The sequence below is a fragment of the Choloepus didactylus genome, chromosome 1 (genome assembly GCF_015220235.1).
Source record: "Choloepus didactylus isolate mChoDid1 chromosome 1, mChoDid1.pri, whole genome shotgun sequence".
NCBI classification, from domain to species: domain Eukaryota; kingdom Metazoa; phylum Chordata; class Mammalia; order Pilosa; family Megalonychidae; genus Choloepus; species Choloepus didactylus.
The window spans coordinates 22,294,228-22,366,316 of record NC_051307.1 but is presented as its reverse complement, the minus strand read 5'-3'; the positions used below and the strand labels follow the sequence as shown (position 1 = coordinate 22,366,316).

The 72,089-nt window shown below is 35.7% G+C and overlaps 1 pseudogene; it reads left to right on the top strand.

Moving 5' to 3' along the window:
• The first annotated feature begins 33,405 nt into the window (after positions 1 to 33,405).
• Positions 33,406 to 35,858, top strand: LOC119504985 (annotated as a pseudogene).
• The last annotated feature ends 36,231 nt before the right edge of the window (positions 35,859 to 72,089 follow it).

Below are 72,089 nucleotides of genomic sequence, written 5' to 3'. Positions count from 1 at the left end.
ATACATAGAGGATTATAAACATTTATTTGTAAAATTAATACTTGGATCTTGGAACACTTTGAAAGTGTTTTTTGTTGCTGTTTGTTTGTGTGAACAGTGAAGCAAATATTGGAGATGATTTAAGGCTTGCAGGCCAACCATGATTGCCTATTGACCCATAGTGAGGCTAGAAAAGTACTAAAAAAAATATCTATTTTTGAGTCCCAATGCCCCTCAATCCTTTTGAGTATCTGATGCATGCTGGAATCCATCCTGCATCTAAAGTCATGATCCCTTTAATGTGTAGAGATGGTAGGAAGATTGCTTGCATTACTGAAGAATGAAGCCTCCATTGGCCAAAGAATCCCTTTGATTGCTCCAGGAGAAGACCTTTGCAAGAGGGTAATTCCTCAATGTTTCATGTCCATCTTTGTATTTGCAGTGGAGAAGTCGAGGTTGGGTGACCTAACCTGTCCTTTTCAATATGGCAGCCACTAGCCATATTTACCTTTACATTTTAATTAATCAGGATTAAGTAAAATTAAAAATTCAGTTTCTCAGTCACACTAAACCTATTTCCAGTGCTTAGTAGCCACATGTGGCAAGTGTCTAGCAAATTTGATAGCAAAATTATAAAGAATTTTCATCACCTCAGATAATTTCAGAAAGCTTGATTGTGCTTGTCCATCCAATTAATGGCAGGAGCATACTTGGATGTCAGAGGGGCAGAGAGTAGTTCATAACTCATATTATCAGGGAGGGTCAATACAGGGTTGTCATGATTTCAGAAATGCCTTGACAGTTCTCAGGCATTGGATACATTAACATGTCTCTCCCACCTAGAACTTGGATTCCAGCTTTATTATATTTGAAATACACAAACTGTATACAGTTAACAAGAAAACACAGCTCTTTATTTCCAAAGCTGAGGGACCATTATCATTTCAAAAAGTCATTCTTGTATTTTTTTCTTTACCATCTTCCTCTAATGCCTGGTTCATCAGATTACAGAATCTCTATTACATATGAACATGGAAGTGTTTTTATGTAAAAACCAAGAATTACAAGATTAAATCCAGAACTTTAGTAATGTTTTCACTTAAAAGGCTGATCAACCTGGGAAATATTGCATGGCAATTTGTTATTATTTTAGCTTTCCAAGATGCAAATGCAAATTTTCACTTTTGGCAAATTCCCTCTGCTGTTATTAGCAGGAGTGCTATGAGGAAAAATACCTTACAAATTAAGATACTGAAATCTGGAATATATAAAGTTCTCCACCAAAAAGGAAGACCCAATTCTGATTTTACTTTTTCAAGGAAATTATTTTCTGAGGTTTAAATCTTTTTTACTGACACATTTGAAAATCAAGACAATACAGAAATCCCCCTCTCTCTTATTTGGCTCATATTTTTCATCTGTATGCAGAACCTCTCAAATAAGAGGATATTGTGCCCTACGGATGACCTCAAGGTTTGGGTAAATTACCTTCCTTCTTTGCGAACTTTAAAACATGCTTATAATACAAATGTGCATGAGTTTGCAAAGCTATTGCTGGTATTCTGTATTTTCCCTATAAAGTTAGGCGTGTCAAGAGGCTAAATGCCTAGCTGTGTTTCAAGCTAAGGTTAGTAAGAGTTTCATGAAATATTTAGACTTTCATGATGGAACTTTTAAATTGTTCATTTTTCAGGCCAGTAGGAAATTTTTGATACTTTAAACATTTTTACCTGACACCAGAACAATCATCTGGCATTTGCTCTGGAACAAAAATCCTACCCTCTGCCAAGAGTGCTCTTTTTTTGGAGTGGTGGCCCCAGTCTTATTCTTGATTGATTAATGTATGTCTGTGATCTGACCTTGGATAACATTCATTCTAGAACTCTCATCTCTCAACTTTTGCACTCTCATCATCAATCATCTTTAAAAATATTAATGCAGCAATGACCAGTTCACCAACTCAACTGATGATGCAGTCATCGGCAACACAGCAAATAAATAAGCAAAGAAATAACTGAGCCAAAAAGTTGAGCAGAAGAGACAGGTATTCCATACTTCATAAACTAAAACTCTCTGACCTTCAGGGGAAAGGGAAGTAATGTTTAATCAAGGCTCTTCTGTACTTTTCACTGAGTGAAAAATTAAAACTTCATTAATCCATCCTGCAGTCCTGGGAGCCACAGATTGTTATCCAAATATTTTCCAATAAAGAAATTTAGGCTTATGGAAATTAAGTTACTAGCTGAAGATGCATTATTTTCCTCTGCTAATGATAAGTTTGAAATCCAGTATTGATTCAAAACTGTTTTCTTTCCACTACAATACTTTGATTAGTTTAGAAAAGATGCTCCTCGCTTAGTCATATGGTTTATCAAGCTCAGTAGATTAACATTATATTTGTAATGAGACATTATAATTAAAAACTCTGATGTGATGAAAAGTGACATTTGCAGCTTAATAATCAGACAATGGAAGAAAACAGACAAACAAACTCTAAAAATGAGGAAGAAACACAAAAACTTGAAAAGTAAATACTACACAGCTATTGGAAGTCAATTACCAAAGGAATAAACACCTGATTGAAAAAAAACTGATGGCTTTATTTTGAGATTGAGGGCTCTTAATAATTTTAAAGCTATTATTTTAAAGTGAAATTATTGGCATGCTGCATTTAGCAAAGTAAGGGATCGTATAATACATTTCAGTACTGCTTTTCTTTAAAATTCCTGTTTTGTTCAAGTACCCAGTTTATGGTTCTTGATGATGGTAGTAGTGGGGTGGTACATTCTGAGTGGCTGAATAAAGGAGACTCATCTTGATAGTATATTACATATCTGGAAAATTTACTTTGGTCTAACATTTCCTCCATCAGATTTTTCTAGATATTACTGTTTACTGTTAGCAAACTTTCCTTTAGTTTACATTGCTTAGGAATTTGGGAAAATTCACAAAAAGACAAATATTATATATGCCACTTGCATGAAATACCTTCCATTGTACATTGGAAAGTAATTAATATATATATTCCATTTCCTTCCTTCCTTCCTACCTTCCTTCCTTCTTTCCTTCCTTTTTCTTTTCCCACAGATTAAATGGTTACAATTTAGAAGGAATTGTATTTTCTTGCATTGAAGATTCTACCTTATAACTATATCTATTCATCTTAAGTCATTCTGCTGGTCTAAACAGAGAAGATCTAATTCCTTTTCCTTATGACTATTCTTCAAACATTAAAATACACACATGGACACATGTATTTACCTGTTTCTATTATCTGTTTATTTTGATCAGGCTAAATATCAATCCCAATCCCAAATAATTAATTCAGAAGTCAACACCAGAGTCAGCAGGTGGAGGAGCTAAGATGGCAGCATACAGAGGAGTGGAATTTAGTTAGCAACTAATAAACAACAAGGAACAACTAGTAACTAATTTGCAATAACTGCTGGGGGACAACGGTGACTGTCCACATGTCATACACCAACCTGGATTCAGAGGAATGCCTGAGATTACAGCATAAAATCTGTAAGTAAAAACTGTGGAACTGTGCCAGGAGCCCCCTCTCCCTATGGCAGGCTGAGCTGCAAAACCTTGCTGTTGTAGAAAGCAGCACTCTCTAAGAATGCAAGCATAGCTCAGCCCAACTCCAGCTGGGGATTTAATTAACAAATTTGGGTTGCTGAATACAAGCTACAAACCTCTAACAAGTAGACACAGGCTTTTAGTGATGACTGACCTTAAAGAACTAGAAGACTCTGCTGTCCGGGGAGGGAGAGCCCAGAATACCAAGTGTTACCTCTGGCTGATGAATGAAACTATGGGGCCATGGACTGGCTCTGAAAGGTCACTTTTTTGTCCCTTTTTCTCTCTCTCAACTTGAGGGGCTCAGTGGAGAGAGCCTCAGTCATTTTCAGTTCACAGGGCTCTGACCCAGCCAGGGGTGGAGATAACAGAGCCAAACATACAAAGAAGCTATTAAAATGCAGATGACAACTCCCTAGGGGTTGCATCTTCCTAAGAGGAAGGAGGTGGGACCCAGCTCTACTACATATCTTCCCATCAGAACAAGACCCGAGAGCCTGGGGGAAAACAGCCAAAACAGAAACTGAAGGGGCCACACCTCCTTACTCCAGTCTGGAACGACAGGCTGACAGGTGCCACCTGCTGGGCAGGTTAGGAAAAGCACAGTGGCTAGAAACCTCACAGGAAAGTCTGTTAATCTCTAAGACTCACAGGCAGGGAGACTTGAAACTGGCTATAACCCCATTCTGAGATCTGAATCCGTTCTGGTCTGGGGAAATCTGACAGGGGTAACCAAGGAAACGAGATACCTAGAAAACAGAAAACTACAATCTACACTAGGAAAAATGAAGATATAGCCCAGTCAAAGGAACAAAGTTACACCTCAATCAAGATACAGTTGAAATATTTTCACTTTAATGAAACAATCTATTAAAGATTTTCAAAGAAATCTGCTAAATCAAATAAAAAACCAAATCAATGAGTTCTGGGAAGATATGGCAAAAGAGATGAAGGCTATAAAGAAAACACTGGGTGAATATAAGGTAGAAATTGAAAGCTTGAAAAACAACTAGCAGAATCTATGGAAATGAAAGTCACAACACAAAAGATGGAAACACAATGGAGACATAAAACAGCAGATCTCAAGAGGCAGAAGAAAACACTCAGGAACTGGAGACTAGGACACCTGAAATCCTACACACAAAAGAACAGATGGGGAAAGAATGGAAAAATATGAGCAAAGTCTCAGGGAATTCAAAGACAACATGAAATGTATGAATGTACATGTCATGGATGTCCCAGAAGGAGAAGAGAAGGGAAAGGGGCAGGAGCAATCATAGAGGAAATAATAATGAAAATTTCCCATCTCTTATCAAAGACATAAAATTACAGATCCAAGAAGTTCAGCATATCCCAAACAGAATAGATCTGAATAGATCTGTGGCAAGACACTTAATAAACAAATTATCAAACATCAAAGACAAAGAGAAAATCTTGAAAGCAGCAAGAGAAAAGTGATCCATCACATACAAAGGAAACTTGATAAGACTATGTGCAGATTTCTCAGTAGAAACCGTGGAGGCAAGAAGGAAGTGGTGTGATATATTTAAGATACTGAAATAGAAAAACCACCAACCAAGAATCCTATATCTGGCAAAAGTGTCCCTCAAATATGTGGGAGAGTTTAAAATATTCTCTGACAAACAGACAATGACAGAGTTTGTGAACAAGATGTCTGCTCTACAGGAAACACTAAAGGAAGCACTACAGACAAATAGGAAAAGACAGGAGTGAGAGGTTTGGAACACAACTTGGGTGATGGTAGCACAGCAATGTAAGTACACTGAACAAAGATGATTGTTAATATTGTTGAAAGAGCAAGGTTAGGAGCATGTGGGGGACCAGGAGGAAAGGGAAAAGATAAAGACTGGGACTGTATAACTCAGTGAAATCTAGAATGCTTAACAATTGTGATAAAATGTACAAATATGTTTTACATGAGGGAGAACAAATTAATGTCAATCTTGTAGGGTGTTAAAAATAGGGTGATATTGGGGGAAAAATACAGTCAGTGCAAACTACAGAGTACGGTTAACAGAAACATTGTATTCTGCTTCCTTTAATACAACAAAAGCAATATACCAAAGCTAAATGCCTATAAGACAGGGACATAAGGGAGGGGTATGAGACTCTTGGCATTAGTGATGTTGTCTGACTCTTTTATTCTACTTTAGTTTAATTCTATCTTCCTTTTGCTGCTTTTTAGCTGTCATGTGTCTTTTTTTTTTTTTCTTTCTCTTTTGTCTCTCTGCCTTCTTTGACTCTTCCTCCTTCTTTGTGGAAGAATTGGAGATGTCCTTGTATAGATAGTGGTGATGGTGGTGAATACATAAATATGTGACTATACAGGGAACCACTGATTGTTTACTTAGGATGGAAAGTATGGTGGGTGAACAAAACCTTCTTAAAAAAAAAAAAAAACAGGTTCATGAAGAAACCTCGAGGGCACTATATTGAGTGAAATAAGTCAGACACATAAGGATAAATATTGCATGGTCTCACTGATATAATTATAACATGTGAACTCATAAACATGAAATATAAGTTACCAGGATATAGAATGAGGCTAAAGAATGGGGAGTAGGTGCTTATTATGAGCAGAATGTTCAACTAGGTTGAACATAAGTGTTTGGAAATGGACAGAGGTGACAGTAGCATATTATTGTGAGAATAACTAACAGTGCTGAATGGTGTGTGTCTGTGGTGGAAAGGGGAAGCTTAGAGTCACATATATCACCAGAAGGAAAGTTGGAGGTTAAAAGACGGAAATGTATAAAACAGTGAATCTTGTGGTGGACAATGACTGTGATTAACTGTACAAATATTAGAAATCTCTTTCATGAACTGGAATAAATGTATGACAGTATAATTACAAGTTAAAAATAGAGGGGTATATAGGGAAAATATATCTATTACAAACTATTTACCACAGTTAGTAGTATTTTAACTTACTTTCATCAACAGTAACTAATGTACTATACCAACACTATGAGTCAATAATTGGGGCGGGGGTGTAAGAGGTATGGAAGGATTTGAGTTTTCTTTTTTTGTATTTATTTCTTTTCTGGAGTAATGAAAATGCTCTAAAAATTGAAAAAAAAAATATTAATTGTGGTGATGAACCCACAGCTGTATGTTGGTACTGTGGGCAATTGATTTACACTTTGGATCTTTGGATAATTGGGTGATATGTGAACAATCTCAATAAAATTAAATTTAAAAAAAAAGTCAGCACCACAGAGGCAGTGAATTCCCCACATTGGAACAGCACATTTGAAAAACATTCATCAAGGATGGTGTATAGAAGGTTCAAGACTCATTAGGGTTTCAAATAGATGGCCCTTATATTTCATTTAAATCCCACTTTTCCATAATTGTGTTAAGTATCAGCTAAGAGAATGATACCACCCAATAATTAGACATGGATTTGTATATTTGCTGTCCATGTACAAAATTATTTTGCTTCATAGGTTTATTTTCAGTGATATATAAAATAATCTGTGTAAACTCCACTTTTATTAACTACCCTTCTGCTGTTTTGTTTAAGCTTTACTCTCTGCTATGCCTTCTAATTCTAAGATGTCTCCCCATCACCTCTGATGCACTGTGATTTATGAATGTTCCTGAACCACACAGGATAATAACTTCTGGCTACTGGGTTTATACTCAACTGTCGTTGAATGGGATGTGCCTAGAAGCACATTCACCTCCTGACAGTGAGAAAAATCACGCCAATTCAATGTCAGAGAGTGGGTGAAATCAGCTTGTTAAGGGCGTGATCAACCAGACCAGGACTATCAGTTACTCCCTGTGCGACACACAGATTGATCTGTTGATGGCTGGAAATAATGCACACAATGTCCTTAAAACGATTCTATCACCACAAAATGTCATTGACTAGACAGTCTAATCCTTCTCGACATGGGCCCCTTGGCTTGGACTGTGGGGAAAATTATATAAAATTTAATAAGTAGTAATATTAAATAAAAAAAGCAGACAAAGGAATGTTTTTCATGGTCTTATCTGGCTAACATTAAATACTGGCTTGCTCTTTATTCTTTTATAAAGATAGGTTATTTACTTAATTTATAAACTTCATGTATACATGTTAAAATAAGGAGATCATTAATTTATATTTTAGGAACATACTGTTTGAAATTATATATTAATTTTGTATGCATGTGAATAATGTTAAATTACATAGGCAATAGTATTTTTTAAAAGAAATAGCATCATATACATTTTAGAAATTGAAGGCATTTTGTGTAATCCTCTTAGAGATTACTCAAAATAACATGAGAGTAATTCATAAAAAGTATGGTAACAGCTAACATTTATTAAGCACTTATTATGTCAGGCAATGTCCTAAGTGCTTTTTGTGGATTATGTCATATATACCTGAAAGTAGCCCTATAGTATGTATTCTGTTTACATCAACAGGAATTATGCATATTTCTATGTAGTTATGGGGGGGTTCCATTCTTTTAATTGAGAGTCATACAGATATGGAAATTATCATTTATGCAATAAATAAAGGTTATGTATTTGAAAGCCTAATGTGGGGCTTGGACCTCTGTACGCCATCCCTATTATGTTGAAATTTAGTAGTTAAGCATAGAAAACACATTGCCTCTGGATATGTCCTGCTCCATCTCTGAACAGTTCTAGTTGTCTGAAAGTGCTACTTTAAATTGTCTCTCTTTAGATTCCCTTTGTTGTTTATTTTCTAGAAGCGTGACAGAACAAATAAGCATTATTAGGAGATGTGGACAGTGCCTAGCCCCACCATCCAAGAGTTTTCTTTTGCACACCAACCTTCCTAGTATCCTTGAACTGATCTGCATATGATCTTTGTCACATGTCATTGCTCTTGTAGCAGCCCTCTTCAGAGTCCATTCTGAGTTGCCTCTCTTTCTCTTAAAGGGTGCTCTCTTGTCTAGCCTCGTGGGCAGCAGCACAGGCTTTCAATTCTGACTGCTTGATTTCTTATTCTCTCTCCCTACCCCTCTGTGAGTTTAGCAATTTACTTAAATCTCTCTGTATCTCATTGATAAAGGGAGAATTGTAATAGTGCCTCCCTCATAGACTTGTTGTCAGGTTTCAATGAGATAACCCATACAATGCCTGTAGCATAATTCTTGGCACAGGGAAATGACTTAATAAATATTTTGCATTATTAACAATATTATTAATTTAACAATTACCAAAAAGATTATTATTTTCAAGGTCAGAGATTCCCATAGTGTATTGGTGATTTCACCATAATTCCTCTAATGTGTTAAAATGGAGCTCTTTTCTTACAACAGTATAACAGGGAGATTATATATATATATATATATACATGAATAATACGTATATATATATATATATATATATATATATATATATATACATATACACACATATGAATATATATATATATATTCTCCTAAATGTCCTAAGCACCAGTAGGTAAGAAACCATCTCTAATTTCTCAATAGGTCTGCATCACCTAGGAGATTTCTTGCAGAGTTGCCAATTAAGTTACACAGTTGATAAATATTTGCTGAAGGAATTAATTGTACAGTAATATATGTTTCCTAGTCAGGAGTTTCTCTCATGACCTGCATTCAGTCAAACTGACAAATCACCTGGATTCTACTTCCTCAAACTTTCTTGAATTGACCCCCTCCTTTATTTAACCACAACTGTTATGAACTCTACTTTCATTTTATTCTTACCTGTAATCTAGGAAAACCTGCTAATCAGTCTCTTGGTCATTTCTTATCAAATGAGTTCATCCAGAACAAATGAATTCTGCTACCAGAATAATTTTTCTTAATTGCAGGTTTGATTATTTCTCTCTCTACTTATTAAGAACCTTAGATGACTGGTGAGATGACTTAGCAGATTGTTGCTAAGACAATTACCCTCAATCTGGCCTGTCTTTTATGGCTCAATTTATCTTTCCAGTGCCAGCCCCTGTGCTTGTTTGTGTTTTTTTGTTTGTTTGTTTGTTTTTTGACGTAGACCTTAATCACGAGTTAACACATTCTACTCACTACTCTTTAAACACAATGTGAACTTTTTAGCCTCACTGTATTTTATTTGCTAACATAAATTAGCATTTTCTTCCTAGCTCATCTCCATTTATTGCAATCCTACCAAGCCTCATGTTGAATAGCACTTCATCCATAAAGCCTTTTGTTAACAGTGACTTTTTAAATATAATCTTAAAACTGTAAGCAAGCAGGGAATTGTAATGTAACCTTCAAAGCTGGAAACAGGCTATAATGGAAGCCCTTATTCTCACAAAGAAGCAATTTGTAAATGTAAAGTCTGTGCCCAGATATGAATACAGCCTTTTCATCTATCTCCCTAGACACCTGGAGACACCTTTCCCAGATGTCACCTAGTTCCTGAAGAAAACAGGAAATAAGAAATTACTGAAGTTCTCCAAAACTGTTACATGTTAACTAAAATAATTAACTCTTTTTGTCTCTAATGGGTTTACCCAATTAAAGAATCACTTCAGGGAGATTGCCCCAAACCTCCCAGATATAGACAAGTCTTTTGTCTATCACTCCTGTTGCATGTTAATTAAATGATTATCTCTTTTTATCTCTGAACCTGGGTATAAAAACCAATTGAAGAAACACTTCTGGGAGGAAGATTTGGGAAAGCTTTCCCTGTCTTCCTGCAGGCGTAAATAATAAACCATCTTTTCTTCTTCATCCTGGTTTGCTGTGACTTCTATTGGCCACACCAAGCAACAAACTCAGATTTGGGAAGTGCCCTTTCTACATTTTCTGATTCTCTAGTTCAGCACAATCTCTTGAGCCATAAAACTCCAGTGTTCTTTGTTTGAACAAATTTTAGGACATGTATCTAACACAAGCTTCATCACAGTCATTTGTGAATTTGTCTTATACTCCTATTTCAATATAAGGCCCTTCAACACAGATGCAGTTCCCTGTTTTTCTTAGTATCTCATCACAAAATTTTGTCCAGTTCTTTGAAAATCATGTGAGATCAATGTTTGTTGAGCTGATGTTTTCACAGTTCCTAAACAAGGGAAATTGTGTTGAATTTTTAAAACTTTACTTTTTAAAAAGAGAAAATAAACTCTGTTTTTCTCGTTTATAAAGATGGATTCAGATACTCTTAAATGTTTTAAGAAGAATATTGAAGAGTTAGTTGAAAAGCCCTATGACTGAAAACCAATTTTATAGTACAAATTATTCTAAAATACCTTAATTTTAGATCTTTTTGACATATTGAGATATTAAAAATATCTTTTCACCCATTTGTTGCCAAAACGAACCACAAAACACAGGAAAAAAAAAAAACTCACAAGAAAAAACAAAAAACTCACCTCATACAGAAGTGAGTACTACTTTTCTTCAAGTGCCAGTGAAATTTTACCTGGTTTTCATTTAAGTAGAGTTGTTCCTGCTATTCTCAAAGCTATAGACTTAAATGCAAGATAAATTCAGATAACACAGGGCACAGCTGATAACTCCTGGAACCCACACATAGAAAATTACCTTGTTAGAATGAGAGTGAGATCACGTGACCAGATATGTGGCCCGCAATGAATTGTTATTGCTTACTCAATAATCGTCCTTCAGCTGGCCTTCCAAATAAAGACTCATTTTCCTCCCAAGGTTTGGAAGAGAATGTGGAAATTGTGATTTTGTTCAGAGCTTCAGGAAAACTCTAACCTTTCCTAGTCTTTCACTGTTCAGAAAGGAACATTTATGGGAATTGTTTGAGAAAAGATTATATACCAAGAAAATAGTCACCTGAGTATACAGATGTATACATATAGTCTGACACATGAGTAGTGCTTCAGACTTTCTCCATGATGAAAGTATTGTTACCCCAATATTAAATGTTGACTCTTTTTTTTTATAGCATAAAGGCCTAATCTTTGTTTATTGCTGACTTATCCAGATGGGTAACCCCCATATGTCAATTCTGTGAACAGCATCAAGTAGCACCACTGAAATCACTACTGTTGTTGGAGGAGGCAGAGGCATTCCCATCCCCCACCTCTAGCCCAGGTGCACACACAGGAGATGATTGACAAAGTCTGCAAACATTTTTAGCTGTTACAACTGGGCAGTGCTAATTGCATCTAGTGGGTAGAAGCTGGAGATGTTGCTAAACAGCATGTAGTGCAGAGAACAGGCCAACACCATTAGGAACTATCAGTTCTAAGATGTCAATAGTACTACACAGAATCACAGGACAGAGCAAAGAGTTTGCAGTTAGACTGCTTACATGTCCCGCCTCACCTACATACCCACCTCTGCCACACTGTAGTCATGTGTCAAATCAACTTATTTAACCTCTGTAAGCTTCAATCTCAACATCTATAAAATAAGGATAATAACCAAATGTTTGGATAATTAACTTGCATAATTAACTTAGTATTTAAAGCATTTAGTACAGTTCCTTGAACAAAGAAAATTCTCAAAAAATGGATTTTAAAATTATTATGATTTTAGCTGATTTTAGTCTTTACAGTGAGATTCTTATAAAGGTCCCAGCTTGATATTGCATGTCTTGATTAACAGTGCATAATATGAAAATCAAATTACTGCCACTATCCTACCAGTGATAAATGTAGCTGGACATTGTGAATCATATTTGTTGAATCAAAAGAGGTTCCTTCTTGAGCCATTCTCCTTTGTGAGAGTTTTTGATCTTATTTTTCCCTGCCATATTGTTCACTTCTGGTCAACTTTATGACTGACGGAATAATGAAATAAACCACAGGCAGAAATGACAGGGCAAATACCTGCAACCATACAGCTTTCTTGGTCTTCAATAGAAGCAATTGCAATGGGCTTTAGCTTTTCCATTTTCCAAATCAGATTTTCCTTCCCAACCTTAAACTCAGAGATTATTGGTTTCTGAGTTATCCTGATGTATATCACTGTATGAAATATGCATGACTTAGTCTTTATTATGGGTTACATTATGTTTGCCCCCAAAGACATATTTGATTCCTAATCCCCTAGTCTTGTCAATGGGACCTTGTTTGAAAATAGGATATTTTAAGATTTCCACTGGAGAATTCTAAGAATGGTTCATGACTTTTTATCATTCTTTAAAATAAATTTGTGAAATATAACTTTTGATATTCAAGTTTAATTAAAAGATGTAAAATTTTAAAAGACAAAAATGATATACATGCATGTAGCAATATACCTGAATCACTCAAAACAATCCCAGATAAAACTGCAGATTCTCTAAAACTGCATGTTTCCCTGATTTCCTTATCCTCTTTACTCCAGTGGTAGAACATTCCCCTTAGTTAGTGGGTCCTCTTGGCACTAAAAAGTCACATTTGTTGCCAGTCTTTGCTTATGTCCCAGGACTGTAAATTAGGCCGTTTCTAAAGTTGCTTCCTTTAGAACTTAATCATGACCTCCTTGAGCTCTGTAGGTTGTGTTTATCTAACATCTTCCAGAGGTGAATCCTCTTACCTTGGCTCACTCAGGCACCTGTGTCCCCATCATGGGTTCTTTCTGTGTTCCCTTTTAGTGTAGGAGGTAATAGTCCTTAACCCAAAGTTTTATCACATTCCTTACCCAAATTATCATTAGTAACACTAACCCTTTTTGGTTATCAACAAATATTTATTCTTGACACACATTGAAATGAAATTACCCATTATGTGAAATCATATAAAATATGTCTTTTAACAGCCCTTAGAAAGAAAAGTCTTCATTATTTTATGCCGAAGTCTATAATGTATATAAAGCACTCCATCTTCCTAAGGGGGAACTAAATAAGTAAGATGAAATCCTGGCCTCTGCTTCTGAGCCAAATATTTGACTTAAAGTGATAGGAAAATTAAATCAATTTAAACTTAATACTGATCCATGCTTACATTGTTGGATTATTTTGATGGGGAGAAGACAGCTTCCAAACTGGGAGCTACTAACACAAATATTATGATAATATAGAAAATCAAACTATACAAGAGCCCAAAACATTAAATCAGATTTTCTTAGATGCCCTAAAGCACAAATATCCAGGTATTCCTAAGGTTGTTGGGGTTGCTGGGGCTCAGGAACCAGAGGTTAATCAGAGAAGAACACAAAGGGGACACTGGCCTTACCAGAGCTTTTTACTAACATGGAGCAGGGCATGCTTCAGATGGGGAAGTGAGCCTTTCATGGAATCTTGGTGCAGATTGGGAAACAATTAATTTTCTAGTGATTGGAGCCCAGAATACACCTGGACGTAGAATGGAAAGTAAGAGAAGATGATGGCCAAAGGGTTAGGAAACAGACTGTTGAGAAAGTAAGAGATTAGGAATTTTGGTCACCCTATTAGGAAGCCTTTGATATTTATACTATGCCTAATGTGATCAAAATGTTTGAAGGGGAGATTTCCATGTTCTGTGAGAAGGACCTGTGATTATGTCACTGTATCAGTTAGGGTTCTCTAGGGAAACAGAATCAATGAGAGGTGTCTCTGACTATCAAATGTAAAAGTGACTCACACAACTGTGGGTATGCACGAGTCCAAATCTGTAGAACAGTCTGCAAACTGTCAACTCCAAGGAAGATGTCCGATGAACTCCTCAGGAAATGAACTGGGATCTTCGATGAACGTGTTCGATGAACTCCTCAGGAAATGAACCGGCAACTTTGACGAACTCCTCAGGAAATGCTTCACTGGGCAGTGGAAGAAGTGAAGGTCCTCTGTCTGTCTTGCTTATAAATCTTCAACTGACTGATTGGATTAAATCCAGCCAATTGCATTCTCTCATTGAGGAAGACATGCCCTTTGATGAGTCATCAGTCACAGCTGCAATCAATTGACTGATGATTTAATAAACCAGCCTGTTGGTTTGTTAACCAGCCTAAAACGTCCTCACAGCAATTGTTAGGCCAGTGTTTGCTTGACCAGACAGCTGGGTACTATCACGTGGCCAAGTTGACACATGAACCTAACCATCACAGTCACCATTAAAAAAATCAATTTCAACTCACATATTATGGTAAAAGAAGGACATGGCATAGACTATTTTTGAGTTTCTTCATAAATAAGAAACATATTGATTAAGGCTTAGCTCTATATTCCTTCTATGTGAATTTTACAAGAGGAGCTGAAACACCAGAACTATATATAAGTGAGATGAGGGAAGAAGACATAAAATGGTCAAAGAAAATTCTTAAAGGTATTAGGAGTGGGTCATGATATTATATTTTGATGTATTTTCTAGCATCTGCTGAGTCAGCTCTATTCTCTGTAAATTCAATGACCTTTCTGTATGTGTGAGTCTAATCCTGGTAAATGAATTCATATGAATTCTACTCTCCAGAGTCTCCAGTTGTGTGGGAACTACAGCCAATAGGCCATTCTCATACCTCTAAAGCTGTCCACCATGGACCAGACACTCCTTTAAGATCTTGAAATACATGATTGAAAAAAAAAAAAAACTTGAAAAATAAAACAAAACAACTTGACTTTACATAGCTTACATTCTAGTGAGGAGAGTCATAATAAATGAAACACTAAAAATAAATTATAGAGTAATTTAGAAGGTGAAAATTGCTCTGGAAATATATCAATGGCAAAGGAGCCTGGGTGCAAAAGCAGAAGAAAGGGCTGTAATTTCAAATGGGGTTGTCCAAGAAGGACATAAGTTGACCTTTGAGCAAAACTTAACATGTATTACTGACTGCCAAACACATTGTTTAGATACTAAGGACACATAGTGAACAAAAACTAAGCCAATTTCTTTTACATTCTCTTGGGAGGAGACAATGGTAATGAAGAATTTTGTAATATATCAAATGATGGGGATGTAAAAAGGATACAGAGGGATAAAAATGGGGGACTCTTTCAGAAAATTTGGACCGTTGTGTTGGTTTGAGCGTCTATGTACCTGAGGAAAGGCTATGTTGTTTAAATCCATTCTTTTGGTTGCAGACCTATTTTGGGTGGGATGATTTGATTAGGTTGTTTCCTTGGAGATGTGACCCAGCCCATTCAAAGTGGGTCTTAATACCCTTGCCAGTGTCCTTCATGAGAGGATAAAAGGCAGACGAAACTCAGAAAGCTCAGAGAAGCTAAGAGATGAAATCCAGAATTTGCCCTGAAGAAGCTAAGAGAGGATCCACAGATACTCAGAAGGAAGCACTCGGAGACATTTGGAGACAGCCATTGAAAACAGAATCCAGGGGAGAAGGAAAGCAGATGTCGCCATGTGCCTTCGCATGTGACTGAGGAACCCCGGATGCCAGCAGCCTTTCCTCGGAAAAGGTACCTTCCTCTTGATGCCTTAATTTGGACAAATTCATGGCCTTAGAACTATACATTTGTAACCTATAAAATCTCCATTGAAAAAGCCAACCCGTTTCTGGTATATTGCATTCCGGCAGCTTTAGCAAACTGAAACAACCATGGAGGCTTTTTTGTAAGGTGGTACTTGATCAACAGAACTTAATTCAGGTAACTCCGCAGCCTCCTGGAGCCCACAGAAAGGAGATCCTCAGGCAAATCACATGTGCCAGCACTTCATTAGGTAGAACAATCTCAGGGAAGGGGAATGAAGGAAAATGGGAATGAGACAGAGAAGGAGGGTGAGGCAGTATAAAGCATTCCTGATCTGACCTGCTTTGATCAGGTACAGCCAGGTGTTTAGTATCCCAAGAACTTTTTCTAAGAGGTTGTGTGTACTGTGACATCCCTGGACTCCCCGCTGCAGGGGTGGATGGAGGCAGCAGGAGTGGAAAGCATTTACCCAGTAATGCAGTGCCTCACCTGTGAACGTTGCACCCAAAGATACATTAACTCTCCAGCACTTGTGGATGGCTCAGGCATAAGTGTAAGCTGAATCTCTGGCACCTCAGTTTAGCAGGACCAAGGAGGCTCTGGGGTAGAAAAGGCAAAAGGGGATTTGCACACAGCACAGGCAGGAGGTAATTTGTGCCAACACTGTGTCCCCTGTGAAACTGATGGGGATACTGGCAGAGTGTGTGGCTTCCATGGTGGGTGGGTGGACCGCCTGGCAAAAGACCCTGCCTGGAGACAGGTGAAACACAAGAGGGGTTAGGTGTGTGCTGACGCATTTAACTGAGGTGTGGATTTAAATACAGACATAATGCTTTGAATATATAAAGTTAATTAGGTGTATTAATTAGCTGTAACCTAAATTAGGTGTAGGAAATGCTGTATTTATTTTTTTACTTATTAAATAATTATAAGGTACTTATTATGTGCAAGATTTTTATTCTAAGTACTTTACAGATATTGATTTCTTTAATGTGGATAACTATCCTTTGAGTGAAGTACTATTTTTATTCCCATTTAACAGGTAAGGAAACTAAAGCAAGGAGATCTTAAATAATTTGTTTGAGGTCACATAACCAGAGAGTGCAAAGTTTCAAACACAGGCCATTTGCCTCCAGAAACATGTTCCTGGTATTGAAAGAGCTAATCTTATTCTACAAGCACAAATTGTTCTTCATAATGAAAACAAATCTCTAATCATTTAATATAATCTCTAATCATTTCAGTATGGCTCTGTTTATCAAAATATCAGTAAATTAATGGACTTCAATACTCATGGAAAGAACCACTGGAGAAGCCATGAGTGGAAGACAGAGGAAAAAAAAAAATATGTAAACAACACCAAGAAGGAAGCATATATATATATATATTTAATGTTACACATCCTTTAAAAGAGAAGAAAATATTCACCTAATACATTTTCTAATATATTGGTTTGACTTCATCAAATGAAGAAAACTGAATTTAAATGTTTGAACTACTAGACTTTGCATCCTTCAAAATAACTATTTCAACTTACTCGTTAAGGTAAAAGAAGGACATAGCATAAAAGAGATTTGAATATCTTTCTTGCACATTAAGAACAATTTGAACTCCACCTGCTTTGGGTGTTTCAGTTCCAAGCACGAGTTATCTGAGGCAAGATAGAGAGGACAGACTTTAATTCAACACGTCAGTATGAAATTTCACAGCCCTCTCAGAGAGGGTAGGAGAACAATTGGTAATATGCTCTGTTATCTTCTTTTAGTCTCATTTTTGGCTGTGTGATATTGTCCATTTGACTGAAGTCATTCCAAAGCACTGAGAAGTAAAACCTCTCTAATTTCACACATGTTGGAGGGTATTTTTATAAATATTTCATGCACTAACATTTATGTTTATGTTTTATATAAAAAGCTTTTAATCCCCAATTTTGGATAGAACTCAGTTTTCTCTCCCAATATTGGCTAGCCTCTAGAAACAACAATTTTCTTTTCTTGAGATAGGAAAAGTATATTTTACGAATATGTTTTCATAGGGGAGAAGTGGATAAGACAAAATAATTGCAAACAAGGCTTTTCAGTTTTTCTTGATGAAATGTCTATGAGAGTACTGGTTAAACTTGTCTCTTTAACTCAGTCTTGAAGTGGTTTGTCTTCTTGTTTGCACTCAGCACTTTCTGCACAGCAAAGAGAAATCAACACCTTCTCAAAAGCAATAAAGAAGGATGTGCATATAATAATTTGGCCTCCATTTTCTTTGTTGATTAAATATTATTATGATTTCTATCCCACTGAAGAATAAACACCTAAATTCCATCTTCCAAAATGGGCAGAATGGTGTATCTTTCTGTGAAATGTCATTTTTGAGATAGATTCACATTAACTATACTGTGCATTTCATCCAGAGAAACCAGAGATAAAATGCTAGCTAAATGCTTCTCATTTGTTATCACATAGAATGAGGCTTTATCATAGTAGACATATAGCTGACGAGGACAATTTTTAAAATAGATTTTAAAGGAGAAAATTTCCTGAAGGTCTTCTTCAGGAAGAATACTGCTTTTCAAACTACTAGCCAAGGAAAAAGACATTGTTCCTCCATCTAGCAACTTTAATGAAGGAGGCTGGTATTGAAAAAAATAACGATTTTAGTCAGCAATGTTCATGCAATGAAATTATATAAAAGTAGATCATCTCAAAATTGGGAGGAACAAAATTAGTTTACTACTTCTGTATTGACAAATACGTATTAATAAAAACTATATCGGAAGCATAAAGAATATTTGAAGATTCATTCAGAAATTCTAATCACTGAATTCATTATTTCAATGTTGGTCTCCAGTGGAGTCTCAAAATTTTAAGGCTGTAGTTGTAGCATTTGTTAGCATAATCTTATAAAAATATTGACATCAATTATACTTGACATACCCCCTACATCAGTCATTGTATCTGGTAGATTGTGTTTCATAAATTCCCCAATTTGGTCCTTCTGCTTCCACCTTATAACACTCCCTGCAAACACTCATGACCACTTTTCTTGACACTTCCCATTAGAGTCTTCTAACAAATGTATCTATCCTCCACAACATTGCCAAGTTTGATTTATCTAAAAACAGATATGTTGATTTCAAGCGCTTGCCATTGCATTGTGTAGGAAGACCAGAATGTGTATTTGGCTTTTCACAATATGGCCCCCCTTAACCTCCTCTTCAAACCCCTACTGCCCAGCAACACGAACATACTCAGCATTTCCTGAGCATCCCATGCCCTTTATCCTTTTGCCTTAGTACTAGTTTTCCTTCTGTTGGAAATACTCTTTCCCTGCTTTTCTGCCTGCTATTTTTCATTGCACATAGCACCTGCCTCCGTGAATGTTTTCCGGTCTCTCTAAGGAATGGATTATCCCCTTCTCTATGTGCTTGCATAGAAATTATTATGCTTCTTTGTAGTGTCTGGGTTATAAACTACTTGACACTGACTGTCAGTAACTCATTCATTCACACAGCTCATAATTATCAAGCGCTTACTTTGTGCCAATCACTGGACACTCTACTGAGCGTGGAGCAGTGAATACAACAAAACATGTTCTCTTTGTTATTGAGTTCTATGGTTCTCCAAACTCACTATGTGTATGAACCACTTGGGACACTTTACAAAAATGTAGATCCCTGATACAGTACCAGATCTGTTGATCCACAAACTTGGGGTACGACCCAGGTATATACCTTTCTCAGTTTATTACACCGAAGATGCCGATGGACAGGACTCACTTACACAGTAGTTTTTATAAGCTCTTAGGCACACCAAATGTCTATTTTAAAATTTTTGTTTATTTTGTTTCATTTTATATTCTATTTTTACTTGTATAACTCCAGGAACTTGGCTGAGCCCTGGAGTTTTTTGCTAGTGCTCAATAAATATTTTGGGATGGATGAAGCTCTCATGCAGTTTACAATCAAGTGGAAGGACATAGACAATTAAACAGGCAATCATATACCAAAACCATGATTCAGAAATGAAGGTGTCATTGATATGCTTACAAGAAGACATTTAACCATGGTTGTTGAATCAGGGAAATCTTCTCGGAATAAGTGACATTGAAATTGATACCCAAATGAAAAATAACGATGAACCAGGCAAAGTGGATGAAGGGAGAGGAAGTGTGCCAGGCAGAGGGAGCCACTTGCATAGTACTTGGTGATTAAGTGGAGCATGGCCCATTGGCAAAGATCAGGTAAAATGTTTAGAACATAGCACAGTCATAATACGTGTGCCGAGCAAACAAAGTTTTTTATTGTTGGACCATGGGCTAAACATGTAACAATAACTGGCATACAGGAGGTGCTAAATGATGCTAAATAGATATTTATTAGATTAATAATCAAAGTTCTCTCTGAGTCACCTATAGCTCATTAAAGAGTAATCTACCTTTTAATAGGTTATTAATAAATTAAGTTGGATTGCGATTCTCATTTTGTAAATTTTGTGCACAAAAGGAAACATATTTCTCCAATATCCCTCGGTTTATAGCTGAAGTGGACTAAAATACAGTTTTTCTGTGGCATACCCAAATCCTTTCAAGACCACAGTCATTTCTACAAAGCAATATTAGAATTACATACAGTTGTATTTCACAATACAACTGGATATTTCAATTCCTGACAACTTATTTTGCCGTTTTTGTAGAAAAAGCTATTTTTCTCATTTCTTAGTTCTTCATAAAATTTCATTTTAATTATAGAGATTTCTTTGTTTTAATAGGAAAAGATAGAGTTATTAGTCCTTTTTATGAATTAAATAACTGAAGGTATATGATCTATTCGAGATGACAGGATTTTTGTATCCTTTCATATTGGAATTATGCCTTCAGCCTAATATAGTTATTTTAAAACACTTAATTATATATATTCCATTAGTTACCAAATTATAAACTCAAATGCCATTTCTTAGAACTTTCAGACAATCTACTAGGCAGAAATAAATCTCAACAGTGGCTTTCTTTCATAAATCAGTGCCTGCTTTGCTGCTCAGCAAAGCACTTACTTCCTCTAGTGGCTGACCCTGTTGCCTACAAAAGAAGAGCTTATTTTTTCTTCTAGGTTAGTATACATTAGCTAATGAATAAAAACAATATATGATACTTTTTTCCCTGTGTTGAAAGGACAGTTCTCTTATTAAAGGTATCTTATGAAGATGATACAGGATTCTATAAAAGTATAAAATAGAGGCTGTTATTTTTAAAAGTAAACAAAATATTAAAGCCTGAACTGATAAAAGATAGTAATTCAATGTTTAAAATTAAATGTTTGAATTTAAATGTTTAAAAATTTCTGTTTGGCAAAGCATTTCCAATCAAGTAAAAAGATATGTCAAGAATGGGAAAGATTTTACAATGAATAAAAGTAAATTGTTAGTAACTTTAATGTATATAAATACCTTTTATAAAATTATTGAGTAAAATATAAATATGCTAATAAAATGGGTAAAGAACATGAACCAGTAAATCACAGTAGAAAAAATATCAATAGTCAATATATTCTTATAGACTATTACTATTCCTAATAATATGAATATTTCACATATTATTTATGTTATTTTTTGACAACTCAAAGATTGAAACAGGAGGAATTTTTCCATATTGGAGTGAGGAGAAAGGGGCATCCCAGTGCACTAATAATGAAGGCATAAATCGCTTCAATTTCAGATCTGTCCAGCAATATTTATCAAAATGTTAGCCCTTTCTCTAGCAAGCCAGGTTTGAGGAATTCTCCATATAAAAAAATTGGACTCACATGCAAAAGTATATTCATTAGGCTTCCTTTGAAATATTCCTTAAATAACTGAAGCATTGGAGGAAAAGAGTAAACACAACTAAGTGTTCATTAATAGGTTGTCTATATAACTTGCCATTTCCAAACGATAAAAGGAATATTTTTAAGTTGGTTAATGATTGCCTACCATTTCTGTTTTTTTGTTTTTTTCCTAGGTATAGTGGGAGTTTGGTCATTTAGAGTAGAGAAAATGTGCTATACAAGAAATGGAGAAAGAACTCTATTCTCTTGCCTGACCCCAACCCCCCTCCCCAGTAAGTTCTAGAAGACATTCCTGTGATATGTAAACAAAAGTATGATTTTTATTTAAGATATTGCCAGTAGATTTCTATTCCATGTATCTAGCATAGTCCCAAATCACACAAACCTGCAGTCAGTGTAAGAAAAATGTCTGCTTTTATATATTGACATGGAATTATGAACAAAATATTAGACCACATAGGATATGTATGTGTATATGTATATGTATATGTATATATTTCTATAGGTGTTAATTTATATGCTCATAAATATACAGGTCTATAGATAACTCCTATCTTTCCCTGATCTCATAGCCTGTGTCCAAAAAGTTTTGCCACTTCTTATTTATAACTTCAATATCATTTTACACGTGCCCCACTGAATCGAGGGTTTCACTCGGGCTTTAGCTTAAGTGGGTTCTATAGCATTGACTAACTCATCATGAAGCCACATGTCTTCCTTTGATATAGATTAACTTGAGAGATAATTTTGTTGTGAAATTGAGCTGTCTCTTTGGCCATTGCATTAAATAGCCTGCTCAAGACTTGGAAGAGGCCATTCCTTCCTCAATGTCCCATGGCACAACTGAGGTCAGGTTTTGGCTTTTACCAAAACATTGTTAAAGCTCAGGCATAAGGTACAACTTAGATAAGAAAGGTTTGCTACATTAGAGGCCAAGACCAAACCAGAACAGACTCCACATGGTTGGTAGTCTCACCGCAACAATGGGAACCATCAGTCATTACCACATGTGGAAATTTAGGTCCAAATGCCTTTCCAGTCCCTAAGCTAAAATTCTATGGTCCCTCTTTCAGAACCAGGATGATTACATTGAATTATCAGTTCCCTGCAGTGAAATTTTACCTCTCACACAAAGACTAGTTCTTCCCCATAGTTTCAACATGGAAAATAGACCATAAAATTATTATTCAGTCCTAAGCAGTATTAAATGTTGGATAATATGCATCCATTAAATATTAATCTGCACCAAAAGACTATTCCTTTTCATAATCTTACTTGAATAGGAAATAAGGGTCAGGGATAGCTCACTGTTGACTGCTATCTTCTCTTTTCTAATAACCTCCTTAACTGATATTTCAACTGGCATAGATTTAAAATAAGATTTGGAAAAAAATAGCATAGTATTCGTAAATTCTGCAGGGTAATCTTTTGTTAAAGAAAAACTGATTTATATTGCAAGCAGAAAACTTAACAATACAGCTTGCACTGAATGTGTTTTAATTACTTCAAGACGTGCAATTATTCCTCAAACAGAATAGAATATGTACATTTTTTAACATCTACATAAAGAAGCAATTTATATGGAAAGTTAAATTCAAGTCTTTGATGAATCTAATTACACTTGGGACAAGGTGATAGTTTACAATTTAACAGATATATTTTTCTGATATTTTTGATCCATTTTGTTTCAAGCAACTAAACCATATGACTTTCATTGACTCATGCCAGGGATCTCACAGTAAAAGCCTAGAAATGATTTTCTTCCTTCCAACTTGAGCTTAGCTTTAAATGAGTGACAGACCTAGTGTGGATGAAAATATTAGAGGGATCTGCGCTCTCCTTTCTGAGTAATGTCCTGGTGAAGACCCAGAAAAGACTTAGGCAGTCTCTCCAATTTTTCTCTCCAAAGCATATATTAAAGTCCCATCTAAAATGGTACTAAAAAGGGCTGAGGTAGAATTATACCCAAAAAATGTATGAGAAAAGAAGTAGGGATTACAGGGAAATACCTGTGTGCAACCAATAAATGTGGACTAAAGGGACTGTAGATATCGCATCGGATGTCAGTGTGTAGAGAGATGACACGTGAGAGGCTTAACCCCTTAACACCTGGATACTATGAAGCACCCAGAATTTAGATGGAAACCACAGGGAAGGGATGGCAAGACCCTAAATTAACTGGAATTAAAGTTTTACCACCAAACATACTGGAACTCAAATGAGATAATATATAATTACGTAAACAAAAATGCTTTTCTTGCACATAAAAGACTGTGGCCTAAGGTTTTGCCTCTCTCTCCATTTTTTTAATCTAGAAGGAGATTCCTGCTTCAAATGAATACACCTCTCCCTCTTCTAAAAACATGCATTAAAATGATAGCAGAAATGTATGAATGACTAAATATATGCACCCATACAGACTAATATATAAATATGTGAAGTACATAAAATCCATAATTATGTTGAATTAAGAACTTTGTGATAGAAAACTGCATGATTAAACAGCAGCAATAAAATGTTGCAACATTTCTGAAAGATAGAGAGTAAATGGAATGAAATTGATGGAGACACCAGCATAAAATGCAACTTGAAACACCTAGGATGCTGTTGTAGAGATAAGGCAATTAATTACCCAAACAACCTCCGAGCTCGGAAAGAGCAGATACGTAATTCAAGAGTGGATTATGGGGCAATCATCTTCAAGGGTCTTTCTACAGGTCCACCAAGCCGACGCTCCTCTCCCCCAACGTATGCAGTGGCTATCAGAAGCATTTAATCCTAGGCAGTGTTTATCATTAAATAATTAAAACATAACAACAACAGTAAAGAGAAAGATCTTCCTTGGAAGAGAACTCTGAATGGATCAAAGAAGCAGAAAGAGAAGAATACAGCATGGGTTTATGACAAACATCCAAAAAAGACCTGAGGAATTAAAAGGGAAAGGGATATTCACCCAGCAGTGAAATTCACAGCAGTTAATGCCCAGAAAAAAAAGTGTGGTTCTACTTAGATTCCAATAATGGATGTCCTTCACCCACCTCACTGCTCCTTCTCTTCACCCCTAAAAGGAGCCTATGGTTTGATACTTCCAGCCCATTTATATACTGCAAAGAGATTTCCAAAAATGAGAAAGAAACCTACAGCATTGGAAATACTAAACAGCCTAGCTCTTCTTTGCTAATTAGGCACAGAAACTAAAGGAAATCAGCCGTTAAAAGAAAATCAACAGAACAAAGGGAAAGAACCAAGAGAAACAAATGTAATAGATGTCAAATGAATCAGTACTCTGGTTGATAAATTTGAGGAAATCTACCATGATAGCAAAGTTGCAGAGACAGAGCATAAGAGAAAAAATAAAAGAAAAGAAAAAAAAAGAGGTTTAGAGATTCTGAAGGTACGTTTTTTTTTTTATCTAGTAGAAGGTTGTGAAGAAAAAAAAAGATTTTGCAAAGGAAAATTAATAAGATATAACTAGTTACCAGCCATCTGAAGACAGGTGCCTCAATTAAACGGAGTTTGCTATGCACCAAGCCTCCAAAGAAAGTGGTTTCCCACAATGATAAATACAAGTTTGTTTAATTTCTGAGCTCTACTGGTTTACAGACTCAGTTGAAAGAGATGGGAAAAGGACAGATGAACAAGTCATCTACAGTGAAAGCAAGGCAGTCATCAGTCACACCATGAACAAAACTGAAGGCTAAAGTTGTTATGTATCCAAGAAAAGATCATATTCTTAAAGCTACTCCATTCCTGTGCATGTAAACCTATTATGGGTGTGGACCCCACTGTAGGTAGAATCTTTTGGTGAGTGGCATCTTCATTTGAGATATGACCCACCTCATTCAAGATGAGTCTTAATCCTCTTACTGGAGTCCTTTATAAAAGTATGAGAACAGAGAGAAAGACAGAGAAGCTGAGAGAGGACATGAACAGAAGCTCAGAAAGAAAGCCACCAATAGAGCAGCTAGAAACTGAAAGCAACAAAACCTGGGGGAGAAGGACCAGTAGACGTTGCCACATGCCTTCCCATCTTCCAGAGAAGCCCAAGAGCGCCAGTAGTTGGTCTTCTAGGAGAAAGCATTGCCTGTTGATGCCTTGACTTGGATCTTTTCATGGCCTCAGAACCACAAGTTTTTAAGTTAATAAATCCCCATTGTAAAAGCCAACCCATTTCTGGTATATTGCATTTTGGCAACTTTAGCAAACTAAAGTAGTCCATATATATGAAGGCTGACTTCAAGAGGGGTTTGATTTCAATGAAAAGATATGATAGATGAATATTAAAGAGGCAACCAAAGAATTCCTTCACGAGAATAAAATTTACTTTCTATGCATTATCTCTGGAAAATAATTAAAAATTAAAGAAACCCAGAAAAAAAGAAGGCATGGAATACCATACACTGCAGAACTAAACTAAGAGTAAATGTAAGTAAATCTCAGTATGACCACAAGGAAGTAAACCTGAAAAAAGAAAAGAAAAGGAAAAGAAAAGAAAAATAATAGTAATGAGAAAAGGAAAACAATCAAATTATAAACTGATAAGAAGGAGACTCAAGAACAGTGAATTAATGAAGAAATAGCACAACAAAATCCATATTATTAATAACTTGTATAATCTTAAAGGCAATAGCAATGCATATATATGTATATGTATGTATGTGTATATACATATATGTGTATATATATATTTCCATTGCTGATTAGAAAAAAATAAAAGCAATATGAAACTATCGGAGAAAAGCATTGCTGTAGAATGTGAAGCGAGAGAAAATTCAACCTGGTTTTGAATAAGTGATGAAATATATAATTAGCTCTTTCTTAATCAATAAAGATAAATATCCACTGGCCAAACAATTTAGGAAGAAGGAAAGAGGTAATCACTATACTGATTTCATATAAAGTCTCTTTAAATTTGCAATATAAAAATGAATATAAAACAATAATATTATAATAATTTCCTCAATTATTTTTCCTGATGTATGTGTCTCTGTGTGTGTGTGTGTGTGTGTGTGTGTGTGTGAAAGAGGGAGAGAGGGGGAGAAAGAGAGAGAGAGGAGGTTGGTTACAGGTCAAAATTTCTCTGTTAATTTCTCTTGGAGAGTCATTCTGAAAGTAAATTTAGAATTTACTCCTTGATGCATTTATTAAATCTTAGAATGATTTATTTTTGGTTTCTTAAAATATCAGAGATAATTTCTGATATTAATCAAATAGCTGACTGATTTTATTTTGTAGTATAATATAAAAGGCTTTCTTGTTTAAAATCTCATGTTTCACAAATGTGAATAAGTTATCCATGTAAATAATAGAAAAAACCTAGTAGCATATTTAAGGTACTGAGTTAAGAGGGTTCCAATAATAAATGCAAGGATAATTGTGCATTAAGAAAATATACTGCCTTTATGTATCAAACATTTTTGATATTTAAAACATTCTGATGAAACTTTATATTCATTTTTGATGACATTTTTTATAATATAGAAAATTGTTTTAAGTTGAAGGGAACTTAAAATCCAACATCACTCTTAATTAGAAAATACCATAAATATTCAGTTAAATGGAGAAATAAACGCTGAATATTCCTTACCCCCCAACTAATTTGACATTATGTTATAGCATAACCATTTATAAAAGAAGAAATTTGCATCATAAAAATCTTTAAAATGAGGTAGATAATGTCTCATGTACACATAAACTTGATTTTAAATCTGGATAAAATGGTAACTGTGTCAGTTTGAATGTATTATGTCCCCCCAAACGCCAATATCTTTGATGTAATCTTGTGTGGGCAGACCTATCAGTGTTGATTAGATTGTAATTCTTTGAGTGTTTCCATGGAGATGTGCCCCACCCAACTGTAGGTGATGACTCTGACTGGATAATTTCCATGGAGGTGTCACCCCACCCATTCAGGGTGGGTCTCAATTAAATCACTGGAGCCATATAAATGAACTGACAAACAGAAGGAACTCAGTGCAGCTGAGAGTGACATTTTGAAGAGGAGCTACAGCCAAGAGGGACACTTTGAAGAAAGCACAGGAGCTGAAGACGGGAGGCAGTTTGAAGACGGCCATTGAAAGCAGACTCTTGCTCCGGAGAAGCTAAGAGAGGACAAATACCTCAAGTGCGACTAAGAGCGACATTTTTGAGGAACTGCAGCCTAGAGAGGAACGTCCTGGGAGAAAGCCATTTTGAAACCAGAACTTTGGAGCAGATATGAGCCACGTGCCTTCCCAGCTAACGAAGGTTTTGCAGACACCATTGGCCATCCTCCAGTGAAGGTACCCAATTGCTGATGTGCTACCCTGGACACTTTATGGCCTTAAACTGTAACTGTGTAACCAAATAAACCCCCTTTTATAAAAGCCAATCCATCTCTGGTGTTTTGCATTCTGGCAGCATTAGCAAACTAGAACAGTAGCCTTCTATAACATGGCAGAATAGAGCATTATTATAAAAAATATATAGAAAAAATAACAAATTAAAAATATAAAAATAATGAAAGAACATCTAGTTACAAAATTAACAAGTAACGTGATGGACTAACATGATAAAAAATATTAGAAAACTATTGAAGTCTCAAAACAAGACTTTAGAAAGAGAAATTGTATCTGTCATAGACAGGAAGACCTTATACTACAGATTTCAATTATTACCAAATAAATTTCTAAATTTAATATAATCCAGGTAAAATACAAAGAGAATTTTGAACTAGACAAACTGATTCTAAAGTTCATATAGAAAAATAAATATACAAGTATAGTTAAAAACATTCTGACAAAGACAATCAAAGGGGCCTAGCCCTACAAGACGTGAATAAATAAAACTACAATGATAAAAAAGTACATGAACACATAGACAGAACAATGAAACAGAATAGGGATTTAAACTTAATTTAAAAAAAAAATTAACAGACTTTATTTTTAGAGCTATTTTAGATTTACAGAAAAGTGAGCAGAAAGTATGGAGAATTCCCATATACTCACTCCTGAACCTTCCCCTGTGCAAGTTTCTCCCATTATCAACATCTTCCATTAGTTTGGTACATTTGTTACAAATAAAATGATGAGCTGATATTGATACATTGTTATTAACTAAAGTGTACAGTTTATATTAGGGTTCACTCGGTGTTGTACAGTTCTGTGGGTTTTCACAAATGTCAAGTACCACACAGAAAAGTTTCATTGCTCTAAATAAAACTTTGTGCTCCAACTGTCCAACCCTTCCTCCCTCCCCCACCCTGCCCAAAATTCTTGACAGCCAATGATCTTTTTGCTGTCTCTATAGCTTTGCCTTCTCCAAGATTTCATATACCTACAACCATCAAACTCAATTTTTACATCAAAATAATTCCAGTTAAGGCAAATATTTAAATAAAGAAAAGAAGAGAGATAATGGTACTAATGGAAGTATGGCAGACTTAAAATGTCAAGGTCAGAAAACCCAGTCTAGGTATGATACAAATCAAGAAACTGCAAAAGCATAACACAATTTACTACATAAAATATGAATTTTTGTATTGAGTCATAATACCACAAACGAAGTAAAAAAGAAATGAAGAATTATATTACAATACATACCACACGCAAAGAACCATGTCACTTAACTTGATTTCAATAGGTGACATAAAAGGAACATACCAGTATTTATGACATCATCTATCAATTTAATCTGACATATTCTTATGAGACAGGGACAGTGTTGTGGAAGAGTGTATTTTTCACAAATTTTTATAGCTCCTTTCTTTGTAAGAGAATTATATATCACCATGCATAGTCATGTGACTTGTTTTATGACCTGAGGAAGGACTGTCTGTCCTCTTCCTACTGAATTTGGGTTTAGCAATGTAGTATGCTTTGGCCAATGGCACATGAGTGGACATAAAAGTTGATATATCCCAGGAGAGCTTTAAGAGGCACCATCAGTTTTCACCAGCTCTCTTGCTCTTTTCTTCGGCTGTTGAGTATGGTATGTCCCAATAGAGTTTGTTCCTTTAGCCTGGGTCCTAGAATAAGAATTTCCATGGAACAAAATCAAACAGAGCTGAAAAGCACCACAGCAGATACAGCTAATCTACAGCCACCAATATGTATTGTGAATGAGAAATGAATGTTTGTTGCAGTAAGCCTCTTAGTTGGGGGTTGGATTATAACAACAACTGTTCTCAAGAGTAAAGAAATTTAACTCAAGACTTGAAGAAGAAATTGTACTTATCTAGGCTGAGGAGTAAAGCAGTATGTGGTTGACAGAAGGAATACGATTTATGAGTCATATAAATGGAATGTGATAAATAACTGAAAAATGTCATTGGGTCTGGAACCTGAAAGTGAGAGGAAAGCAGTATAAAATGAAGGAAGAGAAGTAAGCAGGGGCTAGATTATAAAGTATTTGAGAAAAGTTGAGAATTTTGGACTTTAAGCAGTATAGGAAACAAATAGAGTTTTAAACAGGGGTATTACATAATGAGGCTTTGATTTTTAAAAATCTCACTCGGGCTTGAGTATGTAAGTATGGCTTGAAAGAAGATACATGAGAGAAACCAACTAGAACACTGCAGTGGGTTAGATGAATAATGATGGAAAGATACGAGTAAGTCCTGAAGATGGTTAGATCAATAAAAGGAGGTCATTGAATACAGAGAGAGAAACAGATGGAGTGTCCATGAACTAGTCTCAGATTAGATTTTGGCATAAGAAACTGTGAGAAGGGTGACACGTTTCGTTGGAGACACTGGAAGAGGACAAGTTTTAGGAAGTAGGCTTGTAATTCAGTTTTGCCTATGATAAATTTAAAGTGAGATATCCAGCTGGAAATATGACATGACAATACATAAATATGAGGTACATAGGGAAACTGAAATACTGAAGTTTTTGCAGAAGGTCTACCAAACACAGAACTTTAAGTAGTTTATGTTTTGATGCTGGCAATGGAGTGATTGAAATGATAAAGAGGGAAGTAAGAAAAGGAGGGCTGATAAATAGGGGTAGAGCTGTAAATGACCAAAGGTCTTGATGTGGTGGGCATAAATGAGGTGGCAAGTTGGAAAGAAAGAAAGCAGGTTGTGATTAGAATGTGGTAGGTTTGGAGACAGAGCATCATTAGTGACAAAAACCAGGGTACAACTGAAGGAGTCAGAGGCTATGGCTGAATGGAGGTTTTTAAGAATGAGGGGTCAAGAAACTACAAACCCTGGGTCTTAGGTCCATCATGTAAAGAGAAATTGGTATTCCTTAAGGTCAAGGTTGGAGTCAGTGTGGAGGAAAAATGAATGAAGGAAAGATCCAGGAAGCCAGTAGATGAAATATCCTAGGAGGGGTACTGGATGGTTCAATAGTGTTACGGGTTGGTATAAGTTTCAGAGAAACTACTTTAGATTTCTTTGTTTAATTTTCTTGAGAGAGGGAATGGAATGGTCTAGAACTAGCATTGGTAGCAAGAAGCATCCAGACTTCACTTTCTGCCTATGAAGGGCATGGATCTAGGAGTACTACGAAACTCTAAATGAAAACTATGAACTTCCTCATGCCTTTAGTGGACAGATCTATGTTTCAGTTACACAAAAGAGGTGAAGGGAAAACAATGTACTGTTTGAGCCCCATGAGTTTGCTTTTTAGAGTCAGATTTCTGCAGGAATGAGTGGAAGAAATTGGAGAAAGGAGGGCAGTGACAGAATGGGTAAAGCCCAAGGAAGTATCAAAAGGATCAAGTTGATGATAGTATGGTGGGTATAGATAAATGATGAGAGGAAGAAAATCAGAATGATGTATTAGTTGCAATAGTCCTTAGAAGAAGACTAGACACTCTTTCCTAATATAAATTATATGCAACCTGGACATTAGGCCTGTAGTGATTATGATACCGAGCTCTGCATGTTTCTGCCTACTGCTCTGGAGAAAATGACCTTATGGTTTGCCCCTGTTGACAGTACAAGGCAAATGGGTTTGATGTTCATGATCCCTTATATGGGGATGGAAAGTTGGAGAGGAGGAGGTAGAGGAACCCTAAGCATAGTTTAGTGTTGACACACTTTTGTCCACCAGAATCTTTTGCCCATGTACTGATGGTAGGAATGACCATATTATTCTTAATATTGTGCTCATAAAGGTTTGGCCACTACTGGTTGAGTAGAATTACTCAACTAACATGATAACCTTGACTAAATAAACACAATGCTATCATAGGATACCATATTTATTAGAATAAATAAGTTAAAAAATTACCACTAGAAGGATTATTTTGTTTTATGAAGGAAACTCAAGGAAATTTATTCGGGCAATGTGTAATGTCTTAGAAAGGAAGATCACAGTGATGGAAGACTAATGCATGAAAATTAGATGCCCTGTATCTCATAACTCAGCAATGAGAAGATGTTATACTGTGATACACTTTCTGACCATTAGGGAGAATATATTGAAAAAAGAGAAAGAAACAAGTTATGTGTTTGTAGCATTATTTAGCTTATGTCTAAAAATTGTAAGAGTCCAGGTAACATTTAACTTTTGAAATAATAAATGGCACTAATTAGTGAAGTAGAGGAGAATCTGAACAATAAGTACTACCAAATACAAGAAGCATAGAAAGGAAGAAGTTAAAATAATTTGTTTTAATTTCTTTATTCATATTTAGGTCTCAGATTTTCAATATTAAGATTTCATTTTGCAAAAGGAAAAAAGGGAAGGAACATGACATTATTTTTCATCCTTTATCTGAAACACTCCTACTCTGCTTTGATTTTCAGAGTGTGCATATGTGTGTATACATATATGTACACATATGTAATTTATAATATGCATATAAATCACATTGATTTACAAATTATCCTTCTTTAGAGGTAAGCTTAGTTCCAAAAAATGTGAAATTGATAGACAGAAGGGCTGTTTAGTAGTCAGTAATACCTGAGAAAAATGTAAACATCTGATTTCTAAATGTAGTATAAGTTTCACAAGTTTAAATTTCTTTTCTATAAAATATTAAATACAAATATTAATGGAATCAATTTGCATTATTTACAAATGAAATCACTATATATTATTCTTTTTTTAATTTATAGAACATTTTTCCTCCAGAAAAAGATGAAAAGAGTTTATAGATTTTTATGTTGCTATTTGTTGCTCAAAGGTTTAAATTGTTGGTGGTTAATAAAGTATTGCAGTCTGTGAGATATTTACTCTTTACTCCCCCAAAACATATTTATGAAAATTTAACATTATAAACTTTGCAGAAACTTTATTTTTGCATTCTGACTGAGTATACTGCAGTCTCCAGATTTAAACTGGGTATCATAGGAATGAAGAAAAAAATAACATATAAAGGGGAGCTAGTATTCTGTTAGAAATTTTTGTACGATACATAATTTAATCACATACTAACTAGGATATCAAAAGCAGGCCAGCTTAAAAGTGATAATCTTGCTATTCACTATCTGTTATTTTGCCATAAATAACTACTATTGTTTTTCAATGACCTTACCTCTATCTAAAATTACCTGGTTAATAAAATGCATTTTAAATAAATACCTAATATTTAGTGTTTTTATTTGATTGTTCAGATGTGTAGATATTCTTTCCAACAGACAAAATGGAAAATACAGCTATTTTTTCACTAAACTATTATTCTATCAAATATAAGTGCTCAAATCTTACTCATCATTGTTTACACTTCTGTGTTTAAATTCCTGCATCCATTCATATAAATTTTTTCAAGACCTATATTTGGTTTTGGCACATTTTCTTCAATCTTGTTTTTTTCCAATGTCTGCAAAACCATCTGGAAAACTGGAAAACCCACGGACTTGTGGGGATGTTTCAGTTTATGAAATTAAGCATATCCACAGTGAAAAATTGTAAGTCAACTTTCTGAGTCAAAATTTCAACTCTCTGCCAATTTGCTTAATTTTTATTTTATATTCATTTGCAAGCCAACGCTCCCTTACAAATATTGGTCATCCAAATTACCTAGATGTGTTAGCATAATTGACATAGCAAACATAATAAACATAGAATAAACACTCCTATTTCCTTATAGACAAACTCCAGGCAATGAATAACGCCATTAGACTTTTCTAACAACTTGTCAAAATTAAATTGCTTGTCTGTCTTTGCTTGTGCTGACAATATTTGTAATAGTAAGGGTTTTCTTTCTATGAGGACTTAGGGAATTATCTTATATTGAATTTGATATTTAGGAACTGCTGTTTTTTAATTTCAAATATAAATATAGTTGCACAGCAAGGCATTTGTATTCCAATAATTTCAGTGATTTATTTTAATGCACCTTCCCTTTCTTATGTTAACAATAACAGTTTTCTGATTTGGCCATATATATTTGGAGTAGAGATTTAATTCCATACCAGTGACAGGAGTTGGAAATAATAAAAAGCTGAGTGCATGGGAGTGAAACAAGAATGAAGAGATGACACATATTAGTAGTTCCGGGGCTTATCTTTAATTTGTATGAAAAAAAATGTGCACTTCATTTTCAGCATCTGAAGCATTTGTGAATTATTTTGAATAGTGAAAACACTAGGCACACAGCACTTTGAGTGCAGTGGCAGTAGTTAACTTTGGGGAAATCAAAAAAGAGTACAAATGCTTGAGGAAAAATAAATGTTTTAGGCCAAATGTTTGAGGGCTTTTTAAAAGTAAGTTTCTAAACTTTGACATGATCTGTGAATCTGATAATACATATTTCTCAAGTTACAAAGTTTTAGAAAAAGTCCTTTATACTCCTATTGTAAAAGTAAGATCTGCTCATTTTGGATGATAGTAAAGTATAAAGAAGGAACAGGCTCTGACGTCTGACTTACCAGAAATTCCTACTTTATCATGTTGACCTTTGTGTGTGTGTGTGTGTGTGTGTGTGTGTGTGTGTGGTGTTTCAGCTTGTTTTTTACTTTATTGTTCTTTTATAACTTGCTTTTTCACTTAACAGCACAAATTTTTACCTAAAATTGCAGCTTTTCCTTAACTTAATCAGCATATTGTGATTTACATAAATACACTCCTAGTGGAAATTTAAGTCATTGGCAGGTTTTGTTATATGCCAAAATTCTGTATATATTTGGTCTTCATTCAGTTTTTGAATATTAAATTAATTTTCTTGCTTTAGTCACCTAAGAGCAGACTTTAAAACATATGAAGTTTGATAAAGTTTTTTGTGCCTTACTGCTAAATTGCCTTTTAGAATTTTAGGGTCAATTTGTATTATCAGTAGCAATATTAAAAAAAAAAAAAAACCTGTTTTCAATGCTAGCATAAATGCACTAGTATTATGATTTGTAAGTTATAATTGTATAGTAAGAAATGGTTATCTCATTCTAATTTGCATTTTTTGATAACTGGTGAGGTCAGAATGTTTCCATGTTTTTTTAGTCTACTGCATTTTGTCTTGTGAATTGTCAGTTTGGGACATAATGCTTTCATATATTCTATTTACAGGCATTTAATTCATAATTACCCTACACAGGCACAGCTCTCTGGTGCTGCAGGTGTCATGGTTATTGAGCTTGCAGATTTTACAGGTGTGGAACATCTAGCTCTTATCACAGGTGGTGGCATTGCCTCTACCTTTCATCACCCAGAGCTAGTAAAGCTTGGAAGTTGCAAGCTTATTGAGGAAGTCATGATTAGAGATAACAAACCCATTCACTTTTCTGGGGTAGCCCTTGGTAAGACTTGCACCACTGTTCTATGTGGTGCACTCAGCAAATTTCAGATGAAGCAGAAAGATCTTTACATGATGCTCTTTTTGTTCTTATCCAAACTGTAAAGGATTCTAGAACAGTGTATGGAGGAGGCTGTTCTGAGATGCTGACGGCTCACACTGGTAGAAAGCTTGCCAGTAGAACTCCAGGCAAATAAGCTGCTGCAGTGGAGTCTTCTGCCAAAACACTGAGAATGTTGCCAACCATCATAGCTGACAATGCAGTTATGACAGTACTGATCTGGCAGCACAGCTTCTAGCTGCCCACAGTGAAGGCAAAATAACTGCTGGACTGGGTATGAAGGAAGGTACTCTTGGAGATAGGGTGGTCCTGGATATAGGAGAAAGTTTCCAAGTCAAGCAACAAGTTTTGTTGAGTGCAGCTGAAGCAGCAGAGGTGATTCTATGTGTGGATAACATTATCAAAGCAGCACCAAGGAAACATGTCCCCGATCACCACCCCTCTGTTTTGCATTCTGTATGTTGCATCTGGACCAGTTAGTTCATAGCAAAGGTATTTTGGGAAGTTTCCACCTCTTAAAGAAGATGGTGGAATCAAAGTTTATCTGAGGCTGTTATAGCCTTAAGTTTCTGGACCTTTGTATTTTAACATGGGTCTAATTTATTTGCTGTTTTGTTTTCCAAAAAAAATCAGTTGATTTCTCATATTGTGCATTAAAATAAAAGTTTGAACAATTAACAAAAAAAATAAATTTCTCTTCTTTTCTCCCTTATGATTACTTCCATCTATATTATTAATTTCTTTCTACCCTCAAAATGACATTTGACTTTTATCTTCTCCCCTACACCCTCCCATTCCCCACTCTAGTTCTGTAAATCTAATCAGTGGATAGGTCCTATAGGGTTTACTTTCAAACATTCAGATAATTCTTGCATTTCTCCTTTTACCACAAAAGTTTATTATTCATAGCAGATGACTTGCCAACACTATAAAAGTAGAGACTAATTACTCCTTCCCTTCTTCTCATGCTTTGCCTTTGCAAACCATCCTACCTTGTTACCAGGTTCATTTTCTCCAAATCACTTCTCCATGGAAATCAGGAGCCAGACTTGCAATGACTGCAAATTGTGCTGTGTAGTCCATGTGTATAGAATTAAGCAGGATGTTTTGGGGCAGCCTATTTAAGCTGCTGAAATCAACCATACAAACTATATAAGGGAGATTGGGTTGGTTTCCCTGGCATCAGTCTCCAGATACCCACTGCCATATCTCTTTCTGACTCATGGTTATTAACCCAGAATTTGTCTTAGATTTACATGTGGAGCTTTTCAAAATGTGTACATCTATATTCAAGTCCTGGATATTTTGATTCTGTCATTTTTGGGTTGAACCAAACCTGAACATTTCTGATTAAATACCATGGATTTCCATGATTTTTAAAATATGGAATGTTCTCCCTCTTATCTCTGAATGTTCAAATTGTACTGCACTTCATGCCATATCTGAAATGCTAAATGCTGTTATTTCTATGAGGTCTTTCATTATAACCTTTAATTTGGAAATAACCTCTTGGTCCTCTGCTATTCTGTAATGCTTGCTTGATGCAGTGTGACAATCTCTTATGGAACATAGCTCCTTCTATTAATATGCCAAATGCCTTATCTCCTTTCCTCACTGCACAATTTTCTGAAGACAGCCTCTGCTCTGTTTCATCTTTGTATTGTATTTTGTAAAGCTCCTTATAGTTGAGAGATGCTGTATAATTATCTTATGGTATGAATTAATCTCACAAAGGGCAATGTGTTCCTGGCAAAAAATTCTCTACCTGCGATAACTAATGTGACTTATACTCAATTGATCAATTGCAATTTATTGATTAAATAAAAAAAATCATTTACCCATTCATGCTCTGCATTGCCCACTCCTGAGTCAGAGTTTCAGCACTACATCAACTAGAAAATTAGTTTGTTTACCCTCCACTTTGAAAGTTCTCCTTCATTTTGGTGAGGCAGTATATTCTCCCTGTAGCTTCCTCCCGTTCTCCCTCTGCACCTCTCCCCACCAAATTACTATAAAACAAGGAGGAAAATAACTTCTCCTCCCTCCTGACTGAACTGGAAGCAAAAAAACATTTAAGGAATCTTCATAATTCAAGAATGTGACGATAAGAATGGATAATCCCATTGCAGACAATTCAAATCACCAAGTAGCTGAAAACCTGACAGATCAGTTAGCAGATCCCTTCTATGTACTGTGTCCTTCTGGATTTTAATGACTTCTTCCTTGTGTTAAAGCACAATGAACTAGTTCTAAGTCCCCATTCCCTGTGTCTTCAGCTGTTCAAGAGGAACATTAAAAATCAGAGTCTTTGCTTATAATAAGGCAGTATTAAGGATTATTGCCACTTCCCAAATGCTCTGAAATTTAGGATGTTGATTATTCCTTACTTCTGGGTCATGCTCTCTCTATTTATACAAGGCAGTGCCTTCTATCAGTCTTTTTACTTTGCATTCCTCATGTCTCTGCTCTGGCTTGAATCATAGAAAAATTGTGGGAAGATTTTTCCTCCACTCTGATTATAAAGAAACGTGCCATTTCCTTGCAATCCTGCACTTGGAAAACCTCCAATTTTTTAGTACTGTTTTCTTTCTTTTTTTTCCACCATCACAAAGCCTGCTAAAGGGATAAATTGATGATGTGGGAAAAAGTTTAAATACACATCCTAAAGGAAATTATGGTGAAGGCAAAGAAAAGGTTTCAGGTCTAAGGATGTAGAAGATGTGGTAGTAACATTGAGTACCTGCTCTCTATAGCTTGTGGAGTAGTATCATGTTGTAGTATCATGTTGCTTGATGTATAGGACTAGCTACTGTCAATAAACCTGAAACTAATGTGGTGGTTCCTTGGTTCCAGAGAATGTTGGCTAATCCAACAGAGGTAATTTATGAGATGTTAAAATAACCTTGGTCAAACTCTCTTAAGTATGCCTACATTGTTGGTTATAATGAAAAACTTAGCTGGTCTTTGTCCTCAGTTCTTGGGGAAGAAACCACTGCCTCTGTGGAATTTCCTGTGATAGAAGTGTCTTTTGCTCTGCATTTTGAGCCTGGGACCATACCTGATAGTTCATATGCTAATGAGAAGACAGAGAGAGGTCAACCACACCTGCAGTTTCATGTGGGGGGCTGGCCAGACCAGAATGACCGACAAGGTGATGAGGAGGTTGGGGCTATGAAACACACCATATCAGCCCCTCCTCCCCACAACCGGAAGGGAAGGAGGGGCTGTATATTGGGCTCAACTAAATGGGCATTGATTCAATTAATTATGCCTGCAAAATGAAAACCCATATGCATTTGAGACACTCAAAGCCACTATCAGTTTCTGTGATTGAGAAAACACATTGCTGTGTGCCAGGAGGGTGACACATTCTGACTCCAGATGGAGAGGACACGGAAGCTTGTGTTTGAGACCCTCCCAGACCTGGCCCTTTGAGTCTCTTCTTTTGACTTCTTCTGATTTGTATCCTTTTACTATAATGAAATTGTAATCATAAGTATACTGCTTTCAGTGGGTTCTGTGAGATATTCTAGCAAATTATTGTACCCGAGGAGTGGTGGGAAACCCTAGTTTTATAGCCAGTTGGGCAGTATGTAGAGGATGACCCTGAACCTGTGCTTCTGGTCTGACTCCTGGTAGTTAGAGTCAGAATGGAATTGGAGTAAGGGACTTGGACATCTTTGCCATGTCTACAAAGGTTTTTGTTCGGTAACATTTACAATTGCAAATTTGTGTATTTTAATGTAAAATGAATGGAATGCTCAAGAATTCTAAAAAAAAAAAAAACTCTATCTGATTTTAGTAATTAGCATCTCAATTAAAAAGAGATCATTTGCATTTAAAAAATGTGTTTCAAAGAAATTGTGTTTCAAAGAAATTGATGCCATAATTTAAAACCATCATATACCACAAGACATTCTTTTTAAGTACGTTTTAGTTGGTTTAAAAGGAGGATAAAATCTAAAAGAGCTTTTCTATAGAGTGTCATGGGGAGTGATGAACTAAGAAACTAGGAACTGGTTTTACCTCCACACTTTGCTAAGTCTGCATTGATGTTCTTTCCTAGTGGCTCCTTTTAACAGGTAGCTGTCCTTAGACCCTATTGTTCTCAGTTGTGAGCTGCAGCTAATATTTTTATATGTGAAGATTCCATTTAACAACCAATAACACTGTTCTTTAAACTAATGTTGGAATTGATAAAACAGCTCTAATTTTCTCTAAAATGAGTGCAACCTAACTTGTTCTTATATTTCCAAATTAATTATCTCAGCAATTTTAATGTGCTTTTCCCACTATTATAATCTACAAAATCAATGCACCTATATTTAGACGTGTGTGTGTGTGTGTGTGTGTGTGGTCTATTTTAATATGTTATGTAGTAGGGCTGCCTACTGAAATCACCTGAGAGGATTTTAAAAATTCCAATACCTGAGTCATGCCTACTGCCAATCACTTTAATCAAAACCCTAGAGCATCAGTATTCTCTTTAAGTTCTCCAAATGATTCAAATGTGCAGCCAAGTTTGGCAGCCATTGTTAGGGAACAAGCCCATTATTATCACTGTCTTTTGTAATAATTTTCTGGCATATAATATTATGTCTTATAACTGAAATTCAGAATCAGTCATCTGGTTAAGTTTCAAAAATAAATGTTTTTGCTTTTGATTGTAATTTTTTGCAATATTTAGAATATGCCCAAGAAGTACAACACATCGCTATTGTAATATTAAGACATTATATACAAGGACATCCTATTTTTCTTGTATTAAAGTATTTTTTAATCTTTTGTCATGTTTCATGGCTTTATTTATTTAAATAATATTTATAACAAGTTTATTCTTAGTTTTTTATATATTTTCAGGGATGGGATTATTATTATCAATGGGATTTCCCCCATTTATGTTTCTAACTACTTGTTTGGGATATTTACTTAGACCGTAGATGTTTTATATACTTACAACTAAAAATCATTGAGAATTTTGCATATAGTGGATATTTTATTTATATTGTGGATTTTTCTAGTGCAAAACTACATCATCTGTAAATAATAAAGATGTTTTCTTGTTTCCAATATATATACTTTTACATTCATAGCTATTTTAATTGGTTAGACACATAGAATATGTTAAGTAATAATACCAAAAGCAGACAACTAACTGCTAGATTAATGGGAAGGACTTTTGCATTTTATTTTTAGATGATACTTCTGTATTCCCACTTTGTTAAGTAAGTTTTTTTTTCTTAATTAGGACTAAATATTTAAAAACATAAATATTTTTTGACATATATTGAAAACATTTATTTCCTTTTCCTTATTAGTAATTGTGCCAGTTTGGATGTATTATTTCCCCCAAAACACCATTTCTTTAATGCAATCTTGTGGGGGCTGACGTATTAGTGTAGATTACATTGGAATCTTTGGATTAGGCTGTTTCCATGGAGATGTGACTCAACCACACATGGGTAATAATTTTATTAGATTATTTCCATGGAGGTGTGGCCCCATCCATTCAGCATGGGTCTTGATTAGATTACTGGAGCCCTAAAAAAGCTCACAAACAGAAGGACCTCAGAGCAGCTGCAGCTTAGAGAGACATTTTGGAGAACACCATTTTGAAATGCAACCTAGGAACAACTAGATATCAGCCACATGCCTTCCCAGCTAACAGAGTTTTTTCAGATACCATCAGTGTTCTTCAGTGAAGTTACTCTAATGTTGATGCCTTAGTTTGAACATTTGCATGGCCATAAGACTGTAATTTTGCAACCAAATAAACCCCCTTTATAAGAGCCAATCCATTTCTGGTATTTTACGTAAAGGTAGCATTACCAAATCAGGACAGTAATTGATAACATTCATAAAATATTTCAATTCAGATAAACCAACATTATTTTTCTAATATACTAGTAAATACTACACACTAACATTATAGGTAATATTTGTAAATCTCTACTTATCGGTAAGGTTGTTCTGGAGTCTTTATTATTGTTATTTAGTTCCCTCTTTGGATTAAACTGATGTTCTTTTCCTAAAGGAAATTATAGAGTTATCTTCATTTCTCTACACTTTCTATAGTTTGTAAATAACACCTAATAACCCAATGATCTTTTCTTTGAAGGTTTGAAGAACTTGCCAGTGAACCTCTTCTGATATCATATTTGTTGGATAAGCAATTCTTTGAAATTTTCTCAAAATGTCCATTGTATATTGCAATTCTACATTGGTAATTAAATTTGCCTCATAAACTGGGCATTTCTGTCATGTTTCAAATTACAGTTTGTATATTTATAAGTTGTTTTCTTTTAATTGTTTTAATTCATTTTATTATTGTTCTATTAACATTTCTTAGTGTGCCTTAATTTCCTGGCTGCTAAAACCAATGCTACCCCATGGATTGGCTTAATAACAGGAATTTATTGGCACATGGTTTCAGAGGCTGGTGGGCTAGTTAACTCTTAGCTCAGTATCTTCTGGTAGTCTGACAGTCTTTGGGGTTCCTTGGCTTTTCTATCATGTGGCAATGCATAGGGAAGCACAAGGGGTTGGCTTAAACAACGGGAATTTATTGGCTCATGGTTTTAGGTTAGAAGACTGTGGCAGTCTGGATTGGGCTGCCAGTGATCTTTGGTCCTGGGCTTCTCAGTCACATGGCAATCCACGTGGCAATGCACATGCAGCATCTTGTCCTTTCTCTTCTAGTTCCCACTGACTTCCAGCTTATGACATCTCAAGATGACTTCTTCTTCTGTGTCCATTTTCCCTGGTTTATAAGGATTTCAGCCACATAGGATGAAGGTCCACTCTCATTCAGTTTGGGCACACCCTAACTAATAACATCTTCAAAGACCCAATGCACAAATGGGTTCATACCCATAGGACCAGGGATTGGGACCTGAACATGCCTTTTGTGGGGGACATGGTTCAATCCCTAATATGAAGTTTTCCATTTATTTACCATTTTCCACATATAGCATCTAGAAAGATTTATCTATTTTATGGTTTATCAAGAATCAGCTCTCAGATTTTTTTTTCATTCAATCCTACTTGTTTTTATTGTTTGACAATTAATGTATGTTTTCATTTTGATCAATGTCTTCCTCCTGATTTCTTCATATTTGTTTTCTCTCTTACTTTGAAACTTCTTTAGTTGAAAGGTTAATATACTTATTCTCTTTATTGTGAAGGAAAAATGCATTTAAAAATATGAATTGAATATTGAGCACATTTAAAGCCATGGATTCTCCTCTTAAACCTGTTTTGTCACCACCCCATAAGTTTTTATTTTCTACACTTATTTTTCATTTTAAAAACTTTTAAAAAGGCATTCATTAATTCAATACATACACCTGTGGTTTTGTGTTAGAGCTACAATTGTGAATAAGTCAGATATGATCTCTACACTCATGGAATTTATATACAACTGGAAGACCCCCCAAAATTATTAATACATATCTGAAAAGGATTAATAGCAGAAATGAATATAATACTCTGCTAGTATCACTGCATTTATTTGAAAGCTACTGTGTGTATGATAATTTAATAAGCTAGAGACATCAAGACAGACTCTGAGAAAGTGGCATTACAGTAAAAATAGGAAAAGAAAGTGGTCAGTTGATAACCTGACTGTGATAGTCATGCTTTACTGAAAATCTATAATTTCTGGATTATGCATTAACTTTATAAAGAGAGTAGAGATAAGGACACTGGGAGTGTCAAGAAAATAACTGTCAAAGGTTGGAAGGAAAATACTCTCTAAAAAAAATAGGCATTGAGAATAAGTTTTCAGGAAACCTGTTCCAAGGAAACTGAGATACAACATAGGCTAAGGTGGGAGAGATGAATATCTAGAATCTTTTGAACACATACTGTATGCCACACAATTTTCTGAATCTTTTACAAACATGGATTCTTCAAAACAGCAGTTTTCCCACTTTAGCAAGCACCTGAACAAGTACCAGAATTATGTGGAGGCCTTATGAAGATGCATTTTCCTGGTTATACCCCCAGAGTTTCTGAATCATGGGCATGAGCATTCCATACAAGGTCTGCATCGAACCTTTAGGTGGAAAGGATTGAGGAAAAGGGGATACTTGAGCTTTCTCCATGATTCAGCAAGTGATTGAGTGTACCTCTGTTATTCCACTGAGCTGCCGTTTGTTGAGCTACTATACTTTTGGAATGTGTTGTTCTCCTCGAAGCAGGAGAAGAATCATCCCTACACATAAAACCAGTCCTTACACTTGGGCATACATCTGCTTCCTGTTCCTATCAGTTAAATTGGGATAAAACAATTTTTAATGACATGATAATTATCAGTATAGAAGGCATACAGAACCCAAGATTTGAGACATGGAGGAGAAAGAGGATGTGATTAATTTACAAAGGACACAATTGGCAAAGAACCACTACTAAAATGTGTGTATGTTTGTGAGTGTGTGTGAGTGTGTGAATATGTGGGTATGAGTGTGTGGTTGTGTGCTCATTGTCATTTATGGGAAAGTTCATATTCTTTTATTCATAAGATGTATCCAGATTGAAAGTCTAACTAAAAAGAAAGTTTTCACTCTTATGAGTAGCTTGTGTATCCATGATTCTAAGTTAGCAATCAGAATTGACCAATGAACTGTCTTTCAGAAATATGAGAGAACACATACATTTTCAACATAAAGATTAATGCTCCCACTTTCATTGAAAGGAGCCTATCAGGTTCTGAATTTTTATATATGTTCTCCAATTAGTTACTGTTCTCACATATCTTTTCCTTAATCTGATACATAGTGTTACTTGGTTGTCATTCATCTAAATATGAATTTAAATGTCATAGCTGTGTTAGAACTGTCAATTTAAATTGCATTTATGGTTTTACTTAATTTAACTCTGATATGTGTTTTGACTGAAGTAAAGTTAATGAATATTTTGGAAGACAGCCTTGATGTTTTACTTCTGCTGTGGTATTTTATTTCCTATTGTTTATCAACAGGATTCCTTTATGTTCTCTAATGCTAAATTTAGTAGCCAATCGATTACCAACTTAGAGTAATAAGAGCATCACTTAAAAACAGAAAAGAAAAAAGCATATCACTTTAATTTGAAGCTTATTAATTCCAACAGCAAAATGTGCATTCACTTAGCAAAACTTTCTAGTTTATATTATTGAAAAGTGTCAAGTTCCTTCCTTTACCTTTTCCCACAGGAAGGGACTCCTATATTTTTGCTACAAGCTTATGCCTAGAAAAACATACTGGAATTAATATTTATAATAATAGTAATAAAAATATCCTAACTTTCTTTGTTTTCTTGTCCTATCACAAATACCACACAATGTGTTGGCTTAAATAATGGGAATTTGTTGGCTCAGCATATTGAGTGAGAAGTACAATATTGAGATTTCAGCAAAGCAGTGCTTTCTCCTCAAAGTCTTTAACATCCTGGTGCAGGCTGCTGGTGATCATGGGGTTCCTTGACTTGTATGGGTTCCTATCTTGCATCACATGGTGATGTCCTATCCTATCTCTTCTGGGTTTTACCACTGATTTCTGGCTTCTGGCTCCTCCCCATGGCTTTTTCAGACTATGTCTGAATTTCTTTTGGTTACAAAGCACTCCAGTAATTCAGATTAGGACACATCCATGGGAGCAGCTGGTAGATAGCCAGGAAATGTGTGGAATGGACACCACAGAGGAATCTGAATTTGGACATGTATCATACAATAGTCATGAGCACGTGGAGCAGCTGAGATCAGCAAAATCTGTAAGTTCTCGTGACCAGAAGGCCCATGTCCCTCCATGCCAGACACAACAACTGTTTTGCAGCTGGTTTCCCAAGGGAGGAGGGGCTTTCAGTGCTGGGAACCAGGAGGGAGAACTGTAGTTGCAACACTGATTAACAAACTCAGACTGCTGAACAAAAACTCCAACTATAAATAAACTGAGACTGACACTGGGAATCTGGGAGTAGTCAGCCCCAGAGAGAGGAGATAAGGCTAGCAAAATCAGCAAAAAGCAAAAACAAAAAGAAAAACAGAGACTTTTGGAGTTGGGGGTGAAACAGAATCAGGCACATATGCAAACTCAGGGGGCCAAGGCCCTTCTCTGAGAAGCCAGTTGTTATGGTTTCTTATTTGCTCCTCAATTGCTCTCCAACTCCTTGTCTTTTTGCATTTCAACAGCCCATCAAAACTGCAAGGATGGAATTAAAGTGCTTTTCTTTAAATAGTCTATACAGGGCCTTTCTTTTTCTTTTTTCTTTTTCTTGTCTTTTTCTTTTTTTTTCTTTTTAAATAACCATTCTAAGTAGCACATTACAGAAAGCCTCAAACCCTTACGATTTGGGTCCAGGCAAGAACAGAGCTAAGATAGCTCTGAGAGCCAAAGCAGTAAGTCTAGTGGGGGAAACAATTTGCAAATGGCCATAACTTCCCCAAGAAAAAGGGAGCATGATCCAGCTCAAGTGACAGCCTTCCTTCAGGGAACACAGAAGCCAGGGTCTGGAATTCAGAAACCAACATCAGTCAGCCACACCCCTGACAGGGTAAGGGTCACCAGGAGAACTAAGGGTTTCATGCCTCCTTACACAAATGGGGGAGTTGTGGGCTAAAAGCACCACCTGCTGGACAGGATAGGAAAAGCACAGAATCTAAGGGCCTCACAGGAAGGTCTCATTCTCAAAGAAATTCCATACCCTCCTTCTGAGACCTGGGACTCTCTGGACTGGGAAAACCTGACTGGAGTTGACCATATCTGAGGAGACCCTCAGACAAAAAGGCTACATAGAGGCAGGGCAAGAAACAGAAAAACAAGAGGTGAAAAACTCCAATCAACTAAATAGAACCCAAGTTAGAGGCCTAGAATAAGCTGAACTGAACACCAAAGGTTAGAAAAGAAAACCAACCAACAAGAAAATCCTAGGTAAAAGAGTGGAAATGAACTCCAGAATAAACTAATCAAGAAAGACAGATACCTAGACAGCTTAAGATAATGAGCCATACTAGGAAACACAAAAATATGGACCAGTCAAAGGAACAAACTAATAGTTCAACTGAGATACAGGAGTTGAGGCAACTAATGCTAAATCAATTCAATGAACTGAAGGAAGAACTAATTAAAGACAAATCTCCTAAATCAATTCAAAAATCAAGTCAATGAACTGAGGGAAGATATAGCAAAAAAGATGAAGGATATAAGGCAGACACTGGATGACCATAAAGAATTCATAAACTTGAGAAAACAAATGGCAGAACTTATGGGGATGAAGGCATAATGGAGGAGATGAAAAAGGCAATGGAAGGATACAACAGATTTTAAGAGGCAGAAGAAAGGATCAGTGAATTGGAAGAAGACATTTGGATTCATAGAAACAAAAGAAGAGATGGTGAAAAGAATGGAAAAATATGAGCAGGGTCTTAGGGAGATAAGTGACAACATGAAGTGCATGGATATACATGCTATGGGTGTTCCAGAGGGAGAAGAGAGGGGAAAGAAGACAGAAAGAATAATAGAAGAAACATTCACTGAAAATTTCCCAACTCTTATGAAGGGCAGAAAATTACAGATTCAAGAAATACAGCATACTGCAAGCAGAATAGATCCCAATAGACCTACTCCAAGATACTTACTGATCAGATTGCCCAATGGCAAAGACAAAGAGAGAGTTCTGAAAACAGCAAGAGAAAAGCAATCCATCACACACAAGAAAAGCTCGATTAGACAATTTACAGATTTCTCCACAGAAACCATGGAGGTGAGAAGACAATGGTATGATATATTTAAGACAGTGAAAGAGAAGAACTGTCAACCAAGAATTCTGTATCTGGCAAAACTGTCCTTCAAAAAATGAGGTAGAGATTAAAATATTTTCAGACAAACAGACAATGAAAGAGTTTGTGAAAAAGAGACCAGCACTACAAGAAATACTAAAGGGAGTTCTTTCAGGCTGATAGGAAAAGACAGGAGAGAGAGTTTTGGAAAAGACTGTAGAAATGAAGATTATCATGATGGGTAAAAGAAGAGGGAGGAGAAAATAATGCATGACATATAAAATCCAAAAGACAAAATGGTAGAAGAAAGTACTGCCCTTACAGTAATAATACTAAATGTTAATGGATTAAACTCCTCAATAAAAAGACACAGACTGGCATTATGGATTAAAAAAACAGGACCCATCTATATGCAGGCTACAAGAAACTCACTTTAGACACAAGGGCAAAAATAGGCTGAAAGTGAAAGGTTGGAAAGAGATATTTCATGTCAACAGCAACCAGAAAAAAGTGGGGGCAGCTATATTAATATCTGACAAATTAGACTACAAAAGTAAAACAATTAAAAGAGACAAAGAAGGACACTATCTATTAATAAAAGGGTCAATTCATCAAGAAAACATAACTATCTTAAATATTTATGCACCAAGCCAGAGTGCCCCAAAATTCATGAGGCAAACACTGAGAACACTGAAAGGAAAAGTAGATAACTCTACAATAATAATTGATGACTTCAATACTCCACCCTCATCAATGGATAGAACATCTGGACAGAGGATCAGCAAAGAAATGGAGATGCTGATGTGTACAATAAATGAAATAGATTTGACAGACATTATAGAACACTACACCCCACAACAGCAGAATACACATTTTTCTCCAGTGCTCCTGGAACATTCTCTGGGATAGACCACATGTTGGGTCACAAAACAAGTGTCAACAAATTTAAAAATATTGATATTATAAAAAACCCTTTCTTGGATCATAATGCAATGAAGTGGGAAATAAATAGTAGGCAGAAGATTTTAAAATTCACAAATATATGGAGACTAAACAACACACTCCTAGAAAACCAGTGGGTAAAGGAAGAAATTACAAGAGAAATTGACAAATGACAACAAAAACACAACATATCAAAACTTATGGGATGCAGCAAAGATGGTGCTTAGAGGGAAATTGATTCCCTAAATGCCTGTATTGAAAGAGAAGAGAGAACAAAAATTGAGGAATTAACTGCTCACATAGAGGAACTAGAGAAAGAATAGCAAACCAACCCCAAAGCAAAGAGAAGGGAAAAAATAAAGGTTAGAGCAGAAATAAATGAAACTGAAAACAGGAAAACAATAGCTAGAATTAAGAAAAGCAGAAGTTGGGTCTTTGAGAAAATCAACAAAATTGATGGACCCCTAGCTAGGCATAAATAAATAAATAAATAAATAAATAAATAAATAAATAAATAAAGTGGATGCAAATAAATGCAATCAAAAACAGGAAAGGAAACATAACTAGTGAACCTGCAGAAATAAAGAAGTAAATGAGAAGACACTATATGCTAATAAACTAGACAACTTAGATGAAATGGACAACTTCCTAAAAAAGCATAAACAATCAACACTGACTTGAGAAGAAACAGACTACCTCAATAAACCAATCACAAGTAAAGAGACTGAGTCAGTTATCCAAAAGCTCCCAAAAAAGAAAAGCCCAGGACCAGATGACATCACATGTGAATTCTACCAAGCATTCAAGAAAGAATTAGTACCAATCCTGCTCTAACTCTTCAAAAAAACTGAAGAGGAGGGAAAGCTACCCACCTCATTCTATGAAGACAACATTACCCTAATACCAAAATCAGACAAAGATACTACAAAAGAAGAAAATTATAAACCCCTCTCTTTAATGAATATAAATGCAAAAATCCTCAACAAAATACTCTCATAATGTGCTGAATAACAGCAAATTAAAATAATTAAACACCACAACCAGGTGGAGTTTATTCCAGGTATGCAAGGCTGGTTCAATGCAAGAAAATCAATTAATGTAATACACCACGTCAATAAATCAAAGCAGAAGAACCACATGATCATCTTGATTGGCGCATAAAAGGCATTTGACAAAATTCAACATCCTTTCTTGATGAAAACACTTCAAAGATAGGAATGGAAGGGAATTTTCTCGATATGATAAAGGCAATATATGAAAAACCCACAGCTAACTTCGTACTCAATAGGGTGAGACTGAAAGCTTTCCTTCTAAGATCAGGAACAAGACAGGGATGCCCACTGTCACCATTGTCATTCAACATTGTGCTGGAAGTTCTAGCTAGAACAGTTAGGCAAGAAAAAAGAAATAAAAGGCATCCAAATTGGAGAGGAAGAAGTAAAATTTTCATTGCTTGCAGATGACATGATTCTATTTGTAGAAATTCCAGAAAAATCTACAGCAAAGCTATTAGAACTAATCAATGAAAACAGCAAAGTGACAGGCTACAAAACCAACATGCAAAAATCTGTAGTGTTGTTACACACAAGTTATGTGCAACGAGAGGAGGAAATCAAGAAAAATGTTCCATTTACAATAGCAACCAAAAGAATCAAGTATTTAGGAATAAACTTAACAGAGGCCACAAAAGACCTATACAAAGAAAACTATAAGAAACTGCTAAAAGAATTTGAACAGGAGCAAAAAAAAAAGGAAGAACATACCGTGTTCATGGATTGGAAGACTAAATGTAATTAAGACATCAATTACACCTAAACTGATTTATAGATTCAATGCAATACCACTTAAAATCCCAACCACTTACTTTGCAGAAATAGAAAAACCAATAACCAAATTTATGTGGAAAGGCAAGTTGCCCCAAATATCCAAAAATATCTTGAGAAAGAGGAATGAAGTGGGAGGCCTCACACTACCTGATTTTGATTCATATTACAAACCTACAGTGCTCAAAAAGGTATGATACAGGCATAAGGATAGATATACCAACCAATGGAATCAAATTGAGTGTAAATAGACTCTCACACCTATGGACAATTGGTCTTTGATAAGGCAGTCAAACCAAAGCAACTGGGAGATAGCAGCCTCTTCAATAAATGGTGTTTGGAGAACTGGATATCAATTTCCAAAAGAATGAAAGAGGAAACATATGTCACACCTTATACAAAAATTAACTTGAAATGGATTAAAGCTTAAACATTAGTGTTAAGATCATAAGACCTTTAGAATAAATTGTAGGGCAATTTCTTAAAGATCTTTTAACAGGAGGTGTTTTCCTAGATGTTACACACAAAGGGCGAGTAACCAAAGAACAAATAGACAAATGGGATCTTCTCAAAACTAAACACTTTTGTACATCAAAGAACTTTGTCAGAAAGGTAAAAAGGCAGCCTGCACAATGGGAGACAATATTTGGAAACCACTTGTCAGATACAGGTTTAATATCCCAACTATATAAAACAATCCTACAACTCAACAACAGAAGACAAACAACCCAATTAAAAAATGGGCAAAAAGACAGGGACAGACAATTTTCTGAAGAGGAAATACAAATGGCTCAAAAACATATGAAAAATTGCTCAACTTCATTGGCTATTAGGGAAATGCAAATTAAAAACACAATGAGATGTCATCTCACACCTACCAGAATGGCTTATCCAAAAACAGGAAAAGTACTGGAGAGGATGTGGAGAAAGAGGCACACTTACCACTGCTGGTGGGAATGTAGAATGTTGCAACCCCTCTGGAAGACAGTGTGGCAGTTCCTCAGGAAGCTAAATATAGATTTGCTATATGACCCAGCTATTCCATTATCAGGTATACACTCAGAGGAACTGAACATTAAGACATGAATGGACATTTGTAAACCTATGTTTACTGTGGCATTATTCACAATAGCCAATAGATGGAAACAGCCCAAATGTCCATCAGCAGACGAGTGGATAAAGAAACTGTGGTGTGTTCACATGATGGAATATTATGCAGCTGTACTACAGAACAAAAACATGGAACATATAATAACATGGATGAACCTTGAGGACATTATATTGAGTGAAGTTAGCAAGAAACAAAAGTACAAATACTGGATGTTCTCACTAATATGAACTAACATTAATGAGCAAACTTTGAGAGTTAAAAGCTGATAACACAGGCTACTAGGAGATAGAAAGAGGGTAGAGATCAGGCATTTGATGCTGAAGGACTACAGAATGTTCAGCAGGATTGATTGTATAGATCCAGAAATAGATAGCATACTACTGTGTGATGGTAGCACAATATTGTAACTACTCTGAACAAAGATGTCTGTGAGTAAAGCTGAAAGAGGTGGGCTAGGGGCATGAATGACGCTTGAGGTAAAGATAGAAGATAAAGACTGGGACAGTTTAATTTAGCAAAAACTGGAGTGGTCAATGATTGTGACTAAATGTAGAGATATAAAACTGTTCTTGCAGCTGTAGGAGAACAAATGAATGTCAACCATGCAGAGTGCTGGAAAGGGGATGGTAGTGAGGGAAAAATATAATCAAAGCAAACTAGAGTCTGTGGCAACAGTAGTATTGTAATGGCTTCCATTAAATGTAACAAAGGCAATATAGCAAAGCTAAGTGTGTATGAGAGGGGGATATAAGGGAGGGATATGGGATTCTTGGTAGTCATTTTGTTGTCTGACTCTACTATTATATTGTTCAGTATGATATTTTATTTTTCTTTTTATTATCCTTTTTATTATTCATTAAAAAACAACTTTTTTTCATAGTAATATGTTCAAGTGCTGACTGTGGTGATAAATGCACAACTGTGTAATGATACCTTGAGCAACTGATTATAATTGTAATCCGTTACAATTACTGTGGATAATTGTATGGTATGTGACTATAGCTCTATAAAATTGTATGGAAAAGTTCAAATAGGGAAAAAAGTGCTGTAGGAAAAATGGAGGGATGTGCGTATTTATTGTTGGTTAGGAAGCAGAGTGGTGTAGCCTTTCTGGAGGACAGGGAGTGGTTCCACATGAAGCTAGGTATGTGGGTGCCGTGGGGTCTGGCAACCTCATTGGGCTGTATTTACTTGGAGGATCTGAGAGCAGGGATTTGAATGGACATTTGTACACTGGTGTTTATGGAGACAGTATACATGATTTGCAATGGTGGAGGTGGCCTAAGGGTACCTCAACTGAGGAAAAGAATGGTGAACTGTTGTTTGTGCATATAATGGAATATTGAGCAACTGCAAGAAGGAGTGAAGCTGTGAGACAGGCAACGAGGTGAATGGAACCTGTAGACAGCATTTTGAGTGAACTATGCCAGAAACAAAGGCAAATACTATAATGCCTAACCAGTATGGACTAACTACAATGTGTAAGCTCAGAATTGAACCTTAGAGCACAGCTTATCAGGGGAACACTTATTGTAACAGCCCCTAGATTGTAAGCTCTTACAGCAGTCACGTATATTCCTGAATTGTAACGGCTATCTCCAGATTCTGAGATGCTGATTCCTTTGTGTATAACCTGATCAATCCCTGGAACTTTGGGTATCTGTGTGACACCTGACAGTCAAAGCTAGAGCTTGGCAGATATGAATGTCAGCATTAGAACATATAATAACTGTTTAAAAAGTTGAGAAAGAGTCCAGACTTCAACTAGAGATATGAATGAAGCAGATGTGGTTAGGACTAGGGCAATGGGACCAAAGGGTAAAGGACAATGCTGACTGACTTTTAAAACTTCAAATTCCATGTGAGAACCAATGGAAGAGATGGTTAGTTGGTGGTACAGCTATATTTCCTAAACAATTTAACCCATACAATTTATTCAAATGCCATAATTACATGGAACTTTTAATAGGAAGTGAGACCTAGTAGGTTTGCATAGATTAATGTAAAATAGTGACACATCCCAAAGTAATTTGAAGAGAGAATAAAAATATACATGCCCCCCGAGTTGCTGGGGGAAAATGCAGAGGTGTTGGACTTCCTCACCTGGATTTAGCTGATGTTCTCACAAACATTGAGGACTGGCGGTTTGATGTGCCAAGCCTTCTATCATGGGACTTGCCCTTATGAAGCTCATTACTGCAAAGGAGAGGCTAAACCTACTTATAATTGTGCCTAAGAGTCTCCCCGAGTACCTCTTCGTTGCTCCGATGTGGCCCTCTCTCTCCAGCTAAGCCAACCAGGCGGGTGAACTCACTGTCCTCCCCTACGTGGGAACTGACTCCAGGGGTGTAAATCTCCCTGGCAATGCAGGATATGACTCCTGGGGATGAATCTGGACCCAACATCTTGGGATTGAGAACACCTTCTTGACCAAAAGGGGGATGCGAAATGAAATAAAGCTTCAGTGGCTGAGAGATTCCAAGTGGAGCTGAGAGGTCACTCTGGTGAGCATTCTTATGCACTATATAGATAACTCTTTTTAGGTTTCAATGCCTTGGAATAGCTAGAAGTAAATACCTGAAACTATCAAACTGCAAACCAGAATCCTTTACTCTTGAAGATGACTGTATAGCAATGTAGCTTACAAGAGGTGTCAGTGTGATTGTGAAAGCCTTATATATCACACTCTCTTTATCCAGTGTATGGATGACTGAGTAGAAAAATGGGGACAAGAAACTAAATGAAAAATAGGGAGGGAGGGTGGGATGATTTGGGTGCTCTCTTTTTACTTTTGTTTTTTATTCTTATTTTCACTTTTTCTGGTACAAGGAAAATGTTCAGTAAATAGATTGGGGTGATGAATGAACAACTATATGACGGTACTGTGAACAACTGATTGTACACTGGATGATTGTATGGTATGTGAATATATCTCAATAAAATTGAATTTAAAAAAGATACAACCTCATTCAATTGGGCAACACCTTAACTAAAAATAACATTTTCAAGAGACCCTATTTACAATGGGTTCACATCCACAGGAATGAAGATTAAAATTGTGTCTAAATTGGGATATATAGTTCAGTTTACATACAAACTAAATGCTCAGAGACATTCTCTTGGAACCTCTGTATGTATGTTTGTGACTACCATGGGTTTATTACAGATTGGATATGCCTGTATATTATATGAGGGAGAGAGACAGAGAGATGGAGATGCACAATTATCTAAACCATAGTTACATACATTTGTACTACCACAGATGTTTAAATGTTCCATACTAACGTGAAAAAATGTGTAAAGTGTAGGCCAGTATATATAAAAGTGTATGTGTATATATGTATATGTATATTTATGTGTGTGTGTATATATACATATATATAGAAAGAGAGAGAGGTAGAGAGAGAGAGGTAGAGAGAGAGAGGGAGTACACTGAAAAGGCTTTAATGAATGCATCTGGTCTGTTTAATTTGCTGTTTGGATAAAAGCCATTTTAAAATTTTTAGTTCTTTTTTTTTTTTTTCTGTGACGTTAATTTTGGCAAAGAACCCATGTTGAATTACTATCTTCATTTATGGAACACAAGAAAATAGCATAAGCTTGGGTGAAAGACTGATTTCTTTATGCTATATGTTGTTAATAATTATTATAGGTTGTGTTTACCTTTCTGTAAATATATTATATTTCATGACACAAGAAGAAAAATGTTCTTTCTTTTTCTGCAAGCAAACTATTTTCCCTCATTAATTAAAAAAAAAAAAAAAACAAGGTAAATGCCTTGAAGGTGGACATTTTCCCCCACTTCTATTTCTGAAGCTTCTGATTCATTTCATCAATATAAAACTGAACAGTGAACTATATAAATGTTCATTGTGCTGTTGGATTTAATGTGCATTCAGTCAAAACTGGTTGGTTGTCTTTCTTTTCAGTATGCTAATAGAAAGTTCATTTACCAACTCAATTTTGGAATCACTTAGCTATTTAGTATACTATATGATTTTACATTTTTGCTGTGCATGTGAGTGTATGTGTGTGTTTGTTCATGAACAATTAATAGCACTGCATTCCTTCTTATTTACATGTTTATCATATTATAAAACTTTAATGAAAAAAATGAATCAATTTGCTTTACAACTACAAAATATTAGTGGGTGGTTTTAATAAGCCAAATAAAAGGGTATCACAAGTAAAACTTCAGTCTTTCATTCTTACACTTCAAGTTCACATTCTTGAACTAATGATTCTAAAGATTTGATGTGCATCAACCCAGGTCCTATAATTTATTACTACAAATTATGCCAATAAATGGTAGCATAACTTTTTTTGTGGATAATGCTTACTTTCCATTTACAAAAAAGATTGTATTGCACATTTACTCTGTTTTTCCAAATAAAGTATATCCTGGTCATCTTCCCAAGTCATTATAGTGTGTTAATATCCTTTTTTTGTAAAATTGCTGCCGTCTGTTAATATCATAATAGTGTTCTATTTTTTTTGCCTTTAATAGTGGTCAGAAAGAAATATTGACACTTTATCTTATCAGTATTGATATGTAAGAGTCTTTCATTCACTATAAATGTTTAAGGGAATCATTTCTTAAGTTGATAAAGATGTGAGTATATGCTTTTAAAATTTGCATGCATTTTATACTATCTTGTGCATCATATGCTTTCTATTTTTTCAGGAAAAAGGTCTTGAGTGATTTTATAAATGTAATACCAAAAATATATCATCTAATGTCATGCATTTTGAGTTGAATTTGAATATTTATTTATATTAGCCTTAATTTGGTGAAAACAAGCAGTGAATATTTAACTATAAAAAAATTGGTTTGCATGTGAATGTACCTAATCAAGATATATATATGTAAAATTCACTAATATATATGATATGTAAAATATATACATTGTGTATTATTTATATATATATTGTATAGGGAAAATAAACAAAACATTTGAATATACCTGGGTTACATAAATAGCATTTGCATAAATAAAATATGATGTAATTTATGACTTTCATATTGATTACAAGTAGCTCCAACTTTCTTCATGTTAAATTTATACCAATAAATAGCAGAATAACTTTTTTTGTGGATAAGCCATTACCAAAGATAGAAAATGAAGCTTCCTTTAAAGTGAATTTTTTAAATGATTAATTTAGAAATCTAGAATAAGCAATTTCTCACAAATAATTTTTAATCTATTTATCATTCTTTCTATGATAACGTGTGCATATGTGTACATATGAATATACATATTCAGGCATTAATATAATTGTATATAATTATATATAAGTTATATAATGTCAATAATTTTGTGGGTGTCTGTGTGTGTGTGTGTGTGTATCTATTTTGATCTTGGTGAGTTTGAGTGTCTCTGATCTGGTGCTGGGAGTCTGTCTTTCCAACTTGTGGTTGAACAATAGGGCCAGTTGCTCACTTGTAGTTCTACAGCAGCCTCTCAGTTGCTTCCTGATGAAATTCTTTTCTTCATTCATTCTCTTTTTTTTAGTAATTCCTGTAATTATGTGAGCAGAATAATTACATTTCATGGATCACTAAATCATTTTATAGTTTAGGATTTTCAGTTAATTTATTTAAAAGTGGAGCTTCAATTTATTGAGCAAGTAGGCATTGCAATTCTAACGGGTATGTGGAGAAGTAGCTCATGTTGGTATTCTTTAGTAATATTTGATTTAAAAATACATGAAGGAAATATCAGTCAAATCCAAATTGAGGGATTCTCTACAAAACAACTGACTTGTTTCTTCAAAAAATGGCAAAGTCTTGAAAGATAAAGAAACTGAGTAACTTTTCCAAAAGAAAGGCAACTAAAGGGACCAGTTAAGTAAATGCAATGTATGATTCTGGCTTGGAGCCTACAAGAAAAGACTAATTATAGTGCATTTGGGGAAAATTGGTACAATTTGAATACCACTACATTTTAGATAACAGTGTTATGGTGGATTGAATTGTGTGTACACCAATTTGGATATATTCTTGGTCTTGGTCTTATATTCTGGTGGGTGTGGACCCATGGTAAATAAGATATCTTGATGATGTTACTTCAGTTAAGATGTGGCCCAACTGAATCAGGGTGGGCTTTAATCTACATTACAAGTCCTCTATAAGGTGAATGAAATTCAGACATAGAGGGAAGCCATGGGAAGCAGCCGGAAGCTAGAAATAATAAAAACACAGAAGGAAAAGGAGACAATATCATTATTTGCATTGCCATGTGACATATTAGTCAAGGAACCCCAACATTGCTAGCCAGATAGAAGATATCAATCATGGGTATAAGCAAGGATTCTAGCCTCTGAAACCATGAGCCAATAAATTCCCATTGTTTTATATGATTGCATGGTGTTTGTTTTAGCAGATGGGAACATAAGATAAGTGTTATATCAATGTTATATCTCCTAATCTTGATAATTATTGTGTAATAGTATAAATGAACATCCTTATTCTTCGGAAGATTCATGCTGAAATATATGTGGGAAGGGATCCATGATGGATGCAATTTACATTTATTTTGTTCAACAAATAAAATTATGCATATATCAAGAGATAACACAAGTGGGTCAAGTCAATATTTAATGAATCTAGGTGGAGGCTATATGATAATTCATTTTCCTATTCAAGTAAGTATTTTCTAAGTTTGAAAGTTGTTCAAATTAAAGTTTGTTTATATCTTCACATATATTTGCTATATATATGTACATTTGATAATAAGTAGTATTTTTGTCTACTTTTACCCAGTTTTAGAATTTTAAATAAGAATACAATTTTCCAAGTTGCTTACAATATATAAAATACCGATTTGTACAGTAGTAATTGTTTTGACATCACACACATTCTACTGACATCTGAAAGAAAACTTTTTAAAAATTTAATAGCTTAAAAAAAAAGGAGCAAGACTTGATTGATAAAAGTAGCCTTTCCAGTACAGAATGCATGATGGAAGGAAAAATGGTATTTGATAGTGAGAAAAAAGAAGGTGGGTTGATAGTGATGTACAACCTAATCTTATCAAAAAGAAGGGAGTGGGCCTAAAATTTGACATCAAGGGGATTTGATAGGAAGAGGAAAGGAAGTCAAAACCACTCATGTAGCATTGGGATGATAAAACGTGGGAAAAGGAAATGTCCTTAGAGTCATACGAATGATTTTTAAGTGGTTCATCAAGTTTGGATTCACACTCCACCAAAGAGTCTTTAAAACTTCCCCACCCTATCTGGTCTTGTTATTACTATCCCTTGATAATTTTCCACATCACTGGATTTCAAAACATACACGTCGGCATTTGACACCCTTAGAATTCTCCCAAACACAGATTCCCATGAAAAGTAACCCAGAAGGAATTAAAAGACAAAGCACAGCCAATTCCTCATGAGACCTTTTGCCTGGTTTTTGTTAGACCCACACAGATTATTTCTAGGTCCTGGGAATAAGAATTGTTCCTTATTTTCATTGGTAGAATATGTTGTAGTATAAGTGAATCACATGTTTCTCCTTGATGGAAAATGGTCACAGTCATTTGGAAAAGTAAACCTGAAGCAGACCACAGTTTAATTGGCTTTGTGATTGCTCTGTTTGGATATTACATAGTAGTCCAATTTCCTTTTATTCTAAGCCAATATGTCTTCCTATAACACTGATATAAATGGTTTCTCCTAAAATCTCAAAAGTGCTGTGCTATTGTGCTCATTTTGTTTTACAATTACAATTAATTTAAGCGTGAAAGAAACATTTATAATGCTTATTTTATAAATGAGGTTTCTGATTAATTATCTCCTATTTAAGAAATGGGACTAAATCCATTTTACCTGATTATTTTGTCTGAGTCCCTGAAGTTGAAAACTACTTACCAATTAAACTTTTTTCATAGATTAAAATATACCATTTCAATCTGGATTTTGCTGTCCCCTGCCCCAAATTTATTCAATTTGCTGTTTAGGTTGAATGTCCTATTTTTTTTTCTGTGTTATTTAAAATAAAAGATTTAACTAGGACTAATTCCTCATAATTCTATATGTTAATAAAATATTTCTGAAGACATTTCTTAATATTGTTAGAAATATTAAGCTCTACAGTGTTGTTCCTATGGAAAATGCTTTCTCGTGGGAGATTTTAATGACTTTCAGAAATCTGCTAAATTAAAAATGCTGCAAAGTAAAAAATTCTTCTTGGATACTAAATATTCTTTGTCATTTTATAATAACCCATGGTTTATTATAAAGTATTATAAAGTATACTTAATGCTATAATTATACTTTAACAGTAAATTATAATGGAAAAAAATAGTATTGTATTAACACTTTTTGCAAGTCATCAACTGCTTCTTTTTTTGGCATCATTTTCTAACACTTACTCTTTTTCTACATTGCCTAGACCAGAAGATTTCAAATAATATTGTAATTCAGAATTACCTTGGAGGCTTGCAAAATGCATATTTCAAGGCCAGCTCTTAGCAATTCTTATTGATAAGTCCAGGGTGGGGTACAAAAATCATTTTTTTTGTTTGTTTGCTTGTTTGTTTTCAAGCACCATGTGTAGTTTTAATGCAAATTGCCTGCACAAATGGAGAAATACTAACAAAGGAACAGTATGTTTTCTTAGGTACTACTATTAAATAGATAAATATTATGTTTATCTCCTTAACAGAATATATGTTCCCTGAGGTCTGTGGGAGCAGGGGGACTTTTTATTCTTGTTGATAGTTTTTTTCCTCAAAACCTAAGGTCTGGATTATTCTAGGTATTCATTAAATCATTGCTGAAAAAATAATAAAATGAAGTAAAAATAAAATGTGACTCCTGTTTCCTATTCTGCTATTGACAAATGCTACGAGTGGGGTCTACTTTGTGCAGTTCCAGAAGCGCTGTAACATGTTCATAGAAAACCTCCATTACAGGAGGTTATATAGTTACTTGATTTATTGATGTGTTTCTAACCACTGAATTATTGTCTAAGCAGCAGTATCACTGGTATAATTGTGATACTCTTCACTGGATATAAGGGAAAAAGAGAAAAAGGACATCAGACCTCTGTGGCACCCTTAAAAATACTTTTTGTAGTACAGTAGTTCAAGGGACCATGGATAGTTCTCACTGGGAAACAGAATCCCACACATTTTTTTCTTTTTTATATACTTCATTAATAGAATGTATGGAGAAGGTAGAACACATGGAGACATAGCGAAAGTCTGAATCAGGAAAAGCTTGTAACCAGCCTTTAGACAAGGGCTTCAAGCCTTTCTTGTGTGTGTGTGTAATACTATGGTTGCATCTTTGAAAGATGTGAGTTCCACAACTGTCCAGGGCTTGGGATTTACTTTCCAAGCATGCAACATCAGAGTCAGGTACAAAATTCATGAATCCCAGTGCTAAATAAAAATGCAGGGCCCCTTCCTTGTGTGGATAAGTACAGCTCCCATTCTTATAGACCCCTGCTCAAACCCACCTTGTAGAGGGACAATCTCCGAGGCACCACAGCCTCCACACTAGGATATACTCAACACCCAGATTGGAATGATGCAAGAGTATCCAGCCACGTGGTCCTCCCAACAAGACCTTGGTGCTGCCAGCCTGGTGTGTGTCATTCACCTGCACCTTCCCCTGCCCCTGCCCACACCCATACCTGGGCTTCCAACTTTGGGCAGAGGCAGTGAAGCCTCCCATCTCCAAAGCGACCCAGTAATTGCTTTGGGTGGAGACTGGCAGTGGTCTCAGGATGGGAGGGGTATGCCAGGTTGGACCATGGTCTCCAGGGAACAAGCAGCTAATAATCCATCTCAGACAAGTGGAGAGAAGTAGGAGAGTGCATGAGTTGATGCTCTAAGCCCTCAGTATGTGCTTCATTTTATCACAGGACTTTACTTACAAAATAAAAAATTCAAAGATAAAATTATTAGGAACTTCTCAGATCATGTGGCAACTGTGAAGAACTAAACCCAAGTCTGGGGCTCTTGGGAGCACCAGGTCCCTTGGTCACATGCCCATAAAGCTGGCCCGGTCTACCACCCTTGAGGGTTGAGCTTTCCTACTTTCCATTTAGGAGGTTCAAGAGTGTCGTTTCACCATTCAAAGAAAGATTTCTGCACAGGGTATCTTGGGTGCATCCGTAACATACAACCTTTCGTGGACAACCTATGGGAAATAAGAAGGCAACTGTTGAAGTAAGGCCCATCCTCCACAGTGAACATCTGCCCATCACCAGATCCTCTGCAACTCAACCACTTCCTTATTCAGCAGTCATATATTCCCATTATAGTCAGAGAACATTCTTTATATGATTTCAATCCTTTTAAAATTCTCAAGGTGTGGTTTATGGCTTAGCATGTGGTTTATCCACAAGTACTTGAGAAGAATGTGTAGTCTGTCAGTGGTCGAGTGTTCAATAGATATCTGCTAAGTCTAGCTGGTTTGCAGTGTTGTTCAAGTCTTCTATTTCCTTGTTAATCTTCTATTTGCTCTATTCATTATGGAAAGTGGGACATTGAAGAATCCAACTATTATTGTTTAATCATCTATTTCTCCCTTCATTTCTGTCAGGTTTTGCCTCTTGTATTTTGATGATTTATTATTAGGCGCATACATGTTTATAATTATTACATCGCCCTGATGGGTTGACCCTTTTATCATTATAAAATGGCTCTCTTTATCTTTAGTAACATTTTTGTTTTAAAACATATTTTGCCTTACACTGGTACAGCCACCCGCAGCTTTCCTGTAGTTGCTGTTTGCATGAAACATCTTCTTTTAGCCTTTCAATTTTCCTCTATTTCTGTCTTTAATCTAAAGTATGTCTTCTATAGACAAGATATAGTTGAATCATGATTTTCATTCAGTCTGATAATTTCTTTTTGATTGCATTATTTAATCAATTCACATTTAATATTTTTATTGATATAATTAGATATATATCTGCCATGTTACTTTTTGTTTTCTATATGTTTAATATCCTTCTTCCATCTTGCTATTACTATGTTCCCCTATTTATCATTTACTGCCTTCTTTTATATCAAGAGCATATTTTCTAAAGTAGCATTTTAATTTCTTAAATGATTTTTCACTATATTTGAGTTGTTTCTTTTTCAGTGGTTGCTCTAGGGGTTATAATATTCATCTTAACTTATCAGAATCAACTTTAGATGATACTAGCTTAGTTCCATTGATATACAGAAACATTATTCCTATATAGCTCTATTTCCCCTTTTTTGAGGTATTATTGTTATACATATCACATTTATTAATCCTGAGAATTCAGTAATACATTGTTAAATTATTTTTCCATCTCTAATCACTTCTTTAACCCATTGTAGCTTTGCTTCCCCTACCCCCTTTGTAATGTTATTGGCAAATATGTTACAATATATTACATTTCTACATGTTATACATTATATACATATTATTTTATACAATTGCTTCTCTAAACCAGTATAATAGGTTGAATTGTGTACCCCCAAAAAGTCATGTTCTTAATCTTAATCTTCATTCTTGTGAATATGAAACTATTTGTAAATAAGACTTTTTGAAGATATTTTTAGTTAATGTGTTACCCAGCTGAATGAGGGTGAGTCCAAATCTGTATGACTATAGGCCTTATAAAAAGAGCAAACAGTAAGCCTTAAGTCAGAGAAGGCCACACAGGACCCAGAAACCAGAAGTCAGTGGAAACTGGAAGAGTAGGCTCAAGAAGGAAGGGATGGATATGTGATGGGGGGGAGCAGAGATGCAAGCCAAGGAACCCCCAGGATTGTGGGAAGCCAACCCGAGCACTACTACAGATGCCATGATTTGGACTTTTGGCCTCTGAAACCATGATTCAATAAATTCTTGTTGTTTAAGCCAAAACAGTTTGTGGTATTTGTGATAGCAGCTCTGGCAAATAAGACAATTGGTTAAAAAAAAGAAAGGAGAAAAATGTACATTACGGTGGCTTTTATAATTGCATAATTACCTTTACTGTTGCTCATTGTGTACATTCAGATTACCGTCTGGGATCACTTGCTTTCAGACTGAAGAACTCCCTTTAATATTTCTTGGAAGGTAGATCTACTAGCAACAAATTCTTTCAGTTTTTGTTTATCTGTAAAATTCTTTATTTAGCTTTAATTTTTGAAAAATAGCTTTGCTGGATATAGGATCCTTAGGTTGACATTATTTTCTTTCAGCACTTAATTATGCTATCTCACTGACTTCTGGCCTCCATTGTTTCTGCTATTAATCTTATCGGGCTTCCTTGAAAGTGATGTGTCATTTTTTTCTTGCTAATTTCAAGATTTTTTCTTTGTCTTTGACTTCCAGCATTTTTGCCAGGCCGTGTCTTTTTGGAGTCTCTTATGTTTATCCTACTTAGGGTTTGTTGAGCTTCTTGGATGTGTAGGTTATTGTTGTTCAATAAATTTAGGAAGTATTCAGTCATTATTTCTTCCAAATTTTTTTCTTCTCCTTTCTCTTTGTCCTCTACTTCTGGTACTCCTATTACATGCATGTTGGTGCTCTTAATGGTGTCCCACATTTCTCTGAGTCTCTCTTCATTTTTCTTCATTCTTTCTTCTCTCTGTTCTTTGACATGCATGATTTCTATCAATCTATCTTCAAGTTTGCTAATTCCTTTTTCTGCCCATTCAAATCTAATGTTGAGCCCCTCTGGTGATTTTTTTTTTTTTTTTTTTAATTTTAGCTATTGTAAATTCCATCTACAGAATTTCTATTTGGCTCTTTTCTATACTTTCAGTCTCTTTGTTGATCTGTATTTGATGCATTGTTGTCATCCTAACTGCCTTTATTTTTTTAACAGGTTTTCCTTTCATTCTGTGAATATATTTATAATGACTATTTTGAAATAATTTCCTGTTCAATCCAACATCCGATACTCTCATAGCCAGTTTCTATTACCTTCTTTTTTCCTGGTATATGAATTGTAATTTCCTGTTTCATTAAAATTTTTGTTGGGAACTGGCAACTCTGCATACTGTCCATCCCAAACCCCTCCATGACTTGTTATTGTCACTTGCTTTTTCCTTTAGTGACTGGCTGGGTTATCTTAGTGACACTGATTTTCCTCCCACAGTTTTAAGACTCTGGGAGTCACAACTTTGTGTTTGCCCAGTCATTCTGAGGTGACAATGGTATTTGTAGGGCTGTCTTCCACTCCCCCTGACCATACCAAGCTGCTTAAACTCTAATAATCACTGTATGTACCCCAGACAAACAAGTCTTGAACCTAATCCATTCCTGTGGATATGAACCCATTGTAAGTAGGACATTTTGATGAGGATACTTCCATTAAAGAGTAGCCCACCTCAATCAGGATGGGTCTTAATCCTATTACTAGAGTCCTTTACAAGCAGAATGAAATTGAGACATGAGGAGAGAAAGTCACTGGAAGAAAAAGCTGAACATCAACAGAACAAGAAAGAGAAGGGAGAGACCAGGAAAAACTACCATGTGCCTCTCCCTGTGACAAGCTAAGGACCAAGGATCACCAGCATCCAGCCCCAGAACTCCACAGTCTTCAGGAATAAAGCATCACTTTGATGACACCTTGATTTGAACTTTTTCCCAGCTTACATCTATAAAGCCAAACAACATCTGCTTTTATAAAACTGTTTGAGAGATTTCTGTAATGCTTAGCTTCTAAAGATATTACTCTACCTAAAATCAGACTAGACATGGGAAAAATATTAAAATACTTCAGCCTAGTTAAGGATAAATTCTAGTTTTCTTATGATCCCATGTGGTGTAGTTTTTAACTTAGTTCAGCATTTTGTTCCTCTATCATGCTTCCAGCCTAATAAATTAAAGATAAATTTTACCCAGGGGCAAGCATAGGATCACCAGTTTCAATAAAATTATTAAGAGAACTTTGCTGGTTACTGAGTTCTATACTCTTGACTATTCTACACCAATTTTCACTTCTGTATCAGGGCTTAATAAGAGTCATTATAACCAGGAAAGTAAAACTCAAACCAAAAAGAAAATATTTAGCAAGAAGAGCATGTATCCATAAGGTAAAGCCTATTTCATGGTGGACATATGGTAAAACTCCACTGAATTAGTTATCTTGATTGCCATATTTACAGAACTTAATTTAGGACCCAGAATACATCAAGACTGTTCTGCATTTTAGCAGGAGGCATGCATTCAGATGATTATGAAATGTTAGAATATTTTAATCTACTGTTTATGAGCTTTACAGCAATTTTTTGTAGATTAAAAACTTTGAGGAATGGCAACAAACTTTTCAAACCACCTAAATAGAAATCATACAGCAGTCAATGAATCTTAATGAAGACTGAATTAGGAAAATATTTATTTAATGAAGTCAGGGTTTATGAAAGTTATGCTTTATATTTACATTTATATTGTATTTATTTATTTATTTATTTATTTATATTGCTATTGATGCATCTTCTTTATGGTTACTTAGGTAAAGATGTGTAATTATTTTAACAAGTGTGCATTATTTTGATTTAGTTAAGTTGGATTTCAAATTTAGTCCAATGGAGGTTAGGTGGGGTGCAATGGGAGTCTGAGACAATAATGCATGAGAAAAGGATCATTTGTTACTCACAGTTCCCAGGGAGAGAGGGACCATGATGAGTTGTAGGGAAGTGTGATCAGGTGAGTGGCTCAACCAGTAGAGAGGAACACACAAGCAGAGTTAGAGGGACGGAAGGTTCATGTCTTTATTGAGGTCCAGGGGTGGAGGTTAGTAGGTTTCCTGAGGGAGTCAAGGATTGGTTGGCTTAAAGCAAAAGAGTGCAAAAAGTAAAAGGGACAGGGGCCTGAGAATGGTGGGTGGGGATGGTTAGCTTATCGTTGGTTGCTGCCGTGAGTTTTGCATAAGGCATGTGGGTGGTGTGGCCCAGATGTTTGTGGGTTTGAGCTCTGGGAGAGTTTTTGCTCCAGGGATGGCAAGCAGTTCATTAAGTAGGCAAAAGGTCAGAGTTGAGGCACGTGGCTTACCTGAAGTAAAATGGAGGCGATGACAAGACAACACACGAAATACAGTTTAGACATGTATTAACTCATTTGAAATAATAAAGGAACACATTTTCTCTTGCTTTATTTAAGAAAAATGAACACTTTAGTGCAACCAGAGGGACTGAAATATGTAATTATATTTTCCCAATGAGTATGGAAAGATATTAATACTTTAATGTAGAAATACATTCTGAATTCAGAAATAAGTATTCACTTGAAATGTCTTGAGAAATTAAATTGACCTCCATGTATGAAATACACACACACTGATACACACAAACTGAAGATTAAAAAAAGGAGTATCTGTGGCATCTCATTAAGTGAGAAGACCTCTGGTGAAACTAAGCATGCGTTGTAGCATAAAGTATAGGTTTTGGTGTCACAAAGAATGCCATTTTAACACCTAACAGCACTGAAACCTTGGGGAAATTACTTAACACCTTCAAGCTCTAACTTATTCAGCTGAAAAATTTGTAATAATAATAGTGTACCAGTTTGTATATACAAATAATATACATAATATATATTATGTCCCCCAGAAAAAGCCATGTTCTTTGATGCAATCTTGTGGGGGCAGACATATGGCATTAAGTTGGAAAGTTTGGATTAGGTTGTTTTCATGGAAATATGCCCCACCCAACTGTGGGTGATAACTCTGATTGGATAGTCTCCATGGAGGTGTGTCTCCGCCCATTCAGGGTGTGTCTTGACTGATTTACTGGAGTACTTTAAAAAGAGCCACACAGGCCCAGATGCTTGCTACAGCCAAGAGGGACACTTTGAAGAATGCAGTGGAATTGAGAGAGGAGCTTCAACTTACAGAGACATTTTGGAGATGGCCTTTGAATGCAGACTTTTGCTCCAGAGAAGCTAAGGGAGGAAAAACACCCCAAGAGCAACTAAGAGTGACACTTTTGAGGAGCTGAAGCCTTGAGAGGAATGTCCTGGGAGAAAGCCATTTTGAAACCACAACTTGGAGCAGGCACCAGCCACGTGCTTCCCACCTAACAGAGGTTTTCCGAAAGCCATTAGCCATCCTCCAGTGAAGGTACCCGATTGCTGATGTGTTACCTTGGACACTTTATGGCCTTAAGACTGTAACTGTGTAACCAAATAAATCCCCTTTTATAAAAGCCAATCCACCTCTGGTGTTTTGCATTCCAGCAGCATTAGCAAACCAGAACAGATTTTGGTACCAGAGAAGAAGGGTGCTGGTGCTGCTGAGTTTGCAAATACCAAACATGTTGGAACGGCTTTTTAAATGGATAAGGGGAAGATTCTGGAAGAATTGTGAGGAGCTTGATAGAAAGGGCCTAAACTGCTTTGAAGAGACTGCTTGTGGAAATATGGACTCTAAAGATACTTCTGATGAGGTCTTGAGCAGAAATGATGAATGTGTTGTTGCAAACTGGAAGGAAGGAAATCCTTGTTTTAAAGTGGCAGAGAATTTGGCAAAATTGAATCCCAGTGCTGGATGGAAGTCAGAATTTGAAAGCAATGACCTGGAATATTTAGCTGACGAGATCTCCAAGCAAAATATAGAAGAAGTAGCCTGGCTTTTACTCTCATCTTATAGTAAAATGTGAGAGGACAGAGATAAGCTGAGAAATGAACTCTCAGTTTCAAAGAAACCAGAAATGGATGGCCTGAAAAACTCTGGGCTTCCAGGGGATGAAACCCCAGAAGCTACAACCCAATGTGAAGATTTCACCAAACATGGAACCAAGCTGCCATTTCAGTATAAGCCAAGATTGGAGAAGGAGTTATGCAGAAAGGATTTGTGGAAAGTTCTATTGTCTGATGGCTTTGACCCCTGTGTGCTTAATGCGAAGTCAACAGAATTTTTGTGAAATCTTTATAGACAGAGATGTTGCCGTTCTGGACTGGAGGAGACAGACAAAGAACAAATTGAAGGAAAAATTTCTTCAAAGACAGAGCCATGGAGGTTGAGGTCTGGAGTCAAGAGGTCTTGGGCTGGGAGAATGGAGTGGCCCACATGCATGTCGAGGGCAGGCCTTCTGCCTCGATGCTCAGGAAATGTTCTGCCACCCCAAGTACCAAAGAGGGTGGAGCACATTCCCAGGGAATTGGGGAGAGCCTGGCTGCCACCCCACTCTTCTGAAGGGGTTGAGTGTGTGCCTAGGAGATGGAAGGGAATCAGGGTGCTGCCCCAGTGTTTGAGGACGGTGGTGCCAAGAAGGTGGTCTCCCTAATGTGTGGATATGTTGGAGCACTCACCCCAGCATTTGGAGAGGAAAGAGCTGCTGCAAAGGCCCTTAGGAAGGGTTAGACCCCTGCTCTCTCAAGCCCCAAGGATGCAACGTCATTCTGTTAATGACTCTCAGACTTTGAAATCTAATGGAGTTTGTCCTACGGGTTTTAAGAATTGTTTTGGTCCCTTAAACCTGTTTTCCTTTCAGTTTCTCCTTATGGCAATGGGAATATTTACCCTATGACTGTCCCTGTTTTGTATATTGGAAGCAGATAATTTGTTCTACATTTCACAGGTACAGAGCCAGAGGGGAATTATGCCTTAGGACCAACCACACGTGTAATTGATTTTGATGAGATCTTGTGCTTTACTATTGTTACTGAAATGATTTGAGTTTCTGTGATATTGTGATGGGATGAATATACTTTGTATATGGAAAGATCATGTTGTTCTGGGGTCCAGAGGGTGGAATGTACCAGTTTGTATATATTATGTCCCCCAGAAAAAGCCATGTTCTTTGATGCAATCTTGTGGGGCCAGACATATTAGTTTGGATTAAGTTGGAAAGTTTGGATTAGGTTGTTTCCATGGAAATGTGCCCCACCCAACTGTGGGTGATAACTCTGGATAGTCTCCATGGAAGTGTGGCCCCACCCATTCAGGGTGGGTCTTGACTGATTGACTGCAGTACTTTAAAAAGAGCCACACAGGCCCAGATGCTTGGTACAGACAAGAGAGACTCTGAAGAATGCACTGGAATTGAGAGAGGAGCTTCAGCTTACAGAGACATTTTGGAGATTGCCTTTGAAAGCAGACTTTTGCTCTGGAGAAGCTAAGAGTGGACAAACACCCCAAGAGCAACTAAGAGTGACACTTTTGAGGAGTTGAAGCCTAGAAAGGAATGTCCTGGGGGAAAGCCATTCTGAAACCAGAACTTGGAGCAGGCACCAGCCACGTGCTTCCCAGCTAACAGAGGATTTCTGGACACCATTGGCCATCCTCCAGTGAAGGTGCCCAATTGTTGATGCATTACCTTGGGCACTTTATGCCTTAAGACTGTAATGGTGTAACCAAACCAACCTCCTTTTATAAAAGCCAATCCACTTCAGGTGTTTTGCATTCCAGCAGCATTAGCAAACTAGAACAAATAGTAATAATAGGTACCTCATTGAGTTATTTGAAGATAAAATGTTAATGCATTTAAAGAACTTAGCCTGGCATTTAGTAGGTGCTTGAAAGATGTAGTTCTTATTGTATACAGGAAATATGTCTGGAAACTCTATTCAGAGAAAACTGATTGTATTTTTGCCCATCAGCTGGCACAGAGGTCAGTCTTTTACTTTTCGACCCATTATTATAACCGCTCTTACTGGATAAAAGCAGGATCCCATGGGAAGCCATTTCAAGTGTAGAGAAAAAGATAGATGCAAAGAGGCACATGCAAAGGGAAAAATGTAAAAACCTTCTGCAAAATTCAGCATCAAAAGCCTAAGGGCATAATTTTCATTCCTTGCAATGATAGCACAAAAAAATAATTTTAGTGATACAACACATTTGCTAGAGTCAGTCCCATTCATTAACTGCTAGACCCTTCACTAGAGAGCTGTTTAAGAGGCATCACTTTGAAAGTACAGAAAATTGTGTTCTTTTTATAACTCTCTCCCTGAATAGAAACCCTTTAAATTCTGGAGTCCCTGATTTCCTGCCAATTAATGCCATCTTCACTCAGAACCACCTACACGCAGAATCATTAGCTGGCTATGCATAACATGTTGCCCTTAGCCATCAAAAGATCAGCCTCTGAACAAATGAGTGCAGGACTTGCCTTAAGAGTCAGTTATTGAAACTTGGATATAAACCAAACCCCAAATATTCTAGTGATGGATTCTGCTTTATTTACCAAGAATGTATCATTTTGATCCAAAAATTTTCCAAAGGGATTTTGGGGTGAAACCCAGAGGCAGCAAAAAGATTTCTTTACAAAATAAATGAATAGACTTGACACTGAGGGAGAAATAATTTAATTTTAATCCTTTCTCAAATAACAGGCATAATTTCAGAGACTATGATTTACTGTCCATTCTGTGTCATTTAAAACCATGAGTAACACAGTGACTTATTTTAGCTCCTGCTTTACCAAATTAAGTTCAGAGAGTTAATGGATAAAGAAAAATTGAGCCACTGTCATTGCACCATCTGTGGAATAATTAACCCATTAATTCCCATTCTTATCTACAATTTGTGTTGGTTTCACATATATTGAGATGTGCAAATATAATCTATGCACAAGAATAGCATGCCTGATAATAATTTCCAAGAGAATCTGACTAGACATATGTCTGAAGCTTTTATTTTTTTTCCATAAATCTGTACATAAATTATGGAAAACCTCTGACTGTTAACTGAGAGTATTAAGTATGTGCATTAATCAGAAATAAGGAGTCAACAATTGGAATTTGGCTGGAAACAAAAATAGTTGCGATGGTTAAATGAAGAGTTTATCACTTGAAGGAGAGAAGACAGGAAAGAAGATGAGATTGGAAACTGAAAATCAGACCTAGACAATTAACAAAGTGCCAGCCAATTAACAAAGATACCATTTTGAGTTTTAGGATTTGGCAAGAAATTTAAGCAATGGTAGCTGCAATTGGGAACATAATTAAAGTATTTGAAATATATATTCAAATATATTATTTGCATATATATAGATGAAGCAAAGAATAAAAGTATTTTAGTAAAACTGCTTAGGACCATATGTTTAATATTTGAATTTGACATTAAGTATAAGTAAACAAAATGAATAAATGGAAGTAGGTGTTGAATCTAAATTCAATGATTATTTTTGAATAAAGAATTTTTATGATGAAAAATCGATGGCTATTCTACTTTATAATACAAAAATATGTTTATTTTAACAGGTAAAATTAGTAAAATACATTTTAAATGCTTCATAGTAGTTTTATTGTTCAATGAAGCAATGAACAAGTAATCTTCCAAAACTTATTGAAAAGAAACTCATGATTTGCTGCCTGAAAAGGTTCTTTGCTGAAAAATAGAGGCTACCATGATCTCACTGAAGAGGGATTATATGGCTTGTTATGTTCTGGTGTCCAAACAAAGAAAATATTGGAAACTCTTAAACTGGAATCTGAAAAAGAGGAGTTCCCTTAGGATGAGGTAGGGTACAGCTTTAAAAAACAATGAGTTTTACAACATCTTGATAAAATTCATTTGTCTATCTTCCTTTTGCCTGCCATCTGTTTTAGATGTATACCAGATATTATTGAATGAAATAAACCAAGTTTTGCTTCAGAAATGAATATCAACAAGGGCCTTTTAACCCTGGAAAGAAGCATAACTCTCTCAGGTGATCTAAATATACATCAAATACTGCTGTGGCTTGTTAGGCATTAATCATGAGTGATTGAGGTCATAAAACATGATATCTCAACATGTTCAAATTAGTAACTTCAGGATGAGCAGCAGCACACAATCACTAATTGTCTACAAACACTGAAGTTCTTTTTTTTTTTTAATTTGAAAGAGATAAAGTCATGAACTGCTAACTATAAAGCAAAGCATCTTAAGTATGTTATTATTTTATGAGTTTGTTCCTTAAAAAATTCTGAATAAACATAAGTGGTATATAAATACAGGAATATTACATCTACTAGTTCTGCTGTTGAGGGATTTAGTTTTAAAAAAATCACTATCCTTTCAAAGATTTTCAACAAATTCTACTACCAACATGAATTTGGTGAATTCATTTTTCTAATTTGTTTTCTCTGTCACTGGAGTTGGTGGTGTTCTCTTGAGCAGCTGTAATCTTAAGCCCAGAATGATAAAAGATTGAACTATTATAACTGATTAT